Consider the following 72,089-nt stretch of genomic DNA (forward strand, 5'->3'; position numbering starts at 1 on the left):
AATATGAATACATCATTCTGTATTTTCCAGTTCTCACTAATAAAAATGCTGTTTTTGTAGCTGCAAATCCAGAACACTCACTATTATGGCTTACATTTTTCTTATCTCTTGGTATTCTAGGTATGTTTTCTGGGTTCCTAGAATTGTTAGCTCTGATTGAAATTGTTGTAAAGAACAAGCTCTTGCTGAATAGTGACAGACTTTATTTTCTTGGGCTCCAAAATCACTGCATATGGTGACTGTAGCCATGAAAGTAAAAGGCACTTGCTCCTTGGAAATAAAGCTATAACCAACACAGAGAGTATATTAAAAAGCAGAGATATACTTTGCCGACAAATGTTTGTCTAGTCAAAGCTATGGTTTTTCCAGTAGTCATATCTGGATATGAGAGTTGGACTATAAAGAAAACTGATCACCAAAGAATTGATGCTTTGGAACTGTGGTGTTGGAGAAGACTCTTGAGAGTCCCTTAGCTGCAAGGAGATCCAACCAGTCAATCCTAAAGGAAATCAGTCCTGAATGTTCATTGGAAGGACTGATGCTGAAGCTGAAGCTCCAATACTTTGGCCACCTGATGGGGAGAACTGACTCACTGGAAAAGACCCTGATGCTGGTAAAGACTGAAGGCAGGAGGAGAAGGGGATGACAAGGGATAAGATGGTTGGATGGCATCACCGTCTAGAAGGACATGGGTTTGAGCAAGCTCCAGAAGTTGATGGTGGACAGGGAAGCCTGGTGTACTGCAGTCCATGGGGTTGCAAAGAGTTGGACACTACTGAGCAACTGAACTGAACTGAAAGTATCATTTCCATTGAGTAGATCTTATGAAGCATCTCTCCATATTGATTATTTATTAGTAATCTTTGGAAAATCCCAGTTTTGTGAAACTAAATAGAATATGTGTATAGTGAGTTCTCAATAGCTCTTTGCTTAAGAATTAAATATTACATTGTCTCTTGAAATTACAGTTAAAATTGCAGAACATATGTTCCCTTTCCAGAAACTGGTTTGTTTTTCAATGCTTTTATAACTGCAATTGTGCATCTCAACAATTAGAAGTAGTTACCATTTGGAATAATAAAACCTTTGATTATGCAATTTACAGAATTTAAGTGCTGCTTTCAATGTAAGACTATAAACATATATCAACTATATCCAAAGTCAAGGCATTGAAATTATAGGAATAAAGAAATCCATTTAAAATATATACTGTCAGTTTTTCCTGTGTTTTCTTAAAAATATATTTCTTACTAAAGCTACTTCCCTCATAGCTCAGTTGGTAAAGAACCTACCTGCATGCAATACAGGAGACCCTGGTTTGATTCCTGGATTCTTAAGATCTGCTGGAGAAGGGATAAGCTACTCACCCACTCTGGTATTCTTCGGCTTCCTTTGTGGATCAGCTGGTAAAAAATCCACCTTCAATGCGGGAGACCTGGGTTCAGTCTCTCGGTTGGGATGACCCCCTGAAGAAAGGAAAGGCTACCCTCTCCAGGATTCTGGCCTGAGGAATACAGACTATACAGTCCATTGGGTAGCAAAGAGTCGGGCACAACTGAATGACTTTCACTTTCACTTTACTAAAGGGGCAAGTTTACAGAGGAAACAATCTCTGTTTACATGATAATATTAATTATACATTTTATGCAGCAAAATATTTGAAAATTGAAAGAACCCTACATTAAGAATCAAATATTAATAGCTGCTTTTTTTCTTTGATTTAAGCTCCTCTTAGTTAATGTTCAATGATTATCTAGAATAAATTTATTAAATTTATGTACCACATACATAGATTAAAATGACTGATTTATAAGATCACTTCCTATTTTAAACAGGTCAATTGTATAATTTCAACAAACCTTATGTCTAGCTTTATTGTAAGAGTCAGAGACCAAGCTGAAACTTTTCTTATGGGTCAGAAGTTGCCTTGGGCACATAGGTTATATACCAGCAATTCTGTTATTGACTCAGCTATAGATCATCTTGATTTGGCATGAAAAGGAACCACTTCATCTTTTCTGCTCCAGTTCCTTCAGTTGAGGATCAAAAAATGTTTCTATCCAATTATCTTATAGAGAAGACATTTATGCCATGCTGTTAGCTCTAATCACCTATAGAAAAAAATTGGCCAGCAACACATGGCTTCCTGTTTCCCAGCTGTGTTTTCCAACTTTCCTTCTATTAAAGTACATCTGAGGTAAAATTTATAAGTAGCAGAAAACTTATGATGAAAAAAACCAATGTTAATATAATGGAGGTTACAAAGATATACCTGGATAAGATTAAGGAAGAAGATAGGCAGTAATGGATAATGATGTTATTGAAGCAAATGGCTAGGACACCAAAAAAGTTAGAGGCTAGACTGAGGTCCAAAGAAGAGTCTGATGGTAAACAGTAAATAAAACTTCAAAGTTTAAGTGGTTTTAGGTACCTTTTACTAGTCCCCAGGAATATTAAAGAAATACTAAGCATATATGAATTGGTTTTCATTCGAAGTCATATGTTATAAGATGCTATTATTACATTTGTGGGTCAAAAATGTATATACTTTATACACATTTTGAGTATCAAATTAATAATTCCACTCAAAAATGGTGACATGTACTTCCTCAAAGCCTTCAACATTTATATTGACCCACATGTATTGATATGAGGGCTTCCCTGATGGATCAGTGGTAAAGAATTCACCTGTAATGCAGGAGACATAGGAGATGTGGGTTCACTTGTTGAATTAGTAAGATTCCCTGGAGGAGGAAATGGCAACCCATTCCAGTATCCTTGCCTGAAAAATCCCATAGACAGAGGAACCTGGCGGGCTACAATCCATGGGGTAGCTGAGTGTTGGACAGGACTGAGAGACTGAGCATTCATGCATTGATACTGATGTTCTATTATTAAGGAAAGTCAGCACAAGTTTTAGGATTTATTAAGCTTTTGAAGCATGATTTGTATCACTTTAAACTGCATTACTCCCTTTAGATGAGACCTAACCTGGGCTATGGTTTTTCCAGTGGTTATGTTTGGATGTGAGAGTTGGCCTGTGAAGAAGGCTGAGCACCATAGAGTTGATGCTTTTGAACTGTGATGTTGGAGAAGACTCTTGAGAGTCCCTTGGACTGCAAGGAGATCCAACCAGTCCATTCTGAAGGAGATCAGTCCTGGGATTTCTTTGGAAGGAATGATGCTAAAGCTGAAACTCCAGTACTTTGGCCACCTCATGCAAAGAGTTGACTCATTGGAAAAGACTCTGATGCTGGGAGGGATTGGGGGCAGGAGGAGAAGGAGACGACAGAGGATGAGATGGCATCACTGACTCAATGGACGTGAGTCCGGGAGTTGGTGATGGACAGGGAGGCCTGGCGTGCTGCAATTCATGGGGTCACAAAGAGTTGGACACGACTGAGTGACTGAACTGAACTGAACCTGGGCTTCCCTGATAGCTCAGTTGGTAAAGAATCTGCCTACAATGCAGAAGATACCAGTTTGATTCCTGGGTTGGGAAGATTCACTGGAGAAGGAAAAGGCTACCCACTCTAGTATACTGGCCTGGAGAATTGCATGAACTGTATAGTCCATGGGGTTGCAAAGAGTAGGACACAATTGAATGACTTTCACTTGACTGTATGTACAATTAGCTATAAGGCGGTGGTTGCAACCTGGCCATATATATACTTCAGTGTCACTATGGATGGAGTAGAAAATGGCAACCCACTTCAGTATTCTTGTCTGGAAAATTCCATGGACAAAGGAGGCTGGTGGGCTACAGTTCATGTGGTCACAAAGAGTTGGACACAACTGAGCGACTAGGCATCCAGGTATGCCACTATGGAAATGCACTCCCACTGGGAAACAAAAATGTTATAATGACAACTAGTGAAATTACAAGGAAACATCAAATGAATTGGTTTTTCTCACTGCAAAGGAAGACAAGCTAGGATAGTAGAACAGGATATTTCAATGAGATGAAACAGGGCATTTGCTACAACTGGGTACATGGTAAAGAAGGAAAAGATCTAAATTTCTATTCCAGGTGTCTTCACATCAAGTTTTTATTTCTCATAACATCTGGCTATCAATTACTACTCTAGCAGTAATTAAAATAGCAATAACTCAGTTTTCCCTTCCTAGTCTTTATTGATACATACTGATATAAAGTGAATCCAAAAAAGTCCAACTCACATGACAGCTCTTTAATTAGGTTATAATATGTATGAATGGTCTACAAAAGGCACTAAGAAAATAAAATTTTATGCAGTACATTAAAGATTGTAGGTGACACCAATGTACAATGGTAGACATTTCCATATATTCATTATTGTACTATACAGTATAACTTTATTTTGAAAAAAATCATAAAATTATGAAATTTTGAGAGCAAAAAGAAAGAATATTACAAAGAATATATATGTTTACCCAATTCATTAGTATTTTACCCATTTATACATGGACTTTATCATGTGCTCCTTCAATCTCTCTCTCTCTCACACCTCCACATGCATGCATGCACACACATGCACAAGTACACACAAATGATTTTTGAACAATTTGAATATTGAAGGTTTTGTGGCCCTCTAACGTTAAAATATAAGTATGTGTTTTCTAACTACAGTAAAATTTACACTAAAGTTATCAACCTCAGTACATTTACAAGTAATATTTTATCTAATTTATTAACACTTTCTGTGATGCAATTCTATTTGAATCAGTATTCTTTATAGCATTTTTCTTTAATTATTGACTTCAGTCTAAAATTTTGTATTTCAAAGTGTCCTACAATGTATATGAAGATAAATGGAAGTTTTAAACTCAATGTGAAATACTCAAATGTTTGGATGTAGAACGAATTTGCTCTTGCTTTTGTATAAAGTTTTCCAACAGCGTTGGTGTTTGTGTAAGGACATTAAGGTGCATTGAATCTTAGCAGAATTTGAGGCAGAATTCAGTGAAGTGGAATGTGATTATCAGATCAGATCAGATCAGATCAGTCACTCAGTCGTGTCCTACTCTTTGCAACCCCATGAATCGCAGCACACCAGGCCTCCCTGTCCATCATCAACTCCCGGAGTTCACTCAGACTCACTTCCATCGAGTCAGTGATGTCATCCAGCCATCTCATCCTCTGTCGTCCCCTTCTCCTCTTGCCCCCAATCCCTCCCAGCATCAGAGTCTTTTCCAATGAGTCAACTCTTCGCATGAGGTAGCCAAAGTACTGGAGTTTCAGCTTTGGCATCATTACTTCCAAAGAAATCTCAGGGCTGATCTCCTTTAGAATGGACTGGTTGGATCTCCCTGCAATCCAAGGGACTCTCAAGAGTCTTCTCCAACACCACAGTTCAAAAGCATCAATTCTTTGGCACTCAGCCTTCACAGTCCAACTCTCACATCCATACATGACCACAGGAAAAACCATAGCCTTGACAGGACGAACCTTTGTTGGCAAAGTAATGTCTCTGCTTTTGAATATGCTATCTAGGTTGGTCATAACTTTCCTTCCAAGGACTAAGCGTCTTTTAATTTCATGGCTGCAGTCACCATCTGCAGTGATTTTGGAGCCCCGAAAAATAGTCTGACACTGTTTGCACTGTTTCCCCATCTATTTCCCATGAAGTCTTGGGACCGGATGCCATGATCTTCGTTTTCTGAATGTTGAGCTTTAGCCAACTTTTTCACTCTCCACTTTCACTTTCATCAATAGGCTTTTTAGTTCCTCTTCACTTTCTGCCACAAGGGTGGTGTCATCTGCATATCTAAGGTTATTGGTATTTCTCCAGGCAATCTTGATTCCAGCTTGTGTTTCTTCCAGTCTAGCATTTCTCATGATGTACTCTGCATATAAGTTAAATAAACAGGGTGACAATATACAGCCTTGACTATTATGTTTTACCCCTAATATCTATCAAGGATAACAGGAAAACAAACAGGAAAAATGAGGTAACATGATATCTAAATCTTGGATTTCTCCCAATGCTATACTTGTCTTCTCAACAAAAGTGTTGATGAATCCTCATATAAAATGCATGCATATTAATTAATCCATTAATTCATTTAGCAAATATTCAATAAATATTTCCTTTTTTTTAATTGACAGGCTGGGAAGAAACAGATGAGCTCACAGGGAAGCTCCCTTTTGAGAGTAATAGAAGATATCAGATAAGGCAGAAACCTTATCTGATCATAAGGATCATAAGGATGAAACCATATCATAAGGATGTTGTAAGTCTTGATTAGGAGTTTGAAATATATATATAATAAAAGGTTATTAAAGGTTTGGGTCAGTACATTGACATATTTTAGAAGTATAATCTGGATATTGTTTTGAAAGTAGGTTATTGAGTTTTTGGTAGATTGACTGTAATGTTGACTCCAATTTTCCACCACACTTTCCGAATCCCCTTATTATATTTACATTCCTTGCAATGTTTCTTTGCAACAACTCTCATCATTTCTGCTTCTCCATCTCTTAAATTTGTCTTGGACTAGCCCACATTTTGGACAGGAGTGTGGCATTTCAGATCTGAGTCTAAGTCTCAAAGGCATTGAACACTTCTGTTCTCTCACTTGGATCATCATGAAAAGATGCCCAGGCAAGGCTGTTGCATGAGAAGAAACATGAAATAGAGCCAGTCATCTGAGCTGAGGTTATCATACATTAGCCAAACACAGTGACTACCAGACATGTGAGTGTGCCTAAGCCAAGCCCAGGACTGCTCTGCCAATCCAAGTCAAGACCATCAGAAACATCTAGCTCTTCCATAAAGATATGAGCAATCACAAACCATTCTTTCTGTAAGCCACCAAGTTAAGGGGTAGACTATTTCTCATAGCTCAGTTTTACAGGGAAACAGTATGATCAAGGATAGTTAGAAATCTCTTATGGGAGTGGAGGTCAATGAGGATTTTGGCCTGGATAAATGGTCTAATGCTAAAAATGGGGAAAATAACACATTTGGTATATATTTTGGAGATGAATTCAAGAGGACTACTAAACAGTTTGAAAATGGATGGTGTAAAAGATTACTAAAGGTCACCCAAGACTCCATTTCTATTTTTTTCTTCAAAGAATAAACCAGGTTTGATATTTCTATAATCTTGATATTAGCTTCCAATGCTTTGCTGATGATTAGTTTTTAATATTTTGATTTGAAAATATACTTTTAACTAAAACCTTTGACCTGTGTTATATAAAGGGAAGACACATTTTCTACTCATTAATATAATTGTTGGCCTAATATTTGTGACAACTTGAATTATCCAAAGGAAATAATTCTAGAAAAATAGTGTTTAATAAAGGTTTACTTAGGAAAAAAGTATGTATTCTTTATTTTACTTTAAATTTGGAATGCAAATTATTTTTTTAACCTCTCAGTTTATATTAGCTTTGAAAATAAAGTATTGAAAAATGTTTAAATGGGTGTTTAAATAAAGATACTTTCTTATAGTTTCAATGTGCAATGCTGTAGTGTTAAAGGCATATTGCAAGCAATAACTTACACAGTTTCAACTGCCTTTAAATGACAAGACTCTTATTTTTTAAGGCATTTTTGTTTTAAGAAAGCACAATTACCATTTCAGTTTTTTTTTTCTTAGTGATGAATGCAACAGGGGAAATTATTCTGTGTGTAATTTTTTTGTGTGTTGTTAAAGCTTTACAAAATGTCATTCATAAAAAACACAAACTTTCACAAAGTAGAATAAAACATGACTATGCTTTTTTCAATGCTTTGAAGAATAAAGGATTTCAATGACCTATTTAATTATAAATTAATCATAACAATGATACAACATTTTACTTTAATGTTTATGATGATAAATTTGATGCACTAACCTAATGGGAGTATGGAGTACCTAGGTATTTGGTTAAGCAGTATTTTGACTGCTTGTGAGAGTATTTCTGGATGAGATTATTCTTGGTCAACTGAGAAAATCAGATCGTCCTCCCCAAAGAGGGTGAGTCACATCCAACCCATTCAAGGCCTAAAATGAACAAAACCTGGAATGGGAGAATTTACTCTCTCTTCCTGTCTTTGAGCTGGCACATTGGTCTTCTCTTACCTTCAGAATAGAATTTATATCATTCACTTTCTTGCTTTTAAGTCTTTGCACTCAAATTTGAAGGATATCATTTCCTTCCTAGATTAAGTAAGGGGAATCATGAATACCAGAAATGCCTTCACTCATTCATTCAGCAAAATAGACAGAAGGTCTGTTAGAGACCAGGCAATATCATATTTACTATGGATCAAAACATTTGGGGGAAAAAAAAAAAAAAAAAAAACTTCCTTCATGAAGTATATGTTTTATTGAAGAAAGTGAGTTAAAAATAATTCGTAAAATTAGTAATATGGTCATATATATGCAATAGACAAACAGCAAAAGAAGGTATATTCTTTTGGGAGTGTGTCATTTGAAAGAAAAACTTGGAAGAAGTACATAAATGAACAATGTACATATTGGGAAAAGGGTCCTTAGATTAACAAAAGAGCAGAAATATAGCCCTTAAGAGAAGCATGTATCTGCAGTGCATCAGTTAAATTCAGTCGCTCTGTCGTGTCCTATTCTGCAACTCCTGAATCGCAGCACACCAGGCCTCCCTGTCCGTCACCAACTCCCGGGGTTTACCCAAACTCATGTCCATCGAGTCGGTGATGCCATCCAGCCGTCTCATCTTCTGTAGTCCCCTTCTCCTCCTGCCCCCAATCCCTCCCAGCATCAGGGCCTTTTCCAATGAGTCAACTCTTCGCATGAGGTGGGCAAAGCATTGGAGTTTCAGCTTTAGCATCATTCCTTCCAATGAACACCCAGGACTGATCTCCTTTAGGATGGACTGGTTGGATCTCCTTGCAGTCCAACGGACTCTCAAGAGTCTTCTCCAACACCACAGTTCAAAAGCATCAATTCTTCAGCGCTCAGCTTTCTTCACAGTCCAACTCTCACATCCATACATGACCACTGGAAAAATTATAGCCTTGATTAGATGGACCTTTTTTGGCAAAGTAATGTCTCTGCTTTTGAATATGCTATCTAGATTGGTCATAACTTTCCTTCCAAGGAGTAAGTGTCTTTAATGTCATGGCTGCAATCACTATCTGTAATGATTTTGGAGCCACCCAAAATAAAGTCTGACACTGTTTCCACTGTTTCCCCATCTATTTCCCATGAAGTGAAGGAACAACTATTAAGTAATGTATTATGCACTATAGATCATTTTAAGACTTTTGCTTTTTACCATGAAAGGAATAGACTACAGAATTTTGAGTAGTGATTACAATAATCTGACCTCTGTTTTAACAATATCCTTCTAGCTGTTGGGTTAGCAATAAGTAAAAGGGAATGCATGTAAAAGCAGGGAAACTGCCTATTACAATCTTCCAATAGAATGATGATAATGGCTTGTGTTTACTGTTCGTCAGTGGATGTGTAAGTAGTAGTTGGATTTTGTATACTTTGAAAGTAAAAACAAGGGACTTCACTGGTTTGAAATACAATGGTGTGTGATTGTATTTCAATGATTTCAAATTTTCTATAATGGCAAGGTGAGCTTGCCATTTACTTTGATCAGAAAGACTTCAGAAAGGTCAGGTTTCCAAATAATATGAAAAATTTTTGACATAATTTTGAGATGACTAAGAAGCTAACAGGAGACATAGAGAAGTTAATAGATATATCATTTGGGAGCTTATGGGAGAGTGCTGAATGGAACTCTAGAACATATATTTGGAATTGTTCTATGAACACATGTTACACCAAGGCTATAAATTAGATGAGATTTAAAAGGCTGTAGTTCAGATAGAAAAGATAAGTTTTAGAAATAAAACTATTTTTTATTCTAAAAAAATTTAGAAATAATGTTCTGAAATCTAAGTTTGTATATATATATATATATATATATATATATATATATAAGAAAAATGAGCAAATATGAAGAGGATTGAGAAATGACTAATATGTTTTGCAACAAGTAGAACATTAGAATGCTTACTAAGGGAATACTGTGAGAATAAACGTCTATTTGGAATGGGTTCAAAGTGTATAGGGTGAGGAAAAGTTTAGTATAGACAATGCTTTTTCAAGAAATTTAATTCTAAATAGAGGATAAAAAGTGTGCAGTATTGGAGGAGAAAGTGACATGAAGTTTAATGAGGTGGCAGCTTTTCATTGAGAAATGGGACTGATAAAATAGATAAGGATAGAATTCACAGTCCAGGTATAGTGTGGGCAGTGGATAGGTTTTTATTTAACAAGAGGAAGAATTTTCCTTTTCCTGGAGTAAAGTCCATCTTTCTAAGTTCAAAGAATATGGAAAGCTTTATTCCTTGAACTTAGAAAGATTGGACTTTGCTCCAGGAAAAGGAAAATTCTTCCTCTAAGTTCAAGGAATATGGAAAGCTTTAAAGTTACTTGGAAAATGAAAGAAAAATGGCACTTGGGAAATACGGTATGTTTACCAGGCATCTGTCATGATCCCTTTCAGGTATTAGGTGCTCCTGGAATCTACCATAATTTCTAGTCTCCTGTTTATCCCATTATATCCCAGGAATGAGGAGAGCTGATAGGGACTGGTGACACAGATGGTAAGGTGTTAGTCGCTCAGTAGTGTCCAATTTTTCATGACCCTTTAGACTGTAGCCCACCAGGCTCCTCTGTCCATGGAATTCTCCAAGCAAGAATATTGAAGTGGGTTGTTGCCATTTCCTTCTCCAGGGCATCTTCCCAACTCGGGGATCGAACCCAAGTCTTTTGCATTGCAGGCAGATTTTTTTACCACTGAGTCACCAGGGAAGCCTGGTGACATAGACACAGCAAGGCTTTTTGCTTTTTGGCTTTTTAGAATAGGATATAGTAAGAAGACTAAACTTTTTTGTACTGGGTTCTTTTCATTCTACCTGTTCCACACAGAGTGGAATGGGACTTGAAGGTGTTTTCCAATAAGAAGATTTAGTTAAGTTCCTTTCCCCACACTTTGTATGTGTTGTTTCAACTCACAGAAGCCAGTTGGCACAAGGACTGGAGAATTTACCTGAAGAATATTTAAGGAAGAATCCTCAACAAGATCAAAATACAGGAAAGGCATCAAAAACTATTTCTTAGTTCATTTTTATTATTATCAGCAAATAATATATCTATGTGTTAGTCTTTTAAAAGGATACAGAGGAAGCCTGATTGTTTGTTTTTGCATTCAGTCTTGCATTCAGTCCAGAAAAAAGAAAACGAGATGACATGATTTAGCCTAAATCAATACTGACATTTTGATGCAAACCATTATCATAATAAAGGTAATTAGCTCCCCAGTCATACTATACCTCTCATACATGGTATTTGAAAGCCTTTTGGATGTGATGACTGCAAGTAGAAATACTTTTTGTCTTCATAGGCTTCTTGGAGAAACAGCCTTTCAATATCCTCTCTTATCAGTGTTTTGACGGAAAACAAAATTTCAGTATCATGCGTTGTCAAATTTTATATACATTTTATTTGTCTCAGGGTCTTTTGTTAATTAATGATTTAATGATATTCAATTAGTCTCTTTTGCCCAGAACTCAAGTTTAGGTACAGTTGTTAAGAATCTTTGGAAGTGGCATTAACCATTTTATTTCCCCCTTAATAACACTATGATCTTAGTTGAAAAATTTAGTGATTCTAATCAAGAATAGGTTATTGAGATACCAATGGACTATATTGCTACTTAAGCCAGTTTTAATTATTGCTTCTTATTTTTGATGATAGGCTTTTTCTTCTTTATCTTCATTTCTCAGCTTTATTTACCCCTGCTTATTTTGCTTACTTCATTATCCTTATGAATAATAAATTATAAACTGTAGAAATCTAAAAAATATTTTCTTAATGATTTCTTAGGAAAATTAACTGACACCTGCAATGTGCATATGGTGTAAATTTAAATTCACACCTTTGAAAAAAAATAGAAAAAAAAAAAGAGCAATTGTATTTTGATACTGTGCTACACTTTTTTTTTTTTCCTGTAGAGAATTCAAATAGAAGTGCAAGGACAACAAATTGTCAAGTTCAAACAAAATTTTATACCTTGAGATAAAAACAAGAGGCACAGAAAACAACACAGATCTTCTCAACAGAAGGTCTCCGGTTGCTCTTGTTATAGATGGTAATACTATGTGGTCCAAAGGTCCTATGAATTAATTACTTTCTTGACACATTGTTGGGAACCAATTGCCAGCCTTCTCACTTACAGAAAGCCTTTGAGGGAAAATAAAAAGCATACTACATTTTATCTTCATTTTTAATCTCTCAAGCATCTCTAAAACAAAATTTGTTTTTAACTTACATTATTTTACCTGGGACACTATGAAATTTGAGATTTTTTGGTGGCATTATGTCTCCCAAATTGAATATATTTCTTCTTAATCTCTGTCTTATAGGTAAAACCACAATCATATTTCTACATTTCTAAAATAAAATCTCAGTTTCAGTCCTGATTAAAACATCACTGCTTTTGTTCAAAGAATCACCAAAGTGTCACAGTTTCACTCCTAAGTTATTATGTTAACCATCACATTATATTGACTTCTATGATCAAAACTATTTCTATATTTTATTTTTATTATGGGTATTATATTCAATCTTTGATTCCTATTGCCAACTCAGACTGGCCAATTTTCGGGCATTCTGAGTGACTCTGAGATCTCATTAATTACCTATTTGAATCTCAACATTTACCCAAACAATGTCCGAATTCCAATATATTTTCACAGAAAAGAATAAAATGATCTTATGGAAATCCAGCATAAGCACTGTTTTGTTACAGACAGTCTTTGAATAAGTGAGAATTAAGGGTACAAATATTCTGTAATATACTTTAGAGATGACTGGAGTAACATAATCAGAAAACATATAACTAGATCATATGGAATAGCTTTCTCAGGAATAAAACCACCACACAGTCTAGTTACTCTGGATTAGAAAGGGACATTCCTATCTCATCTTCCTCGTTGAGCAGAAATTAATGAACCCATGACTATCATGCAAAGATGGGCTCGATAAAGGACGGAAATGGTATGGACCTAACAGAAGCAGAAGATATTAAGAAGATCAGATCAGATCAGACCAGTCGCTCAGTCGTGTCTGACTCTGTGCAACACCATGAATCGCAGCACGCCAGGCTTCCCTGTCCAACACCAACTCCAGGACTTCACTCAGACTCATATCCATCAAGTCAGTGATGCCATCCAGCCATCTCATTCTCTGCCGTACCCTTCTCTTCTTGCCCCCAATCCCTCCCAGTATCAAAGTCTTTTCCAGTGAGTCAACTCTTCGTATGAGGTGGCCAAAGTACTGGAGTTTCAGCTTTAGCATCATTACTTCCAAAGAAATCCCAGGGCTGATCTCCTTTAGAATGGACTGGTTGGATCTCCTCACAGTCCAAGGGAATTTCAAGAGTCTTCTCCAACACCACAGTATAAAAGCATCAATTCTTTGGCACTCAGCCTTCTTCACAGTTCAACTCTCACATCCATACATGACCACAGGAAAAACCATAGCCTTGACAGGACGAACCTTTGTTGGCAAAGTAATGTCTCTGCTTTTGAATATGCTACCTAGGTTGGTCATAATTTTCCTTCCAAGGAGTAAGCGTCTTTTAATTTAATGGCTTCAGTCATCATCTGCAGTGATTTTGGAGCCCAGAAAAATAGTCTGACACTGTTTCCACTGTTTCCCCATCTATTTCCCATGAAGTGATGGGATCGGATGCCATGATCTTCATTTTCTGAATGTTGAGCTTTAAGCCAACTTTTTCACTCTCCACTTTCACCTTCATCAAGAGGCTTTTTAGTTCCTCTTCACTTTCTGCCATAAAGGTGTTGTCATCTGCATATCTGAGGTTATTGATATTTCTTCCGGCAATCTTGATTCCAGCTTGTGTTTCTTCCAGTCCAGTGTTACTCATGATTTACTCTGCATATAAGTTAAATAAACAGGGTGACAATATTAAGCCTTGACGTACTCCTTTTACTATTTGGAACCAGTCTGTCGTCCCATGTCCAGTCCTAACTGTTTCTTCCTGACCTGCATACAGATTTCTCAAGAGGCAGGTCAGGTGGTCTGGTATTCCCATCAATTTCAGAATTTTCCACAGTTTATTGTGATCCACACAGTCAAAGGCTTTGGCATAGTAAATAAAGCAGAAATAGATGTTTTTCTGGAACTCTCTTGCTTTTTCCATGATGCAGAGGATGTTGGCAATTTGATCTCTGGTTCCTCTGCCTTTTCTAAAACCAGCTTGAACGTCAGGAAGTTCACAGTTCACATATTGCTGAAGCCTGGCTTGGAGAATTTTGTGCAACACTTGACTAGCGTGTGAGATGAGTGCAATTGTGCGGTAGTTTGAGCATTCTTTGGCATTGCCTTTCTTTGGGATTGGAATGAAAACTGACCTTTTCCAGTCCTGTGGCCACTGCTGAGTTTTCCAAATTTGCTGGCATATTGAGTGCAACACTTTCACAGCATCATCTTTCAGGATTTGAAATAGCTCAACTGGAATTCCATCACCTCCACTAGCTTTGTTCGTAGTGATGCTTTCTCAGGCCCACTTGACCTCACATTCCAGGATGTCTGTCTCTAGGTCAGTGATCACACCATCGTGATTATCTGGGTCATGAAGATCTTTTTTGTACAGTTCTTCTGTGTACTCTTGCCATCTCTTGTTAATATCTTCTGTTTCTGTTAGGTCTATATCATTTCTGTCCTTTATCGAGCCTATCTTTGCATGAAATGTTCCTTTGGTATGTCTGATTTTCTTGAAGAGATCTCTCATCTTTCCCATTCTGTTGTTTTCCTCTATTTGTTTGCATTGATCGCTGAAGAAGGCTTTCCTATATCTTTTTGCTATTCTTTGGAACTCTGCTTTCAGATGTTTATATCTTTCCTTTTCTCCTTCGCTTTTTGCTTCTCTTCTTTTCACAGCTATTTGTAAGGCCTCCCCAGACAGCCATTTTGCTTTTTTGCATTTCTTTTCCATGGGGATGGTCTTGATCCCTGTCTCCTGTACAATGTCACGAAGCTCATTCCATAGTTCATCAGGCACTCTATCTATCAGATCTAGGCCCTTGAATCTATTTTTCACTTCCACTGTATAATCACAAGGGATTTGATTTAGGTCATACCTGAATGATCTAGTGGTTTTCCATACTTTCTTCAATTTAAGTCTGATTTTGGCAATAAGGAGTTCATGGTCTGAGCCACAGTCAGCTCCTGGTCTTGTTTTAGCTGACTGTATAGAGCTTCTCCATTTTTGGCTGCAAAGAATATAATCAATCTGATTTCGGTGTTGACCATCTGGTGATGTCCATGTATAGAGTCTTGTCTTGTGTTGTTGGAAGAGGGTATTTGTTATGACCAGTGCATTTTCTTGGCAAAACTCTATTAGTCTTTGCCCTGCTTCATTCCGTATTCCAAGGCCTAATTTGCCTGTTACTCCAGGTGTTTCTTGACTTCCTACTTTTGTATTCCAGTCCCCTATAATGAAAAATGACATCTTTTTTGGGTGTTAGTTCTAAAAGGTCTTGTAGGTCTTCATAGAAACGTTCAACTTCAGCTTCTTCAGCGTTACTGGTTGGGGCATAGACTTGGATTACTGTGATATTGAATGGTTTGCCTTGGAAACGAACAGAGATCATTCTGTCATTTTTGAGATTGCATCCAAGTACTGCATTTTGGACTCTTTTGTTGACCATGATGGCTACTCCATTTCTTCGGAGGGATTCCTGCCCGCAGTAGTAGATATAATGGTCATCTGAGTTAAATTCACCCATTCCAGTCCATTTCAGTTTGCTGATTCCTAGAATGTCGACATTCACTCTTGCCATCTCTTGTTTGACCACTTCCAATTTGCCTTGATTCATGGACCTGACATCCCAGGTTCCATTAAGAAGAGGTGGCAAGAATATACAAAAGAACTGTATGAAAAAGAACTTCATGACCCAGATAATCATGATGGTGTGATCACTCTCCTAGAGGCAGACATCCTGGGAGTCAAGTGGGCCTTAGAAAGCATCACTACAAACAAAGCTAGTGGAGGTGATGGAATTCCAGTTGAGCTATTTCAAATCCTGAAAGATGATGCTGTGAAAGTGTTGCACTCAATATGCCAGCAAATTTGGAAAACTCAGCAGTGGCCACAGGACTGGAAAAGGTTAGTTTTCATTCCAATCCCAAAGAAAGGCAATGCCAAAAATGCTCAAACTATCGCACAATTGCACTCATCTCACACGCTAGTCAAGTGTTGCACAAAATTCTCCAAGCCAGGCTTCAGCAATATGTGAACCGTGAACTTCCTGACGTTCAAGCTGGTTTTAGAAAAGGCAGAGGAACCAGAGATCAAATTGCCAACATCCTCTGCATCATGGAAAAAGCAAGAGAGTTCCAGAAAAACATCTATTTCTGCTTTTGACTACGCCAAAGCCTTTGACTGTGTGGATCACAATAAACTGTGGAAAATTCTGAAAGAGATGGGAATACCAGACCACCTGACCTGCCTCTTGAGAAATATGTATGCAGGTCAGGAAGAAACAGTTAAGACTGGACATGGGACGACAGACTGGTTCCAAATAGTAAAAGGAGTACGTCAAGGCTTAATATTGTCACCCTGTTTATTTAACTTATATGCAGAGTAAATCATGAGTAACACTGGACTGCAAGAAACACAAGCTGGAATCAAGATTGCTGGGAGAAATATCAATAACCTCAGTAATGCATATGACACCACCCTTATGGCAGAAAGTGAAGAGGAACTAAAAAGCCTCTTGATGAAAGTGAAAGTGGAGAGTGAAAAAGTTGGCTTAAAGCTCAACATTCAGAAAACGAAAATCATGGCATCCAGTCCCACCACCTCATGGGAAATAGATGTGGAAACAGTGGAAACAGTGTCAGACTTTTTTTTTGGGTGGGGGGCTCCAAAAATACTGCAGATGGTGACTGCAGCCATGAAATTAAAAGATGCTTACTCCTTGGAAGAAAAGTTATGACCATAATAGATAGCATATTCAAAGGCAGAGACATTATTTGCCAACAAAGGTCCAGCTAGTCAAGGCTATGGTTTTTCCTGTGGTCATGTATGGATGTGAGAGTTGGACTATGAAGAAGGCTGAGCGCCGAAGAATTGATGCTTTTGAACTATGGTGTTGGGAAGACTCGAGAATCCCTTTGACTGCAAGGAGATCCAACCAGTCCATTCTGAAGGAGATCAGACCTGGGATTTCTTTGGAAGGAATGATGTTAAAGCTGAAACTCCAGTACTTTGCCCTCCTCCTGTGAAGAGTTGACTCATTGGAAAAGACCCTGATGCTGGGAGGGTTTGGGGGCAAGAGGAGAAGGGGATGACAGAGGATCAGATGGCTTGATGGCATCACTGACTCGATGGACATGAGTCTGAGTGAACTCCGGGAGTTGGTGATGGACAGGGAAGCAAGGAGTCAGACACAATTGAGCGACTGAACTGATCTGAACTGATGACTTAGTGAGATTCTTGGTTTCTGCAATGTTATATGGTAAGAACATCACAATACAAGAGGAAGAGCTTTCGAGCTGGTCTTCTCCTATTTTCCACAGCTGAATTCAGGACTTCAGTTCACAATCTCATGTGGTAATAGGGAAGGAAACTGAAAATTTTGCAAGCATCTAAGAATGTAATATAAATAGTAGCAGTCTTTTACCCATAATTAGCTATAGTGATTTCTTAAATCTGATTGTCTTCAAGTTACTTCTGTTGAGATTCCACTGTTCACAAAACATTAGATATCATTAGGGTAACACATTTATAGAACAGAGAGAAAGCTAGAGGCAGAGTTGGAGTTGAGTTCACTCCCTGTAGAACATCACTTATGTTTTTTTCGGGTTTCCCTGGTGGCTCAGAAACAAAGGATCCAACTGCAATACTGGAGAACTGGGTTCGATTCATGAGTCATGAAGATCTCTTAGAGAGGAAATGGCTACCCACTTCAGTATTCTTGCCTGGAAAATCCCATGGACAGAGAAACCTGGAAGGCTACAGTCCAGGGTGTCCCAAAGGTTGGACAATGTTTTCTTCAACTATGTCTTTCATGTCCTCAACTTTGTCTCTTCCTTTATTTTTTTTTTCTTTTATGTTAGTATTTTTATTTTATTTTATTTTTTAAGTTTACAGTATTGTATTGGTTTTCCCATGTATCAACATGAATCCGCCACAGGTATACACGTGTTCCCCATCCTGAACCCTCCTCCTTCCTCCCTCCCCGTACCATCCCTCTGGGTCATCCCAGTGCACCAGCCCTAAGCATCCAGTATCATGCATCAAACCTGGACTGGCAACTCATTTCATATATGATATTATACACGTTTCAATGCCATGCCCCCAAATCATCCCACCCTCTCCTCTCCCACAGAGTCCAAAAGACTGTTCTATACATCAGTGTCTCTTTTGCTGTCTCGTATACAGGGTTATTGTTACCATCTTTCTAAATTCCATATATATGCATTAGTATACTGTATTGGTGTTTTTATTTCTGGTGTCTCTTCCTTTAGACTTTTAACTCTTCAATGCCTTTTCCATTACTTTTCAAACATGACTAATGAATTTTTATTACCAAAAAATACTCGAATCTTCTAAAATTGAGAGTTTCTATTTGCTCCAGGAAAGTGGAGACCATCTGATTTAAATCCCTCTATGTGACCTCTAATGGAGAAGGCAATGGCACCCCACTCCAGTACTCTTGCCTGGAAAATCCCATGGACAGAGGAGCCTGGTGGGCTGCAGTCCACGGGGTCGCTAAGAGTCAGAAACGACTGAGCGACTTCACTTTCATGCATTGGAGATGGAAATGGCAAACCATTCCAGTGTTCTTGCCTGGAGAATCCCAGGGACGGGGGAGCCTGGTGGGCTGCTGTCTATGGGGTCTCATAGAGTCAGACACGACTGAAGCGACTTGGCAGCAGCAGCAGCATGTGACCTCTAAAATAAATAAAATGTAAGGTCAACAAGACATAGATATATAGTCAAACACTATCCAAGCCTTCTCCATTACTGGGATACAGGGGATACCCTGAATTTCAAATTACTCATAAGCATGAAAGTACATGCCAAATTCCCAAAGAAACACCACTGGACCTTGAGCCATTTTTGTAAGTCTGTGGATATTGAGAGTAGGGGAAGATAGTCTTTAAAGGTCAGTGAAAAAGAAGATAGTGGAGAAGACTTAAATACAACAGGCAAAGCTACTTTCAGAAAAAAATAAATTCAACTTTAAGTGCAAAAATTTTGAATACATGTCAGGAACTAGATGGTTCACAGACCTAGCAGAGAGGGTGTTGGAAAAGCCCAGAGGTGGCAGCATTGGGAAAACAATTCCTTCTGGAAGAAAAGAAGATGGAGAACTGGAGTTGTTTCCTTTAAACATGACAATGAGTAGCAAAGATTCAGGGTTCTGCAAATTGAAAGAGACCTAGAGAACATATCAACTCTTTCCCTATCTCAATGGATATCACCCAAAGACTTTATCCATTAAAAATGAACAAACAAATACAAACTACACCTCGCTATGCTGACTGAATTAAACATGGAGACCTTTGGACTTAATTGTGTCCTGTAAGCCATGTTTCAAAAACGCACTGAGAAATCAATACATAGAGAATGCTAGATGCAACTGTCTTATGAAGATAGCATTCAAGTATTGTATGCATGCAATTTGTCTACCACTCCCATTCCCAAGCATCTTAACCATTATAAAGTGTACAATCCAATGGCATTTAAAACTTTGATAGCATTGAGCAACCATCACCTCTGTCCAGTTTCAATACATGGACTTTTAAATGTACTCTTTATCTCTAGCCTTCATCATTATGCTTCCTATCTTTAGAGAGTTCCTCTTTTCTCCCCAGAGCTCTCACTTCAGTACTCCATTGATGGAGCTGAACCAATTTGATAGCAACACAGGGGAAAAAAAAATCCCTTGGATTTTTTTAATCACTCTTGAATATGTAGGTAATAGGTAACAAACAACTTATATCATGTAAATGTGACAAACTAGATATTTGAAGAATAAAGATGATTAAGACCATTATAAAGATATAAAAAGATAAAGCAGCTAAATATTCTAAATACCATAAGCATCAAATACATAACAAAATTGCATACAATGAGAAAGAAATTTATTAAATATAATATATAAGCACAGAAATTTAAAAATAAAATAATATGACAGTCACTATATAATACACCAAGCATATAAAAAAATCTGAGTTTTCTCACTAATAAAAAAATCCTTCATATTGAATCATAAAATAATACTCTTTTCTCTGAAGAGACTCATTTATAAATAAATGATTAGAAGTTGAAAATAAAAGGATGGCCAAGGACCCATACACACATACAGGGAAAAGGAAATATCAATAGAATAAAACTATGAATAAAGTAGAGGTTGTAATATTAAAATATAAAAGTACAATTCTGACCACCAAACAGTAGCAAGAAAACTTTTTTAGTGATAAAAGGCAAAAAATATGAACATCTGTTATTGTAATATTATAATAAACACCTATGAAAGAGTAATTTGTATAATAGAAATTATACAGAAATAAATTTCTGAAAAGCACTGAAAAAAGAACACATTAACACACTACACTCAGATAAAAATAGGACACATTGACAAAGAATAAGTACAATTTTAAAAGATTTAACAACATAATCAGTAGGGTAGACCTTATAAACATTTAAGTTACAATCTATAATACACTCTTAAAAAACTTTCAAGTAAAGTTGAGCAGATGGAAAGCCATTCCTTCCTCTTAGTCTGCATATCTCAACCTCTTCAATGTGTCAGTTGTCTTTAAATAAATTTAAAAAGTAATGTGATTGCATTAAAATTAACAACATATTTATTTTGATGATAAAGAATGTCTTACTCAATTTAAGAAATAAACTTTACAAGAATCTGTAGGAAAACACTGAAGTGAAAGTGTAACCAGTCCTTGAGATATTTCAACATACTCTAATTCAACTATTTTTTTTAAGACTGCTGTATTGACACATAAATAGACAAACTGATGGTAAAAGATAAAAGATCCATAAATAGGCTAAAAACTTATGAAAATTAGTATTTATGAAAGATGATATCTTAAGTTACTAATGAAAATGTGAACTTTTAACTAAATTCCCTTGGGATAAAAGGAGAGTGACATGAAGAAACCAGATAAATTCCTCAAATAATACAAAATAATAAGCTTTAGATTATTCATAAATATAAATGTAAAATGTAATAAAATGAGCATTAAAAGAAAACATTTAAAGTGTTAAAGAAATCAGGAGATTCCTCTGTGATATTGATGTAGAAGAAGACTGTCTAATTAGCTAAAATTCCAGAGGCAGTAATGAAAAATATTAATAAATCTGACTAAAATATATATGGAAAAACAGAGTTACCAAAAAAAATCAGATTTAAAGAATAAATTCTTAATAAATAAAAGGCTTTTAAAAATTGATGAAAAAAGACCAAAAGCATGAGAGTAAAACAGATGAAAGCTGTGAGAACATATTCTACAAAAAAATGTACAAAATGGCTCTTATATGATGTATAGAAACTCTATGCAAATCTAGTTAAATAAAATAAATTAATGTTTAAATACACACTGAATACAATTCCGTAATCAGCAGATTGCCCCAAAGTTCAATATTTATATTTCCTGTTATTTATTTTGCAACATTACTCCTACTAGATTTAAGAGCATGCCTCCTTAGGGATTTTTTTGCTATTATTTCACTGAGTTTTTGTATTTTTTAAATGCAGATTTTTCCATGCTATACAGCATTATTACTTACAGAATTTACCATGAACTTTTCTATAAAAAATCTGATTAGAAAATTTCCATAAAAAACGTGCAGCAAGAAAGTTTCCTAATGCATTAAATTGTCAACATGAAAGCTGTGTATATTCTTAATGAAGCTATTGGGAAACGGCACTCACATGGGTTCCTGGAAGGAGACAAAAAACACCCAGTCTCTAGAGAGATGACTTCAGTGCATCTAAAAGCCTTATGTTTTGCAGTTCACACAGCAATTCTAATTCAGAAAATTTACTTTAGAAATACACTTCTAATATTATGAAAATGCTTATACAGAAAGCTATGTTGTGAAAATAACTACAAAATATTGGGAACTTGGAAAACATTCCAGATTTTGTGTGAGAGGTTTTATGTCTACCTATCTTCATTGCAAAAACAATAAACCAGATACTAATGAAATTAGTAATTAATAAGGGTACAGTGGCATGTGATGGAAGTGAAGTGAAAGTTGCTCAGCCGTGTCCTACTCTTTGCAACACCATGGACTGCACAGTCCATGAAATTCTCCTGGCCAGAATACTGGAGCGTATATCCATTCCCTTATCCAGGGACCTTCCCAATCCAGGAACTGAAACAGGTCTCCCACATTGCAGGTGTGTTCTTTATAGTCTGAGCCAGCATGGAAGCCATGTGATAGAAGAATCCCCCTGAAAGAAGCAAATTGGGCAAAAGGATATTTCAGTTGAAAAATGCGGTCAAATGTAACAAAAATATTTTCTCCAACTGAAATCTGGACATAGTTCAGTTCAGTACAGTACAGTAATTCAGTCATGTCTGAATCTTTGCAACCCCATAGACTGCAGCACGCCAGGCTTCCCTGTCCATCACCAACTCGTGGAGGTTGCTCAAACTCATGTCCTCTGAGTCGGTGATGCTGTCCAACCATCTCATCCACTGTCATTCCCTTCTCCTGCCTTCAATCTTTCCCAGCACCTGAGTATTTTCCAAAGAGACAGTTCTTCATATCAGGTGGCCAAAGTATTGGAGCTTCAGCTTCAGCATCAGTCCCCCCAGTGAATACTCAGGACTGATTTCCTTTAGGATTGACTGGTTGGGCCTCCTTGCACCTAAGGGACTCTCAAGAGTCTTCTCCAACACCATAGTTCAAAAGCATCAGTTCTTTGGTGATCAGCTTTCTTTATAGTCCAACTTTCACATCCATACATGACTACTGGAAAAACCATAGCTTTGACTAGACAGAACTTTGCTGGCAAAGTAATGTCTCTGCTTTTTAATATGCTGTCCTAGTTGATCATAGCTTTTATTCCAAGGAGCAAGCCTTCTAATTATGACTTTTAACTATGTCTTTTAATTTCATGGCTGCAGTCACCATCTACAGTGATTTTGGAGCCCAAGAAAATAAAGTTTGTCACTGTTTAACAAAGCTTATTCTTTACAACAATTTGAATCAGAGCAAACAATTCTAGGACCCCACAGAATATACCTAGAATACCAATGGATAATAAAAATGTAGACCATAATAGTGTTTTGGACCTGTAGTCACAAAGATAGTATTTTTTCTTAGTGAGAATTGGAGAATTTAGAATGCTGTATTCATATTCTAGTCTTGCATTGTCTGGAATGTCATTGCCTGACTCATTACTGAGAGTCACAGTAGATAGCCATTTTAGATATAAGGTTAATCTGGATTTAGGATTGTAGACATCATCAGTGTACATCAATAGCTGTGTGCCTCACTTTTTCAGAAGCACAGGAAGCTATGCTTCTCAGACCTCTTGAATTTCAATAGAGACTAGTTCATCCTAAAGAGCTTCAGAAAAGAATCGTATGCATGGCTTCTGGGCTGAGCTATGCTTTTATTTCTCCTTCCATGCTAATGTGTGTTGGAAACCACATTGTTACATGTTGGTGCTGTACAATACAAATGGACTGGATCCATGAATCTCCAAAGAGTCAGCAGACTTTGACAGATCAACAAATAGCCATTTGTGGAGTTTCTGAATTTTATGGAACCTCTAGTTTAAAATCAATTATCCGGTATTCTGGCTTCTTTATGGTCCAACTCTCATATCTGTACATGACTACTAGAAAAACCATAGCTTTTACTACACAGATTTTTGCCAGTAAAGTAGTGTCTCTACATTTTAATGCACTGTCTAGGTTTGTTGTAGCTTTTCTTCCAAGACACAAGCATCTTTTTATTTTATGGGTGCAGTCACCGTCTGCAGTGATCTTGGAGCCCAAGAAAACAAGGTCTCTCACTGTTTCCCTACCTATTTGGCATAATCTTAGTTTTTTTGAATCTTGAGTTTTAAGTCAGCTTTTTCACTCTCTTCTTTCACCTTCACCAAGAGACTCTTTAGTTCCTCTTTGTTTTCTTCCATAAGAGTGGTGTCATCTGCAAATCTGAAGTTATTGATATTTCTCCCAGAACTCTTGATTCCAGCTCTTATTTCAACCAGCCCTGTATTTTGCATGATGTACTCTGCATTTAAGTTAAATAGGCAGGTTGACAGTATAAAGCCTTGACATACTCCTTTCCCAATTTGGAATGAGTCTGTTGTTCCACGTCCAGCTCTAATTGTTGTTTTTTGACCTGCATACAGATTTCTCAGGAGGCAGGTAAGGTGGTCTGGTATTCCCATCTCTTTAAGAATTTTCCACAGTTTGTTGTTATCCACAGAATCAAAGGCTTTGATGTAATCAATAAAGCCGAAGTAGGTATTTTTCTGGAATTCTCTTAATTTTTTGATGCTCCAGCAGATGTCGGCAATGTGATCTCTGAATCCTCTGCCTTTTCTAAATCCAGTTTCAACATATGGAAGTTCACAGTTGAAGCCTGGCTTGGAGAATTTTGAGCATTACTTTGGTAGTGAGATATGTCAATTGTGCAGTAGTTTGAACATTCTTTGGCATTGCCTTTCTTTGGGATTGTAAGAAAACTGACCTTTTCCAGCCCTGTAGCCACTGCTGAGTTTTCCAGATTTGCTGGCATACTAAGTGCAGCACTTTCACAGTAATTCTTAGAGTATTTGAAATAGCTCAACTGGAATTTCATCACCTCCACTAGTTTTATTCATTGTGATGCTTGCTAAGGCCCACTTGACCTCACATTTCAGGATGTCTGGCTCTAGGTGAGTGGTCACACCATCATGGTTACCTGGGTCATGAAGATCTTTTTTGTATAGTTCTTCTGTGTATTCTTGCCACCTCTTCTTAACAGCTTCTGCTATTAAGGTCCATACCATTTCTGTCCTTTATTGTGCACATCTTTGCATGAAATGTTCCCTTGGTATCTCTAATTTTCTTGAAGAGATCTCTAGTCTTTCCCACTCTATTGCTTTTCACTGATCACTGAGGAAGACACTCTTATCTCTTTGCTGTCCTTTGAAATTCTGCATTCAAATAGTACTGGACATAATACTTTTCACTATATGTACTCCCAGGTAAAACACAAACACCCATATGAACAAACACAAGAGAGCACATATCTATTGAATACTTGGCATTCTTTTTAGTAGTGATAGGCATTTAGAAATTTTTGAAACATTATCCTTTAATTTTTAGGATTCAGCAATTGAAAGCAGCTCTTTTGCCCCTTCCTGCTTTTCCCATTTTTGTCTCCTTCTTTATATGACAGAAACTAAGACAACATTGGAAAGCAATTATCCGCCCATTAAAAATAAATTAGTTTATTTTAAAAGAGCAAAATAAAGTAAAATGACAAAAAACCCTCATTTATAGGAATGAGATCACTAAAACAATTGAAACTAATTCCTGACTTACGCTCTCCTGAAAAAATACACACCATGCATTGTCTAATCTGCTGATTCTTTTACCAGATAAAAAGAAGCAAGAATGAAGAATTGAGTAATTAAAGAATGAATAGCTCTCTACCCTCCAAAGCCCACTACAGGAATCCTACAGGATACTGCAATGATCCTAAGGATCATAGAGGGAAGATAACATCTGAAGAGAGAGTCACCCAGTCTGCACATGATGGAGAATGTGCTGCCTGGATGATTCACTGAGATTCTTCTTGCATTCTTTTCCTTTAAAAACTGTCATGGTTGAGTAGCATCTTCCAAACTGGTCTCTGTAAACAAGTCCACCATCTACCCAGATTGCTGTTTTTTCTTCTTATTTTATTTTATAACTTTACAATATTGTATTGGTTTTGCCATGTATGAACATGAATCCACTACAGGTATACACGTGCTCCCCATCCTGAACCCTCCTCCCTCCCCATACCCTCTCTCTGGGTTGTCCCAGTGCACCAGCCCCAAGCATCCAGTATCGTGCATCGAACCTGGACTGGTGACTCATTTCATATATAATATACATGTTTCAATGCCATTTTCCAAAATCATCCCACCCTCTCCCTCTCCCACAGAGTCCAAAAGATTGTTCTATACATCAGTGTCTCTTTTGCTGTCTCGTATACAGGGCTATTGTTACCATCTTTCTAAATTCCATATATATGTGTTAGTATACTGTATTGGTGTTTTTCTTTCTGGCTTACTTCACTCTGTATAATAGGCTCCAGTTTAATCCACCTCATTAGAACTGATTCAAATGTATTCTTTTTAATGGCTGAGTAATACTCCATTTTGTATATGTACCACAGCTTTCTTATCCATTCATCTGCTGATGGACAACTATGTTGCTTCCATGTCTTCCCTATCAAGCTACCAATGGTATTCTTCACAGAGCTGGAACAAATAATTTCACAATTTGTATGGAAATACAAAAAACCTAAAATAGCCAAAGCAATCTTTAGAAAGAAGAATGGAACTGGAGGAATCAACCTGCCTGACTTCAGGCTCTACTACAAAGCCACAGTCATCAAGACAGTATGGTACTGGCACAAAGACAGATATAGATATATAGATCAATGCAACAAAATAGAAAACCCAGACATAAATCCACACACATATGGATACCTTATCTTTGACAAAGTAGGCAAGAATATACAATGGATTAAAGACAATCTCTTTAACAAGTGATGCTGGGAAAACTGGTCAACCACTTGTAAAAGAATGAAACTAGAACACTTTCTAACACCATACACAAAATAAACTCAAAATGGGTTAAAGATCTAAACGTAAAACCAGAAACTATAAAACTCCTAGAGGAGAACATAGGCAAAACACTCTCCGACACACATCACAGCAGGATCCTCTATGACCCACTTCCCAGAATATTGGTTTTTCTGATTAAAGCATCTTTCCCTTCTACTGACAGTTTCCTCTCAGATTATTTATTAAATTTTATTAAACTTTGTAGTTTCCAAGTACATAAGACCCTGAGATCACTTTATAGTCTACCCCTTATGTTGGCCCCTTTAAGTATAACTTTGTGCTACTTTGGCACATAAAACCATTGCTTTCTCTAAATGTCACCTAAATTCTATAATTCACTCTAGTTCCTGTAATTTCTATTGTTTTTCTTTGTTGAGTGAGACATCCATTGTTTTTCTGATGTACAGTCTCCTTTGTTGCATCAGTCAAGAAACCTGAATTTGTCCATGCCAGGAATTCAGCTGTGCTAGGAAAGAGCTGAGCTGCCTCGTTGTTGGAGTACCAATAGATGCAACTTTGAATAAAGAAAATGAAATTAACAGTGGACAAAGAGGCTTGTAATCACTTATCATGGTAGTGCTGCTGCTGCTGCTGCTAAATCACGTCAGTCGTGTCCGACTCTGTGCGACCCCAGAGATGGCAGCCCACCAGGCTTCCCCGTCCCTGGGATTCTCCTGGCAAGAACACTGGAGTGGGTTGCCATTTCCTTCTCCAATGCACGAAAGTGAAAAGTGAAAGTGAAATCGTTCAGTCGTGTCCGACTCCTAGCGACCCCATGGACTGCAGTCTACAGGGTCCTCCGTCCATGGGATTTTCCAGGCAAGAGTACTGGAGTGGAGTGCCATTGCCTTCTCCATCTCCAGTGCATGAAACTGAAAAGTAAAAGTGAAGTCACTCAGTCGTGCCTGACTCTTCATGACCCCATGGATTGTAGCCTACCAGACTTCTCCATCCATGGGATTTTCCAGGCAAGAGTACTGGAGTAGGTTGCCATTTCCTTCTCCTATCATGGTAGTATATTAGGCCAAACACAGAGAGGGCCCCAACCTTTCTTATATTTAATTTTTTTCTCCTATGAAACAATGGCCTGGTGAGTCAGGTGGATCATAAAGAAGTGGTGTTTGTCCCACTGTCAAGGGATCTCCAAACAAAAGCCTCTGGCCCTTGAATGGACCCTGGCCTAAGAGAAGGGACATGGGAGCGTGCCAAGAGCAGAGAAGCACTGCGTACTAAGTTAGAGTGGCTTGGCAACCCACTTCAGTATTCTTGCCTGGAGAATCCCAGGGATTGGGGAGCCTGGTGGGCTGCCGTCTATGGGGTCACACAGAGTCAGACACGACTGAAGGGACAGCAGCAACAGCAGCAGCAGTAGTGTGTTTTCAAAGTTTCCTTTTCTATTCAAAGTTTCCACCCCATTCCAGAGCTTACAGGATTGAGTGAATAACTCTGCCAATGGCCTCAGAAAGAAACTACCTATAAATAGAGCCGTCTGTATTAGAAATGCAAACATGCAAATAACATGATCAGTCAGAGGTGTCTGTGTCCTTGACTGAATCACACTTCAAAGGCTGTGAGGCAAGTTTGAAATGGGGAGGGCAACTTTCCTGGTGAGGTTTGCCAAGTAAAGCATTTGTAACAACCTATGGGCCTCCCAAGTGGCCCTAGTGGCAGAGAACCTGCTTCCCAATGCAGGAGACGTTAACAGACAAGGGTTCAACCCCTGGGTCAACAAGGTCCCCTGAAGGAGTGCATGGCAACCCACTCCAGTATTTTTGCCTGGAGAATCCCATGGACAGAGGACCCTGGTGGGCTACAGTCCACAGGGTTTCAAAGAGTCAGACATGACTGAAGCAACATGACTCTCATGGTTGAGCCTGAAATATCACCAACACTTTTTATATATTTTTAATTGGAGGATAATTGCTTTACAATGTTGTGTTGGTTTCTGCCCTATAACATGAATCAGTCATAAGCATATTTATATATGTACACACACATATATCCCCTTTCTCTTGACCCTCCCTCCTGCCCCTCTCTCATCCATCCTTCTAGGTCATCACAGACTGCCATGCTGGCCTCCCTGTGTTATATAGCAGCTTTCCACTGGTTATCTGTTTTACACATGGCAATGTATATTATTATATATATGTGGAATCTAGAAAAATAGTACAGGTGAACGTATTTTCAGGACAGGAATAGAGACACAGATGTAGGGAACAGACTTCTAGACACAGTGTGGGAAGGAGAGGGTGGGACAAATTGAGAGAGCAGCGTTTATATAACTAATCATTTTTTCTAAGATTGCAGGATAATTGCTTTATGATATTTTTTTTGTCTCTGCCATACATCAGCATGAATCTTTCACATGCATCACAGCAAGATCCTTTCTGACCCACCTCTTAGAGTAATGGAAATAAAAACAAAAATAAACAAATGGGACTTAATTAAACTTAAAAGCTTTTGCACAGCAAAGGAAACAATAAACAAGATTAAAAGAGAACCTTCAGAATGTGAGAAACTACCTGTGGCGGATTCATTTTGATATTTGGCAAAACTAATACAATTTGTAAAGTTTAAAAATAAAATAAAATTTAAAAAAAGAAAAAAAAAAGAAATAACTGTCAAAGGATTAATCAATCTCCAGAATATATAAGTAGCTTATGTAGCTCAACAACATGAAAACAAAGAGCCCAATCAAAAGATGGGTGGAATACCTAAGCAGACATTTTCCAAAGATACACAGATGGTGAATAAGCAAATGAAAATATGTTCAACATTGCTCATTACTAGAGAAATGAAAGTCAAAACTACAATGAGCTATCACCTTTCATCAGTCAGAATCTACCAACAATAAATCCTGGAGAGGGTGTGGAGAAAAGGAAACCCTCTTGCACTGTTGGTGGGAACATAAATTGATACAGCCAATATGGGGAACAGTTGTTGGAAGAGGGTGTTTGCTATGACCAGTGTATTCTCTTGGAAAAACTCTGTTAGCCTTTGCCCTGCTTCATTTTGTACTCCAAAGCCAAACTCGCCATTACTCCAGGTATCTTGAATTCCTACTTTTGCATTCCAGTCAGCTGTGATGAAAAGAACATTTATTTTTTTCTGTCAGTTCTAGAAGGTTTTGTAGGTCATCATAGAACCATTCAACTTCAGATTGTTCAGAGTTAGTGGTTGGGGCATAGACTTGGATTACTGTGATATTGAATGTTTTGTATTAGAATTGAACAGTGATCATTCCATCATTTTTGAGATTGCACCCAAGAACTTCATTTTAGATTATTTTGTTGACTATGAAGGCAACTAGATTTCTTCTAAGGGATTCTTGCCCAGAGTAGTAGATATAAAGATCCTCTAAATTCAATTCACCCATTCCAGTTCATTTTAGTTCACTGATTCCTAAAATGTCAGTGTTCACATTTGCCATCTCCTGTTTGACCACTTCCAATTTACCTTGATTCATGGACCTAATATTCAAAGTTCCTATGCAATACTGTTCTTTACATCATTGGACTTTACTTCAATCATTAGTCACAACAACACTTGGGCTTTGATTTTGCTTTGGCTCCATCTCTTCATTCTTTCTGGAGTTATTTCTCAGTAGCATATGGGCTACCAACCTGGGGAATTCATCTTTCAGAGTCACATCTTTTTTGCTTTTTCATACTGTTTCATACCCTCTTCCAGCAACACAAGAGATGACTCTATACGTAGACATCATCAAATGGTCAATATTGAAATCAGATTGATTATATTCTTTACAGCTGAAGATGGAGAAGCTTCTACAGAAGCTTGTACAGTAAGAAAAACAAGACTGGGAGCTGACTGTGGCTCAGATCTTGAACTCCTTACTGCAAAATTCAAATGTAAATTGAAGAAAGTAGGGAAAACAGTGAGATAATTCAGGTATTACCTAAATCAAATTCCTTACAATTATACAGTAGAAGTGGCAAATAGTTTCAAGGAATTAGATAGATAGAGTACCTGGAGCACTATCCAAGGTTCGTGACTTTGTACAGGAGGCAGTGATCAAGACCATCCCCAAGAAGAAGAAATGCAAAAAGTCCAAATGGTAGTCTGAGGAGTCCTTAGAAATAGCTGAAAAAAGAAGAGAAGTGAAAGGCAAAAGAGAAAAGGAAAAATATACCCATCTGAACACAGAGTTCCAAAGAATAGCAAGGAGAGATAAGACAGCATTCCTTAGTGATCAATGCAAAGAAATAGAGGAAAGCAATAGAATGGGAAAGCCTAGAGATCTCATCAGGAAAATTAATGCTATCAAGGGAATATTTCATACAAAGATGAGCATAATAAAGGACAGAAATGGTATGGACGTAACAGAAGCAGATGATATTAAAGAGTGGCAAGAATACACAGAATAACTGTACAAAAAAGATTTCCATGACTCAGAGAGCCACTATGGTGTGATCACTCACCTAGAGCCAGACATCCTGCAATGCAGTTAAGTGGGCTTTACGTATCATCACTGGGAACAAAGCTAGTGGAGATGATAGAAATTCATTTGAGCTACCTCAAATCCTAAAAGATGATGCTGTTCAAGTGCTACACTCAATATGTCAGCAAATTCCAAGGATTCAGCAGTGGCCACAGAAATGGAAAACATCAGTTTTCATTCCAATCCAAAAGAAAGGCAATGCCAAAGAATGTTCAAACTTCTGCACAATTGCACTCATCTCAAATGCTAGCAAAGTAATGCTCCAAATTCTTCAAGCAAAGCTTCAACAGTACATGAGCCAAGAAATGCCAGATGTTTAGCTGGATTTAAAAAGGTAAAGGAACCAAAAATCAAATTGCCAACATCCATTGGATCATTGAAAAAGCAAGAGAATATCCAAATAAACATCGATTTCCACTTTATTGACTATGCCAAAGCCTTGACTGTGTGGATGACAACAAATTGCAGAAAATTCTTAGAGAGTTGGGAATACCACAACACCTTATCTGCCTCCTGAATAATCTGTATGCAAGTCAAGAAACAACAATTAGAATAGACATGGAACAAATGACTGGTTTCAAATTGGAAAGGGGTATTATCTTCCTGCCTAGTTAACTTATATGCAGAGTACATCATGCAAAATGCTGGGCTGGATGTAGCACAAGCTGGAATCAGGATTGCCAGGAGAAATATCAATAACCTCAGATATGCAGATGACACCACCTTTATGGAAGAAAACAAAGAGGAAAGAAAGAACCTCTTGATGAAGGTGAAAGAGGAGAGTGAAAAAACTGGCTTTAAACTCAAAATTCAAAAAACTAAGATCATGACATCCGGTCCCATCTCTTCATGGCAAGCAGATGAGGAAACAGTGACAAATTTTATTTTCTTGGGCTCCAAAATCGCTGAAGATGGTGACTGCAGCCATGAAAATAAAAGACACTTGCTTTTAGAAGAAAAGCTATGATAAACTTAGACATCATTTAAAAAAGCAGAGACATTACTTTGCTGCCAAAATCCATTTAATAAAATCTGTGATTTTCCCAGTAGTCATGTATGGATGTGAGAGTTGGACCATAAAGAAAGCTGAGCACCAAAGAATTGATGCTTTTGAACTGTGGCATTGGGGACGACTTTTGAGAGTCCCTTGAATTGCAAGGAGATCTAACCAGTCCATCCTAAAGGAAATCAGTCCTTTACTAATTTCCAATACTTTGTCCACGTGATGTGAAGAACTGACTCATTGGAAAAACCCTGATGCTGGGAAAGATTAAATATAGGAAGAGAAGGGAATGACAGAGGATGAGATGGTTGTATGACACCACCAACTTGGTAGATATGAATTTGAGCAAGACCTGGGAGTTGGTGATGGACAGGGAAGCCTGGTGTGCTGCAGTCCATGGCATCCCAAAGATTCAGACACTACTGAGTGACTGAGCTGAACCAAACTGATGGGGAACAGTTTGGAAATTCCTTAATAGACTAGGAATACAACTACTATGTGACCCAACAATCCCCCCAATAGGCTTTTAGCAAGGAGCTGTATTTCTCAAACAAGAAATTTGTCCCTTACACTCTTATCTCTCTTCTCTTGGTGCATAGATATGAATACACACACACACTCATAATGCACACACATTCATACACACACATACACAATTATACATCTAAACAAAATCAGTTCATGAAGGATATAGATTGTGAAAAACTCAGCTTTCATGTTTGTTTATTTACACATTCCTGTTTTGTCTATTAAAATGATATAAGCATACTAGAATAATAGTGATATAAATAAGAAATAATGATAGAATCGGTAAAAAATATTTGTTTAAAATAATGATGACATTAACTAATAAAACTCCACAAAAGACAATAGGATTGCGCACTATCTTTGAAATTATAAGAACCTGCTTAATAAGGGACATTTGTTTAAGCGAATTTAGAATAATTGAAGAAACAAGTGTACTTTAAAAATAAGACTCCATTTGTCAAAGGAAAGACAAATGCAATTTGTCTACATAGTCTTGAGTACAGAAGAATGCTTTTCAACAGTCTGCATACTTTAGGGTTGTTAACAAAAACACATTTAGGAACATAAAATGCATTTAAGAGTGGATAGATTCCATTTAAATTATTTTTTCAATAACACTCCAACTTCCAGAATTGAAATATGTGCACCTACACCTCATTTTCTATGTGCATAATATCTTCCCCAAAAACAAAACAGAGAAATACGGATTGCAAAAATCATATTAAAATATTTTAATATCTTGTACAGCCAAATAGGTATAAGCTTTCTATTGATTTGTCATACAAGATAAAGGGAATTTCTGCTTAAACCTTACATATATGTGCAAATTGTTGACTGCAGCAGGACCCTAAGTCTACTTAAGCCTAAATTACTTTCTCTGGAAAAACTAGGCCTGATTTTACACTCCCAAAATATGCTACTATAATGACCAATCTCAAAAGAGACATTCAAATCACCTTCAGGAACTAATCAAATTCTGCTTTTATGAAACAAACAATTTAGAATAAAATTCCTCCTTCCTATATTATAACTACTCCTCAGAAGGCATATTCAGAAATATTTGCTCTATCTATTCTAGCATGGCTCTCTCATCCTACTAGATATAAACTTGGCCTTAATTTATATTAGTATTTCATCCTTGAATATTTTTCAACATTTTCCTTAAAAAACTATGATTTCCAATTAATTTCACAAGTTTTATACAACAAAACACTAAATGAATCATAGTTTGAAAACCTTTTTTGCATATTTAATATTCTTGTTTTGGGGAATTAAATCCTTCTTCCCACCCTATTTTTACTTATTTTGTGTTTCTTCTTATAAGGCATATCTAAGGCTTTCTCTACATAATCTCAAGTCATTAGATCATTCTTTCCTCCATCCTATGTTAGACAAGGAGCAAGTAACATGGGGTTGATAATCCAATCTTTCTGTTTAGGAATTTTAATTTGGGGTATTTCTTAAGCCATCATGTAGGGAAGTTAGGAAAGTGAGTTAAATTCGGCACATGATCAGAAAATACATGAAACCCCACTTCATGTGGATGCACTGATCCTATTTAGCTGGCTGATTTTATTGTAGTTGCTACTGCCTGTATCTCTAGAATTTTCTTGGTTCATTTTCCATTCCCCCACCCTCATTTTCAAAAAGGTCTTTCAACATACTTTCAATTGCTTTAATTAATTCTCTCTAGGCTTTTAAAAAATATTTGAGAACACTTTTTATCACTTATAATCCATAATCCTGCCTGGAAGATGGATTGCTATTAAACAGTGGACTGTAGGCAAGAGAACTGTAAGAAAATATGGGGATTTAGAAATAATTAAATGGCTCAGACAAGGCAGAAGGCTATAAAAACATATTATTATGATGCTTAGATGTTAAATTAGCTGACCATGGCACACAGGGGTAAAAGAAATTTTAACTTATTGCCTGTGATCATTTGGAACCAAGTGTTCACTAAGGAAAAATTTTGCAGAGTGCATTGTAGGAAGAATTTGAGAGTTCTGTGACAGTGTTTTGCAAGTGAGAGAGAACTTAAGAACAAACACATACAAACACCCATTTTAGATTTCTTATCTTAAATCAAGAGCTAAACACAGATGTATTATGTGGCAGTGAGAAACAAATTCAGTGTTTCTAACCTCTTCAGCAGTGAGATATCTGGAAGTCACACTCAGATTTTGGCATTGTAGGTTGTCAAATTAGAACTTCTACCGGTTAATCCAAACCTGATTTTAATACACAGAGTCTAAGAAAATAAAGATAAAAGAAATCCCTTGGCATAATTATGAACAATGTTTCTCAATAATTTTCAGTTCATGTCAAAAAATATTAGTATTTATATGATACACAGCTCTGAAAGACCAATCCAGTGCTCAGGTACTTCCTTGATATACAAGGACTAGAAGAATCAAACTATACACACACTTGTATAATAAGTATGTGTAAGCATGCTCAGTCACTCAGTGGTATCAAACTCTGTGTGAACCATGGATTGTAGTCTACCAGGCTTCTCTGTCCCTGGGATTTCTCAGGGAAGAATATTGGAATGGGGTGCCATTTCCTTTTCCAGGGCATCTTCCCCACCTGAGGATGAAATTCTCATCTCCTGCATCTCCTGAATTGGTAGGTGGATTCTTTAAAAGGATGCCAAATCCTATGTTAAGGGAAAGATATATAAATATTTGGGAAGTTGGGAATGACAGATCATATTTTCCAGGCTCAAATAACCCATAATTGTGATTTTAAAGATAGTATAGAAAAGATAATCAATGCCAAAATTTGATGCATATTTTCATTGAGGGAAATTTCAACATCCATGGAAATATCTTGCTGGCAGATTTCTTTGCTGGAGAATCTAGAGGGTATTTCAATAATTACAATGGATCTGTGGTAGTAATATAAACATTTCTGATGGTTATGTGGTCATGGCTTTCCTTGGAATAACATTAGCACGTAAGTAAATTTGTATGTCTTTTTAAAAATCTAATAATCAATCAATCAATTCAAGACTAGTAACCAAATGTTATGATTGGACGAAAGATAGAGAATTGTGATTTTCTCCTCTAGCCATCTCAGAGTCAAATCAGAGATACAAAGCTTGAGGAATAAAACATATTATTCTGTCAATACATTTGCAGCTCCTCTCTAATTAACACCAGGCCTATATGGTGTCTCTCACCTGTCTCTTCCTGTAGAAGAGTATTGAGGTTTGTGCTTAGTCACTCAGTCATGTTTAACTCTTTTCAACCCCAAGGACTGTCGCCCACCAGGATTCTCTGTCGATCGGAATTCTCCAGGCAAGAATAGGAGTAGGTTGCCATGCGTTACTCTAGGACATATGTTGTTCAGTCACTCAGTCATTTCCAACTCTGTGTGACACCATGGAATGCAACTCACCAGGCTTCCCTGTCATTCACTATCTCCTGAAATTTTCACAAACTCATGTCCATTGAGTCAGTGATACCATCCAACTGTCTCATCCTCTGTAGTCCCCTTCTCCTCCTGCCCTCAGTCTTTGTCTCCATCAAGGTTTTTCCCAAAAAAGTTAGCTGTTCACATCAGGTGGCCAAAGTATTGGAACTTCAGCTTCAACATCAGTTCTTCCAATGAATATTCAGAGCTGAATTCCATTAGGATTGAATGGTTTGATCTCCTTGCTGTCCAAGGGACTCTCAAGAGTCTTCTCCAGCACCACTGTTTGAAAGTATCCATTTTTCATTGCTTGCTATGTGTGCACTCAGTCATGTCTGACTCTTGGCGACCCCATGGACTGTATCTAGCCAGGTTGCTCTGTCCATGGGATTTTCCAGGCAAGAATACTGGGGTGGGTTGCCATTCTCTTGGTGCTCAGCCTTCTTTATGGTCCAACTCACACACGCATATATGACTACTGGAAAAACTGTAGCTTTGACTGTATGGACCTTTGTCGGCAAAGTGATATCTCTGCTTTTTAATACTCTGTCCAGTTTTGTCATAGCTTTTCTTCCAAGGAGCAAGTGTCTTTTAACTTCATGGCTGCAGTCATCATCCATAGTGGTTTTGGAGCCCAGGAAAACAAAGTCTGTCACTATTCCCACTTTTCTCCCATTTGTTTTCCAGGGAGTGTTGGGACCAGATGCCCTGATCTTTACTTTCTAAATGTTGAGTTTAAAGCCAGTTGTTTCACTCTCCTCTTTCACCTTCATCAAGAGGCTCTTTAGTTCCTCTTTGCTTTCTGCATTAGGGTGGTAATCATCTGTATATCTGAGGTTGTTGATATTTTTTCCAACTATCTTGATTCCAGCTTGGAATCCAGCTGAAGCTTGATTCCAGCTTCAACCAGCCAAGTATTTCACATGATGTACTGTGAATATCAATTAAATAAGCAGGGTGACAATATACAGCCTTGATGTACGCATTTCCCAATTTTGAACCAATCTGTTATTCCATGCCCAGTTATAACTCTTGCTTCTTGACCTGCATACAGGTTTCTCAGGAGGCAGGTAAGGTTGTCTGGTATTCCCATCTGTGTGTGTGTTAGTAGTGTCCGACTCTTCATAATCCCATGGACTGTAGCCTGCCAGGTTCCTCTTTCCATGGAATTCTTCATGTAAGAATATTGGACTCAATTGCCATTTCCTTCTCTGGGGATCTTCCTAAGTCAGGGATCAAACCAGGGTCACCTGCAAGGCAGGCAGATTCTTTACCATCCGAGCCACCAGGAAAGTCCATTCCCATATCTAACAGAAGTGATATTTTCCATTTCCAAGTAAAAAGTATAAAAGTCATTAGGACTATGGCTCTCTTCTCCAAGCCCTAAAAATGGCATGTTCCCAACATGAGTTGTATCTTTAAGATATATCCCCAAAATGAAGAAAATAGATGAAGCAGAGACACAGCCAATGTGTAATATGAGAAAAATAAATTTTAGTTGTGACTATTGCTTAGAATTTGGATTTTTATGTTGATATAGCATAACCTAGTAAAGTCTGAGGAATTCAGAAAGTTCAGGTATATTTGAGAAAGAAATATTCAGTAACAACTTAGAAAATATTGATGGGTATATTTAACTGAAAGGATCTCTGGCAATGCCATTAAAATATATACTGAAGAATGAAAAACACAAAATATTCTGGAACTCTTACATAGTAGCTGTAAATTATCATTAATTTCCAGAACCCTACAATATCATTGCAGCCCAAAAATGTAAAAGGAGACATTGCATTCTAATGACTAATACTATGTTGATCTCAGTCATATTAACAGTTACCCCAAGAGAAGCCAAAGGCCATTTTGATGGGTTCCCTAATTTCTGAGTACAAAATTAGAATATTCTGGGGAATAAATCATCAAGATCTGTTCTCTTTCTCTCTGCTTCAGTCCAAAAGTCAGGGAAGTTAGGAAGATAATCCATTGAGGAAGTGACTAAGTTCCTATATGAAGAATGAGAAGGACTTTTGAAGTGAGGTCAGGGGGCATCTCTCATCAGAGTACAGGAAAGAAAAGTAAAAGGACATATCCATTCTTGAAGAAATCACTCATTAAGGAATTTAGAATATAAACTAGGAAAGCAATAATTTCTAGACATTGAAACAAAGTGCTACTAGAACAGGGAAAGAAAATTGTTTTGTGAAATGGGAGAAGGACCTGTGACTTAGCATTAAGACTATGACTTTATGCTAACAATTGTAAGTATGAATGGATATATTTTAGCAATGTGATGAGACTTCATTTTGTGGTTGTCATTTTGATTTGGATATTTAGAATAGGTCAGTCAGAAGTAAAGAGGAAATGGTTAGACTCCTTTCTATTCCCAGACAATTACATTTCCTAGAAATTTGTAACAGCATACCTGAGAAATGATATGGAGTAGGGAAAAGTGAATAGAGATATATAAAGAGGTACTAAGCATGAAAATAAGAGAAATTTGTATATTGATTGGTTAAGAAAAATAAAGCTAAATAATGTAAAAAGCAAAATTTTAATTGCTGGATGAAATACTTGGGATCATTATCATATACATGTGCATTTACAAACTCACACACACATGCATACACACACAAACACCCATAAATTTTTCCTAAAAGTTTCCATTTTGTTATCCTGCAAACAATTCTACTTTTCCCATATTTTATAAATCATTTTTGTATTTTCTGAAATTAATTTTCTAACTTCTTGTTTTCTCAGTTTTAATCAGTAATATAAACACAATAACAAAATGCTAAGGAAGCAAATTAATAAATTTTCACACACACACACACACACACACACAAAGCACAGGCATGTAACCAGCAACCTAATCAATAAACAGAACATTAACTGAAATCCAGAAGGCCCTGAGGTAAACTTTCATTCACAATCCACTGCCTGAAAGGTAACTGCTATTCTGATTCCCAACAGGCTAGATTAGTCTTGCTGTTTTTTTTTTTTTTTTTCTCAAATTTATATATGTGGCAAGAATAACAGTGTGCTAGATTTTAAATTCGTTTTTTATGTTGTTTATTTTACGTCATTTGTAGTTTTTAAGTTTAGCACAGGTAAGTTAAATCATTCCATCGTACAACATTTTGGTTCATGCTATTGTAGGCATACAACTGATTATTTCCTTTGAGAATAGCAACTGAAAAGAGAGTGAGAGTAGAATACAAAGAAAATGAAAGGCCTGTGCTAAATGCAAAATTGTACAGGTAAGGAAGAGAAGTCTGAGGGTAGATTAGGTATTTTTGTAATGTCTGAATACTCAATTGCTGGCTTTTACATTAAAATTCTACTTATTTTTAATAATGTGTGTGCATGCTGAGTTGCTTCATTGTGACCTCCAGGCCCCTCTGTTTGTGGGATTTCCCAGGCAAGAAAATTGAAATGGGTTGCCATGCCCTCTTCCAGGGTATCTTCTGCACCCAGAGATTGAACCCATGTCTCCTGTGTCTCCTTCATTTCAGGTGGATTTTTTACCCAATGAACCACTGGAGACTGTCACTAAATAATGACGGTTCATGGTGATATTCACTTTAGTTTTAATTATTGCTACAAATAATTTATTATAACATCAAAGGAGAACTTTAACATTTATTGCTTTGCCAATAGCTGTTTTAAATTCTTTAATGAGTGATTTCCTCAAGATTGGATAACTAGGTGTTCAGATTAGAATTCTAGCATTAAAGGCTGATTTCAGATTCTTAGTGCAGGAATCTGAAAACTTCTTAAACAAAATACTTGATAAAGAACCAGTGTAGGTACTATCTTCAAAAGTTCAGGAAGTATATCTGGGAAGGACTTTTATATTCTACTTTTAAATTTAGAGGGAAGAATATATTTAAACTATTATATATTTTAGCTAATCCAAACCCCTGAATATTTTTAATTGATCCTTACAACCATTTCTAATATTTGCTATGCTGATTAAAAAAGGTTTAACCAACTTAAAACTTGATCCAGATACCAGTTTCTGAAGGCGTTCGGCGCTCAGGAGCAAGAGAGCGAGACAAGGTCCAAGTGAAAGCCCTCCTGGAATCCTGTTCTCCTAAGTCCCGTTCTGCTGCAGAAGCTGAGAAAAGAATGATGTGCGTTTTTGATTTTTGGTTTCCCTGGTCCCCGCCACTCCCTGCTAAAAGTTTGCAAACATGAATCTGAAGAGTTCTAATAAAGAATCAAATTTCAAAAAAAAAAAAAAAAAAACTTGTTTTATCCAGTATACTAAATTTAAAAAGTGCTGATAATTGAATGAAATATGGCTAACAGGAGGATAGTTAATATCCCAATCTACAACATGCTTTGTCTCTTATAAAGTGAGCTAAATGTCTTCAAATTGTGCTTTTTTGATAGAATTTGTTATCTCATCACATTTAGAATTAAAGTAACTGGCATATATGTCTTAAGCCTTTCACATTGACTTTACTCAACTATATGATATATATTGTCTTTTAAAAAAGTACCATTATTGATGAGAATAATATATATTTAAGATTGTGTCATTAAAATGTAAAGTATTATTTTAGTTTAATTTTATTTAAAGAAAAATTCACTTGAATCTTTCAAGCCTGGAGTTCCAATAAAACACAGGAATCATTATATTTATACTATTTTATGAAATTAAAATTATTCCTTAGCTGTCATACCCAGCAGTAGAAATTCATAGAGCTAATACACATTACTGAAGTGAGATTTAATTAGAGCTGTTTTAAACTGCAAAAAGCTCATATTTGCGAAGAGAAATTGGTTGAAGAGAATACAGTATTATTAAATTTTAGATTATGAATGTATATTGATTTTGAAATGCAGTTTTTGGTAATTTTAACAAAGCCGATCGAAACTTTAAAACAATATTTTGTGAAAATATTACTTTGGAAGAATAATGGCAATATCTATAATGTTCATTCATCCTTTGTTTCAGTAGAAGTATTGTTCAGTAATTTCATGAAGTGAAAATAATATATCTCCATCACTTTTTTTTAGCTGAAGTTCACTGCTTTTAAACTTTCCTGCCAAGAATCATTGTTACAGCAGTGCATTTAAATGTTACCTGCCAGAGGCCAGTGGTGGGTAACAGCCACACCTTAGGAGATAATGTGACATGCAATTCCTAAAAATAAAGAAAAAAAAAGTTAAGTAAAAAAGATGATACTTTCAAAGTAAAAAAGCATGTTCCACGTTGAAAATGACTGCCTTTGGCACTTTCAAAATATGGCTATATTTTTTAGACCTTTTACATCTATAGATATCCTTATTCAGTATTTTACTCTTTCCAAATCTGAGAGATTATTTCTGGGAGACTTATTTCTTTCATTTCTTATGTCATAAATTTGATCATTGCATAAAATGTAGATTTTTGCATCATCCCTCCCCTGCCCATTTATTCAAACTTTCCTAGTGCTGCACTCTAGGCTCAGTTGACTGCTTGCTATCCCACAAGCAAACTAACTTCTCTTCTACTTTAGTGCTTTTGCATGTGCTTTTATGGCTTCTTGAAGGCAATGGCACCCCACTCCAGTACTCTTGCCTGGAAAATCCCATGAATGGAGGAGCCTGGTGGGCTGCGGTCCATGGGATTGCGAAGAGTCTGACATGACTGAGCAAGTTCGCTTTCACTTTCACTTTTACGTACTGGAGAAGGAAATGGCAACCCACTCCTGTGTTCTTGCCTGGAGAATCCCAGGGACGGCAGAGCCTGGTGGGCTGCCGTCTATGGGGTCGCACAGAGTCAGACACAACTGAAGTGACTTCGCAGCAGCAGCAAAAGTACTTTTCTCTGTACTCTTCATGTTACTGAAACCTTCTTATTCTCCACTGTTCAGTTTCAGTGTCACATTCCTAGTGAGGCAATTAGTTAACAATGTATCCCAGTAGGTTCCCTGGCTGCCAAACTCTGAAGGCCCCTTATATTTTGTTATTCTGGATGATAAAGGCCTGATTGCTTCAGTGTGTGCATTAGTATTTATATCACAAACTTTGCTTTTATATCTATAGACATAGATGTATATAAGCACAAATCTGCCTACTTGTTTATAGCCTATGCCCTAATTTTTATTGATTTACATACTCTTTATTATTCAATATTTTATTGCATCAGTAGTAAATATGAATCTTGCCACAAGAATGCAAATAATATTCTTCTTATCTTTAAATTCTATCCTTTCTAAGAAACTTTAAATAACTACTTTCTTGTTATAGTTAGGCTCAAAAGTTAATGGACATGGGTTTAGGTGAACTCCGAGAGTTGGTGATGGACAGGGAGGCCTGGCGTGCTGCAATTCATGGGGTTGCAAAGAGTCGGACACGACTGAGTGACTGAACTGAACTGAAAAGTTATACATTTCCAAAGATAAACCATTAGTTATTAGAAAAGACACAGTTTGTGAAAAAAAAAAAAAAAACTAAATATAACATTTCCTAAACAGATATGTAAATCTTCATTACTTCCACTCAAAGTATCTTTACCGAAATATACCCACCACTTCCTCATTTCTATTTTCCATTACTCCAATCTTGTTTACTTACTATTCCCTGAATAAAGATGTTTTCTTTTAGCTTGCTTAAATATGGCATTCTCTTTGCCCACAATATCAACATTTCTTCCTCCATGTTATTTATTCTTTTCCTTAATGGCCAGTATTTTCATTATTTTTCCATCTCAGAAGGAACTATTTTTCCTTCCCATAACTTCATATTACATAACTCTCTTTTAGCCTTGGAGAAGGCAATGGCACCCCACTCCAGTACTCTTGCCTGGAAAATCCCATGGATGGAGGAGACTGGTAGGCTGCAGTCCATGGGGTCGCTACGAGTCAGACATGACTGAGTGACTTCACGTTCACTTTTCACTTTTATGCATTGGAGAAGGAAATTCCAACCCACTCCAGTGTTCTTGCCTGGAGAATCCCAGGGACAAGGGAGCCTGGTGGGCTGCCGTCTACGGGGTCGCACAAAGTCAGACACGACTGAAGCAACTTAGCAGCAGCAGCAGCAGCATGGGAAAAAAAGCTTAGAAGTTATCCTTAAGGACTAGTCTCTGAGCACGAACACACATGTTCAGTTAAATTTTCCAGTTTACACCTACAAACGTATCTATATTTCACCCTTTTCAGTATATTCTGTTACCAGCTCCCACATTCATGTTATCTTGCAATTAAACATTGCTATCACAACAATATACAACAGGTTTTCCTTTATTTTCTCATCTTGGCCTCCTCAAAATATCTCACCAAAGATGCCAGGCTGAACATCTAAAGTATCAATGTCACAGTGTCAGCCCTTAAGGGAAACACACACACACACACACACACTTCAGGGCTCTGTATTTTCTTCAAGGTGGAATATGATCTGTTTGATTTGGCAGATCAAACCTATCAGATCTGCTTCTGCAGAACTTTCCCCTTTCTTATCCCTCCATTCCATTTCTCCACTTTAATACTCTAGAACTCTGAACCACTTGATATTCTCTATAACAACATCCCTCAGAGTGGTGCTACAATTTGGGAGCCCTTCTCCCACTCTTTTTCTTTTCTTAAGTCTCTGCTGCTGCTGTTGTTAAGTTGCTTCAGTAGTGTCCGACTCTGTGTGACCCCACAGACGGCAGCCCACCAGGCTCCCCGGTCCCTGGGATTCTCCAGGCAAGAACACTGGAGTGGGTTGCCATTTCCTTCTCAAATGCATGAAAGTGAAAAGTGAAAGTGAAGTCTCTTAGTTGTGTCGGACTGTTAGCGACCCCATGGGCTGCAGCCTACCAGGCTCCTCTGTCAGTGGGATTTTTCCAGGCAAGAGTACTGGAATGGGTGGCCATTGACTTCTCCATTGTATAGCTTGGGCAAGATAAATCTCTATGCTTCGATTTCATTTTCTAGTATATGAGAATGAGAATTGAACCTATGTTAAAAGACTATTGTAAAGACAAAGCAAACCATAATTGACTCAAGGAAAGCATCCAAGCTTCTTTTGTTGTGATTATTATTAGTGTCATGAATATTTATCTCTTGTCCATCTCTCTCTCCAGATTGTCAGCTTCTGGAAGGCAGAATTCCTGACATGTTTATTTTGGTGTCACCACAGGGTAGAATAGGAACAAGCATTATACCTATTCAAAACTTTGTTTAGTTAAAGAATGAAGGAATGAACATATTGATTATTTGAAAACTTTATCTAGTATAGCAGGTTTTATTTATACATATGGACTTTAATGTTTTGCATGTATTAAATCAATATATATTTTAAAACATTATCTAGTGTCTAGATGTCATCTGCGACTTTCAATAGCAACTTCTGGAGACAGTGCCTCAATTTAAAAATAAAAACAATCTTTAAAAATGGAGAATGACAGGCAGTGAAATCTGAAAACAATTCTTACAGACCAGCTTTGACACTGACTGTGGCTCATTTCTATTCTACTCCAGACTTTAAGTATTTTTCTGTGATGTGAGCTCTATGATGCAAAATAAATTTATGTTTCAAACTTTGAAATACTTAAGGATAACACTGAGATGATGAGGAGGAGGTGGAGTAGCTAAACTAAGAGATTACATTGCATTTGCTATTTACTCATGAAAATGAATGATGTCTTATTTGCATATGGTTTCGCTGACATCTGAAAATGGGAAAGTAGTGGTGGCTGTTTGACAAATTGGCCAATCTAGAGTATTTTTTAAAACTCAGATGTATAGTCTAATAATCTTAAACTTGCTATGGCTTGGAATTTTTCAATGTGTAATTATGCATGTGAATGAGAGAATTGGCTACAGAGGAAAAAAATTGGGAAGGGACATTAACCATAAAACATCATAATTAAATGACTTATATTATGAAGCAGTAAAACAAAATGTTTCCAGAAAACAAACAAAAATCATCGACTGATCATGTTTACTTAAGGAGCTCTTCATTTGAAATATTAATATTTTTTCACATCATATACTCAACAATTTTAACTAAAAGGCAGTTGATTTCTTTGTTTAATGTTTCTGAAGTCTAACTGGAAATAATTATTTAATAAGTAATTTAATGATCCATCTTGTTCTGTTTACTGCACTACATATTATAGTATCAAATAAGTTAACAGTTGGTACAACTCTAGAATTTTCTTTTCTATTTAGGTATACATTTATAATAATTTAAATTAGTATGAATAGGAAAGAATAGAGATCTCTTCAAGAAAATTAGAGATACCAACAGAATATTTCATGGAAAGATGGGCTCAATAAAGGACAGAAATGGTATGGACCTAAGAGAAGTAGAAGATATTAAGAAGAGGTGTCAAGAATACACAGAAAACCTGTACAAAAAAAAATAACTCCATGAACCAGATAATCACAATGGTGTGATTACTCACCTTGGGCCAGACATCCTGGAATGTGAAGTCAAGTGGGCCTTAGGAAGGATCACTATGAACAAAGCTAGTGGAAGTGAAGGAATTCCAGTTGATCTATTTCAAATCCTAAAAGATGATGCTGTGAAAGTGCTGCACTCAATATGCCAGCAAATTTGGAAAACTCAGCAGTGGCCACAGCACTGGAAAAGGCCAGTTTTCATTCCAATCCCAAAGAAAGGCAATGCCAAAGAATGTTCAACTGCTGCACAGCTGCACTCATCTCACATGCTAGTAAAGTAATGCTCAGAATTATCCAAGCCAGGCTTCAGCAATACATGAACTGTGAACTTCCAGATGTTCAAGCTGGTTTTAGAAAAGGCAGAGGAACCAGAGATCAAATTGCCAACATCCACTGGATCATGGAAAAAGCAAGAGAGTTCCAGAAAAACATCTATTTCTGCTCTTTATCAATTATGCCAAAGCCTTTGACTGTGTGGATCTCAATAAACTGTGGAAAATTCTGAAAGAGATGGGAATACCAGACCACCTGACCTGCCTCTTGAGAAACCTATATGCAGGCCAGGAAGCAACAGTGAGAACTGGACATGGAACAACAGACTGGTTCCAAATAGGAAAAGGAGTACATCAAGGCTGTATAGTGTCACCCTGCTTATTTAACTTCTATGCAGAGTACATTATGAGAAACGCTGGGCTGGAAGAAGCACAAACTGGAATCAAGATTGCCAGGAGAAATATCAATAATCTCAGATATGCAGATGACACCACCCTTATGGCAGAATGTGAAGAAGAACTAAAGAACCTCTTGATGAAAGTGAAAGAGGAGAGTGAAAATGTTGGCTTAAAGTTCAACATTCAGAAAATGAAGATCATGGCATCTGGTCCCATCACTTCATGGCATCTGGTCCCATCACTTCATGGCAAATAGATGGGGAAACAGTGTCAGACTTTATTTTGGGGGGCTCCAAAATCACTGCAGATGGTGATTGCAGTCATGAAATTAGAAGACGCTTACTCCTTGGAAAAAAAGTTATGACCAACCTAGATAGCTTATTAAAAAGCAGAGACATTACTTTTTCAACAAAGGTCTGTCTAATCAAGGCTATGTTGTTTCCAGTAGTCATGTGTGGATGTGAGAGTTTGACTTTAAAGAAAGCTGAGAGCCAAAGAATCGATGCTTTGAACTGTGGTGTTGGAGAAGACTCTTTAGAGTCCCTTAGACAGCAATGAGATCCAACCAGTCCATCCTAAAGGTGATCAATCCTGGGTGTTCACTGGATGGACTGATGTTGCAGTTGAAACTCTAATACTTTGGCCACCTGATGCGAAGAGCTGACTCATTTGAAAGACCCTGATGCTGGGAAAGACTGAAGGCAGGAGGAGATGGGGATGACAGAGGATGAGATGGTTGGATGGCATCACCGATTCAATGGACATGAGTTTGGGTAAACTCCAGGAGTTGTTGATGGACAGGGAGCCCTGGCATCTGTGGTTCATTGTGTTACAAAGAGTTGGACACGACTGAGCAACTGAACTGAACTGAACTGATATACACATATGTAAATATATGTATGTATATATATATATATATTTATTCACACACATGCATATATATGTGTGCATGTCTGTGTCTATAATACCTTAAGTCATAATTTTGTAAAACCCAACTGAATTTTTTAGTCCAAGCTGATTTTTAAGTGACATATTATTCTAAGTAAGAAAGAAAAATTTCTTTTCTCAGATTCAAAATATAGTGATACCAGTGGAGAATTTTAAGTAAGGAGAATCCAAATAACTGCTTTGTTTTGTTTTGTTCTATAGAATATGGAAGAAGGAAACAATGAAATTCAGTTTAAATTATTTGGAAATTTGTCATATTTGTGGATCAGAGGATCTCTGCTACACCAGCAGAAACATGAAAAGAAGAGGAAAATTTAATGATTAAAGAAGTGCCGTGAGAATGGTGGGTTTACAGACAGTGGTTGAGATGTTTTGTTTTTTCTGTGTGTGTGTGAAGTTGCTTAGTCGTGTATGACCCTTTGCGATCCCATGGACTGTAGCCTACCAATCTCCTCCATCCATGGAATTTTCCAGGCAAGAGTACTAGAGTGAGTTGCCATTTCCTTCTCCAGGGGAATCTTCCTGACCCAAGGATCGAACCCAGGTCTCTTACATTGCAGGCAGATGCTTTACCATCTGATCCACTAGGGAAACCCCGAGATGTTTTAATTACTAATTTTTAAGTGATATTTCTAGAGTCAGCAAGTCTAGGGTATACTTATAGAAATCTGTTTATGCTGAACAGTGAAATATCATTGGTGGTATGCAGCTCAAGATACAGCTTGGGTGGCTATATCAATGTCCATCCATATAGATATACCCATGTAATTGTCAGGGAATAATGACATGATTTGGGATATAGAAGAAATCTGCAAGTCGGTTCCCACTATTTTCCAAGATTGATAGAAATAAGAGTTTGGTATATTAAAAAAAAAAAAAAGAGTGTAAGGGAGAAGTTCAGCACATTCCATGACACGTGATCTAAAGCAGTGGTGTTTGTTTTATTTTGTGCTGTTTTTCTAACTGTTTTTATGTTTATTATTATTATTATAAAATTATACAAACATATTATTATATGTTTGTATAATTGTATAATCAAAAAGGGAAGGAATGCCCTGAAATTAACATTAAGGAGCAAGAAGGAACCCTACATAATTTCAACCTCAAGATTTGTGAGAACAAAGCATCTATGTATTGTAATACATACATTCCAATCAATGTAAATTGGAAGTGGTCAAACAGGAGATAGCAAGAGTGAAAGTAAACATTTTAGGAATCAGTGAAATAAAATGGACTGAACTGGGTGAATTAAACTCAATTGCCCATTGTATCTACTACTATGGGCAAGAGTCCCTTAGATGAAATGGAGTAGGCCTCACAGTCAACAAAAGATTCTGAAATGCAGTTCTTGGGTGCAATCTCAAAAATGACAGAATGATCTCTGTTCATTTCCAAGGCAAACCATACAATATCACAGTGATCCAAGTCTATGCCCCAAACAGTAATCTGAATAAGCTGAAGTTGAATGGTTGGATGAAGACCTACAAGACCTTCTAGAACGAACACCACCAAAAGATGTGCTTTTCAATATAGGAGACAAGAATACAAAAGAATACAAAATCAAGGGATACCTGGAGTAAGAGGCAAATCCAACCTTGGAGTACAAAATGAAGCAGGGAAAAGGCTAACAGAGTTTTGCCAAGAAAACGCACTGGTCATAGCAAACTCCTTCTTCCAACAATGCAAGAGAAGGCTCTACAGTGGGACATCACCAGATGGTCAATACTGAAATCAGATTCCTTATATTCTTGGCAGCCAAAGATGGAGACACTTTATGCAGTCAGCAAAACAAGACTAGGGGCTGGCTATGGCTCCAATCATGAACTTCTTAATGCAAAATTTTAGACTTACATTGAATAAAGGAGGGAAAACCACTAGGTCATTCAGATATGACCTAAATCAAATCCCTTATGACTATACGGTGGAAGTGACAAATAGAGTCAAGGGCTTAGATCTAACAGACAGACTGCCTGAAGAACTATGGATGGAGGTTCATGACATTGTACAGGAGGCAGTGATCAAGACCATCCCCAAGAAAAAGAAATGCAAAAAGGCAAAACGGTTGTCTGAGGAGGTCTTACAAACAGCTGAGAAAGGAAGAGAACCTAAAGGCAAGGGATAAAAAGGAAAAATATACCCATTTGAATGCAGAGTTCCAAAGAATAGCAAAGAGAGATAAGAAAGTCTTCCTCAGTGATCAATGCAAAGAAATAGAGGATAACCATAGAATGAGAAAGAATAGAGATAATTTCAAGAAAACTCGAGATGCCAAGAGAATATTTCATGCAAAGATGGGCACAATAAAGGACAGAAATGGTATGGACCTGACAGAAGCAGAAGATATTAAGAACAGGTGACAAGGATACACAGAAAAGCTATACAAAAAAGATCTTCATGGCCCAGATAATCACAATAGTTTTATTACTCACCTAGAGCCAGACATCTTGGAATGTGAAGTCAAGTGGGCTTTTGGAAGCATCACTACAAACAAACCTAGTGGAGGTGAGGGAATTCCAGTTGAGCTATTTCAAATCCTGAAAGATGATGCTGCTAAAGTGTTGCACTCAGTATGCCAGCAAATTTGGAAAACTCAGCAGTGGCCACAGGACCGGAAAAGATCAGTTTTCATCCCAATCCCCAGGAATGGCAATGTCAAAGAATGTTCAACCTACTGTACAATTGTGGTCATCTCACATGTTAGAAAAATTATGCTCAAAATTCTCCAAGCCAAGCTTTAACACTGCATGCACCATGAAATTCCAGATGTTCAAGTTGGATTTATAAAAGGCAGAGGAACCAGAGATCAAATTGCCAACATTCCTTGGATTATCAAAAAAAGCAAGAGAGTTCAAAAAAAAAAAAAAATTCTACTTCTGCTTTACTGACTAGGCCAAAGACTTTTACTGAGTGGATCACAATAAACTGTGTGAAATTCTAAAGAAATGGGAATATCAGAGACTTTGCTTCCCTTGTGACTCTATGTCCATTTTTTGAAGAGTTTTAATCACAAATGGGTGCTGAATTTTGTCAAAGGCTTTTTCTGCATCTATTGAGATTATCATATGGTTTTTATCTTTCAATTTGTTAATATGATATATCACATTGATTGATTTGCATATATTGAAAAATACTTGCATCAGTATTGTACTGGCACAAAAATAGAAATATAGACCAATGGAACAAGATAGAAAGCTCAGAAACAAATCCACGCACTATGGGTACCTTATTTTTTACAAATGAAGCAAGAATGTATAATGGGGCAAAGACAGTCTCTTCAATAAATGATGCTGGGAAAATTGGACCACTACATGTAAAAGAATGAAATTAGAACACTTCCTAACACCATACACAAAGAAAAACTCAAAATGGATGAAAGACCTAAATCTAAGACCAGAAACTATAAAACTCTTAGAGGAAAACATAAGCAGACCACTTGATGACATAACTCAAAGCAAGATCCTCTATGACCCACCTCCTAGAGTAACAGAAATAAAAACAAAAGTAAACAAATGGGACCTGATTAAACTTAAAAGCTTTTGCCCAGCAAAGGAAACTATAAGCAAGGTGAAAAGACAACCCTCAGAATGGGAGAAAATAATAGCAAATGAAACAACTGACAAAGGATTAATTTCCAAAATACACAAGCAGCTCATATAATCCAATACCAGGAAAACAAACAACCCAATCAAAAAGTGGGAAAAAGACCTAAACAAACATTTCTCCAAAGAACACATACAGATGGATAACAAACACATGAAAAGATGCTCAACATTGCTCATTGTTAGAAAAATGTGAGTCAAAACTACACTGGGATATCACCTCACATTGGTCAGAATGGCCATAATCAAAAAGTCTACAAACAATAAATGTTGGAGAGAGTGTGGAAAAAGCCACTATGGAAGATGGTATGGAGAGTCCCTAAAAAACTAGGAATAAAACCACCATATGACCCAGCAACCGCACTCCTATATACCCTGAGGAAACCAGGGTTGAAAAAGACACATGTAACCCATTGTTCATCACAGCACTGTTTACAATAGCTAGAATATGGAAGCAACCTAGGTGCCCATCAAAAGATAAATGGATAAAGAAGTGGTGGTACATATATACAATGGAATATTACTCAGCCATAAAAAGGAATGCATTTGAGTCAGTTCTGATGAGGAGCATGAGCCTAGAACCTGTTATACAGAGTGACGTGAGTCAGAAAGAGAAAGGTAAGTATTGTATTCTAACGCACATATACGGAATCTGGAAAAATGGATCTGAAAAATTTATTTACAGGGTAGCAATGGAGAAACAGACATAGAGAATAGACTTATGGACATGGAGAGAGGGGAGGAGAGGGTGAGATATATGGAAAGAGTAACATGGAAACTTACATTACCATATGTAATACAGCCCACGGGAATTCGCTGTATGAGTCAGTCAGGAAGCTCAAACAAGGGCTCTGTGTCAACCATAGGGGTGGGATGGAGAGGAAGATAGGAGGGAGGTTCAAAAGGGAGAGGATATACGTATACTTATGGCTAATTCATGTTGAGGTTTGACAGAAAACAACAAAATTCCTTAAAGTAATTATCCTTTAATAAATAAATAAATAAAAACTAAACATTCAGAAAACTAAGATCATGGCATCTAGTCCCATCACTTCATGGCAAATAGATGAGGAAGCAATGGAAACAGTGACAGACTTTTTTTTCTTGGGCTCCAAAGTCACTGCCGATGGCGACTACTGCCATGAAATTAAAAGACTCTTGCTCCTTGGAAGAAAAGCTATGACCAAACTTGACAGCATATTAAAAAGCAGAGACATTACTTTGCCAACAAAAGCCCATCTAGTTAAAGCTATGGTTTTTCCAGTAGTCATGTACAGATGTGACTGTTGGACTATAAAGAAAGTTGAGTGATGAAGAACTGATGCTTTCGAACTGTGGTGTTGGAGGACTCTTGAGTCCCTTCGACTGCAAGGAGATCATACCACTTGTTCATAAAGGAAATCAGTCCTAAATAGTCATTGGAAGGACTGATGTTAAAGCTGAAATTCCAATACTTTGGCCACCTGATGTGAAGAACTGACTCACTGGAAAAGACCCTGATGCTGGGAAAGGTTGAAGGCAGGAGGAGAAGGGGATGACAGTGGTTGAGATGGTTGGATGGCATCACCATCTCAATGGGTATGAGTCTGAGGAAATTCTGGGAGTTGGTGATGGACAGGAAGTGTGGGGTCCTGCAGCCAATGGGGTCTCAGAGTCATACACGAATGAGGGACTGAACTGAACTGAACTGAACTGAAATTGCATGAAATTCTACTACATGAAAGAAAAGGAGGAATCCTTATTCTGGTCTTTGCAACAAATTACATTAGTCAGTTGTCTAAAACCTGATATATTTTAGATGAAGGGCAAATTATATTTGCTTAATTTTCCTATGTGATAAAATGTTCATTAAAACACAGAGCTTTCAATTTTTGATTTTGAATATGATGTACCAATATTTATATCATAATTAAAATAAAAATTGTTGAGCCTAGATCAACTAAAATTTATTAAAAACTAATTCTTATCTACATTACAGCTTCCCTTTTTATTCCTTAATAGAATTAATGACTGTTTTATGTTACACCCTTCACAATACAAACACTCATACAAAAGTATGTCTCTGTTGAGGGTTATAAATGTCACTGAGGCAAGGGACATACCCACATTTTAATGAGATGCAAGACACAAGTTATACCTTAACTGTTTATTTTTGTATTACTCAACAATAATTATATTGAGGTCATATGGATGACCCAAAAATTACAATATAGCACCAACTTCTGAATAGTCTATAATTTAAAGCAAGTGGTGAAAATATACACAGAAACTATAGGTTCCAAGATGGTATAAAGACCAATGTTCTACCAAAGATAGGAAAATAATAATTTCAGAGTTTTTAAATTTAAAAAAATTTAAATTTAAATAAAATTTTAAAAAATGCTAATTCTTCTTGAATGATATCTAAATGGAGAATATTAGTAGATTCAAAGAGCAGAATTTCAACAGGCAAAGTACGCAAATGTCTTCTAAGACAGAAGAAGTATCATAACAAGTAAGATCAAGCACATCCTCTGTACTTTACATTGGCTTCAGATTTAAACATGGGATAAATGGGAGTTGTTACAGATGGAATCATATCTTGAGTGTCCATTTAAATTTTAAGTTATAATGAGTAGTAAACTTAGGACTTCTCTGACAGTTGAACGATTAGGACTCTGAGCTTCCACTGAAGGAGGCATGGGTTCCATCCATGGTTGGGGAACTAGAATACCACATGCCACAAAAAAGCAAGCTAAATAATACTACTTGTTTCCTTCATTTCTTGAAAATTTGTTTTGGTTTCTTTGTTAATTGAGTGTGTGTTGGGATGGTCATAGAAATATTGATCAGAGCTACACACTTGGGTGACAAATAGCAGATAAATATTAATATATCTATTTTGCTTTCAGTTATTTAGTTTCATGCCTTTAAAATTATGTCTTTTCTCTATTTTTGTCATTTCTATTTTCTATCATGTGACATTCACATATAAAAGATGCAGAATTAATGTATACTAAGAAAATGGTGGATATCCAATGATAAATGTTTTAATGCTGCAATATTAAAATCTAGTTGAATTTATTCCTTTGCATTTGGTTAACACACTTTAAAAAATAATTCAGAATTATGCTTATAATGCAGTAACATTACTGTAGCATATTTATGTAGTAGTTTTAAATAATTTTAAAAAACTCTCACAAGTTATAACTAATTATATGTAATTAGTTATATTACTCATATATAACTCTCACATATAACTAATTGTATGATTTAAGTATTTTCCCTTAGAATTTTCCAGACTCTTTTTTCTATTACTTTTCTCTCAAGACATATTATCCTTTTTCTTTTTTTCAAACATTTTGGAGATACTGACTCAGAGATGAAAAGGACTAAATGAACAAATTGTCAACTTTGATCAAAATTGGCATTTAAGATGTTCCACAGAGACTTATGTGCCACTTATTGACACTCTGCAAGTTCCCAAGATTCAAATATCAGTTTATGACTGGTAATAACCTTACTTAATGTGTACTTTAAATATGACTTTTAATTACATAGTGCAACATAAAATTTTGAACTCTCTGCAAAAAACACTAGAGATTTATTTTCATCCAAGGACAAGTGTTTCCATTCCAAATCCAAGGTGCCCCAAGATACTGCATTGTAATATTGAATGTGTATTTATATGGTACACTTGTTAACATGAGTAAGCTAATTCTTATAAAGCAGAGTGTGCATATTTCCCATGAAAAAAATAGCCATTTATAAAAACGTTAAAGTTATTAACTTTATTAAAATATTATCTTACTTAAAATCATATTATTATCTAAAATGTTTATAATATTTATTATGAAATATATCACACATATAATCTCAAAAAAAGCTGTACAAGTCAAAATGATTTCTTTGTAGAAGAAATAGATTATAGATTAATTGCAATTCAAATAGTGGGATAGCATGTATTTATTTTTCATGTATATTGGTCAAGGGAGGTTGGTCAATGATTTACTCATATCTTATTAATGGATAATAGAGAGGTGATCCAGACAATTTTCTGACTCTTGAGCTCATCTCACGCTTATTAGTTGTTTATATCATTATTGTGCATCTATAAACAGAGATTTCACTGTAGTAGTTTGTTTTATAAATTTGAAAATAAATACAATGAATATTTTAATAGCATTTAATAGAGAAAGCCTTCAGGGATCATAAGAAGTAATCATGTTAACAAGCCTCTTAAAATTTCAAAGTAGTTGAAACAAACATGAACATTTGAATTGTAATATTTCAAACTCGTACTTAGTATAAAATCCCAAACTTCTCTGAGCAAAAGTATTTAATTGTTCAGTAACTTATCCCATGTTTATTGCTAAATAATACTAAATATTTTAAATATATATGCTTGTGTGTGGTGTGTGTTTGTGTATAGGTGTGTGTGTGTGTATCACATATGGTGGAATAATAGAGCAGTTCTCCCAATGTTTTCAAAAAGAGGAAAATTTAAGAAATTTTCTTAAAATTTCTTGACACATTCAAGAAATTGTGTCACTTTTGTTAGATTCAATCTGCATTTTTGTCAAAATAATTTAATATCACCACATTTCAAGTTGCCATCATGTTTCACCGGTACCATTACAGTAGCCTCCTAATTTGTCTCCCTGTTTTTGTGTCTTACTCCTACAGCCTATTCTTTATAAGAAAGCAAACAGCTCCTTTTTTTTAAATGTAAGTATGTTCATACCAATTCCCTGGTGAAACCCTGTAATGCATTTACCCCCTTTTTAGGACCAAAGACCTTAAGTCTGTTCCCAAATCCAATGTGTTTTGGTCACTGGTTCTTTCTCTGACCTCATCATCTGTTCACTCAGGCTCCTAGCTGCCCCACACATTCTGGCCTCTGGCTTTTTCCTTGGTCATGCCAAGAATGCAATTTTTTAAACTGTTGGCTCAGCTCTCTTTCCCTGTATATTTTCTAGCCTTATTTTACAACTTAAGTTCATCCCAAGTATAACCAAAAGGACTTATCAACCTCCCTAAATCAAATTTGAGCCTCATTTCACTCTGTATCTTCTCACCCTACTTTATTTTTCTTCAAAGAAATCATCTCCTAGTAATGTATTTATCTTTCTTTGTTAGCTGTTTCCCTTCCATCTCTTTATTTTCATTTACTATGATTTTTGTTGCACTTTTTCAAAAGTTATAACAACTTGGGGGCAATAAGTGGCATTTCAAAAAAAAAATTTTGATGCATATTATCATGTGACTAAGTTAAATAATAGGGTTATAACATTAAGCGTTTCCCTCTAGTCTTGTCCACATATCTGGAAAAAATGCATTTTAAAAATTTATAGGGAGCACATTAAGTTAGAGTTGTAAAACTATTAGAAAAGATACATTTAAGAGATTCTTAAGATGGAATTTTTAGGAAATTACTTCTCATAATGTCCAGCATTGATGAGTTACTTACACCTTCCAAGATGCATATAGGCATGACTCTAACTAGCATTTATTGCATGTATAAATGGATTCATAGATAGATAGATGAAAAAACTTGATTTTGAACAGATGTGTTTTATCTTTTTTTCTCCCTCTCTTTTTATCTCTCTCCCTTTGGTGAGAAGAGGATTTCTGTCCTGGGTTATAAGGTACACATAACACCTGACCTTGGACAGATGAGATCGACAGCTGGTTATTAGTCACATATGCTCACAGCCAGGGAAAGGAGGACACTATATCATACAAGGCTACATGCAGGCTGCACTAAGAATGAGTGAACAAGCAAGGCCTGCAGGAGGCAGGGTTTGTAGCAACAAGGAGGGCGTTGTGAAGGACTTATTTGAACAAGGCAGCTAGCTGACAGGAAAATGAAGTCAGATACCTAGAAATTAAGCAGTCATGGGCTTGACTGTGCAGGGTTTGGCTCCAGGACCTTAATCATAGAGAAAAGGAATGGGCATATTTAGGTACTTTAAAGCCCTCCAAAATTTCAAGGCAGCACGTGATATTGGATATTAATTTCAGACCTTGTACCACATATGTTATGGATAAAAAAAACAGACCTATAACCCAATTCTGGTTTCTGAAACAAAAGCTGGTGAAAGCATCAAATTGGAGTCATTAAAGAGAACCTGAGGTGGAATAAGATAGATACACCATTTGTTGAGCCTTTTTGTAAAGCTGGTGAGCTTGAGTTTTATTCAGGTACAAAATAAGAGTTCAGGAGTTTTTCACTAGGACATTTAATTCCAATATGTATACCCAATTTTAGGAGCATCCATAATTGGTAGTGTTATATGACATTTCTAGAACTTTAAGAGTAAAATTCAAATAATATGTCAGTGCACCAATTAAGAAGCAGAAAACTGTATTGTGTACTTGAGTTTGGAAAAAGAAACTTAGGGGTTTTCTTTCCATTATTTTATGGATAAAGCAATGATATTATGACCATTTAAATAATCTAATCAGAGTTTGGAGAAGGCAATGGCACCCCACTCCAGTACTCTTGCCTGGAAAATCCCATGATCTGCGAAGCCTGGTAGGCTGCAGTCCTTAGGGTCGCTAGGAGTCAGATACGACTGAGCGACTTCACTTTCACTTTTCACTTTCGAGCATTGGAGAAGGAAATGGCAACCCACTCCAGTGTTCTTGCCTGAAGAATCCCAGGGACGGGGAAGCCTGGTGGGTTGCTGTCTATGGGGTCGCACAGAGTCGGACATGACTGAAGCGACTTAGCAGCAGCAGCAGCAGCAGCAGCAGCAATCAGAGTTTATTCACCAAATAAACTCTGGCACAATTGTTTTATTCACCAAATCCAGTAACATTTCTACCAAACCACAATCAATTTGTAGGGGCAATTTGGAAATGTATAATATTCAGTCAGCAGAATTTATCAACACTTTTTAAGTACGAACTAAATATATCCAAATATTAGGACAATAAGAAGATATAAAAGTAGGAATAAGTACTCAACTGTGGAAAATTCTGAAAGAGATGGGAATACTAGACCATTTGACCTGCCTCTTGAGAAATCTGTATGCAGGTCAGGAAGCAATATTTAGAACTGGACATGGAACAACAGACTGGTTCCAAATAGGAAAAGAAGTATATCAAGGCTGTATATTGTCACCCTGCTTATTTAACTTATATGCAGAGTACATCATGAGAAATGCTGGGATGGAAGAAGCACAAGCTGAAATCAAGATTGCTGGGAGAAATAACAATAACCTCCGATATGCAGATGACACCACCCTTATGGCAGAAAGTGAAGAGGAACTAAAAAGCCTCTTGATGAAGATGAAAGAAGAGAGTGTAAAAGTTGGCTTAAAGCTCAACATTCAGAAAACTAAGATCATGGCATCCGGTCCCATCACGTCATGACAAATAGATGGGGAAACAGTGGAAACAGTAGCTGACTTTATTATTATTATTATTATTTGGAATCCCAAATCACTGCAGATGGTGACTGCAGTCATGAAATTAATAGACACTTACTCCTTGGAAGGAAAGTTATGACCAACTTAGACAGCATATTAAAAAGCAGAGACATTACTTTGCCAGCAAAGGTGCATCTAGTAGAGGCTATGGTTTTTCTAGTAGTCATGTTTGGACATGAGAGTTAGACTATAAAGCAAACTGAGCACCGAAGTATTGATGCTTTTGAACTGTGGGGTTGGAAAAGACTCTTAAGGGGCTGGTGCACTGGGATGACCAAGAGGGATGGTACGGGGAGGGAGGTGGGATGGGGGTTCAGGATGAGGAACACTTGTACACCCATGGTGGATTCATGTTGATGTATGGCAAACTCAAATACAATATTGTAAAGTAAAAAATAAAAATGTTCCTGATAGCCTCTTTATAAAACAATTATTTATAAACTTTACTCTCAATCTATCAAGTACACTAAATAACTTTTCTGTCTGAATAAAACTGAGCAAAAGTAAAAAAAAAAAAAAAAGAGTCCCTTGGACTGCAAGGAAATCCACTCAGTCAATCCTAAAGGAAATCAGTCCTGAGTGTTCATTGGAAAGACTGATGTTGAAGCTGAAACTTCAATATTTTTGGCCACCTGATGTGAAGAGCTGACTCGTTTGAAAAGACCCTGATGCTAGGAAAGATTGAGGGCAGGAGGAGAAGAGGACAACAGAGGATGAGATGGTTGGATGGCATCACTGACTCAATGGACATGGGTTTGGGTGAACTCTGGGAGTTGGTGATGGACAGGGAGGCCTGGAGTGCTGTGGTCCATGGGGTTGCAAAGAGTTGGACATGACTGAGCGACTGAAGTGAACTGGACTGAAGTACTAAACTATATGCCTTTAATGAATTTTAAGAATTTGAGATTTTTTTTTTCAATGAAAGGAATAGAAAACTGTGATTGGCATAGATATGGGAAATGGCTGGGAGGGAGTTAAAGTAACATATGTGGATGCTCAACTAGGGATTATAACATTATATTTGTTAAAGTATACATTTTGTATATTTAAACACCTGACACTCATGCAAATTAAAAAAAAAAAAAAGAGCCAATGATTTTTACCTGATTAATTAAGGAGGGAACCAGAAATAAGTTAAAACCAGTTCAATGAGCATTTGAGGAGCTTGGTCTTCATAAGTAATTTAATAAAGGAATTCTAAACTAAGATTGTGGGGTTAGAGACAAATTGATTAATACCTTAAAGAAAAATAAATGTAATTTTAAAAATGCTCTTTTCTTGAAGGTAAAGGTGAAAAATGGTCCAATCAATACAAAGGCAATTAAAGATGAAAGCCTTATACTGCACTGGAAGAACACTCAGGTATCTCTTTTGCGAATTTTCAATTTCAATATCTTTTTTCTAACACTTTGAATCTTTACAAAAAACATATGAGATGAATATATTTGAATACATTTATCTTCATTTTACATATAAAAAGCAAAGTTCAAATATATCTAAGTAATTGCACAAAAAACTCAAGTTAAATAAGCAGAAAATATTGGATATTAATGAGTCAGTCTTCTTCGCAAATTTATTTTCTTTCCATTGCAATCATTTTCTTCTTAAGCAAGCCCTACATGTTGAACAATCATCAAGCAGAAATACATTAGAAGGGAAGCAAATATAACATTGGTAGTCTGTTCTTTAACCAATATGTATATTGAGGTTTTATATGTAAATCTTGAAGCAAAAGTATTGATATCTACTCCACTTCCCTCATTCTCATCTGGTAATTATTATAATAATAATTTAAAAATTGACAAGCTTCAAACTATCCATCTGCCCCATTTCATCCATCTTATCTATGCATATATTCTTGTTTAACTCCAGAAACTATTAAAGAACTGCCCCCTACTTCAAACAAAGCTTCTTTCTTTGACCTGTGACCTGTGACGCTCTTTGTCATGTACTCAAAGATATCCATGTAGATATTCTATCTACTCTCTCATATTGTTTCTTCCCTTCTTTTTATTCTCATTGTATATAAAGTGAAGTTACTCAGTCGTGTCCGACTCTCTCCACTCTCTGCAACCTCATATATTGATACAGCTTTATCTCCAACTAGTAATCTGTTCCCTTCTTTCTTTAGAGAAAATACTCTATGAAAATAATGTCTTTGTGGCTTGTTCCAAATTTTTCTTAAGCCTTTGTTGTTGTTGTATAATTCCATGTAGTGAGGTTTCATCCTTTTTCCGCTGAAATTGCTCCTACCAGAGTCATAAATAATGTATAAATGGTGAAATCCACAATCCTTTTCTGTTTTAATCTTACCTGAAACTCTTGACCTGTTTGGCTCCTAGGATGTAACAGTTTTCTAGCTAAACTCCCATTCATTTGTTTCACTTCTTAGTTTCTATTGCTAATTCTTCCTATCTCCCTGATTTGTTAATTTTAAGAGGGCTGCTGCTGCTGCTAAGTCACTTCAGTTGTGTCCGACTCTGTGTGACGCCATAGATGGCAGCCCACCTGGCTCCCCTGTCTCTGGGATTCTCCAGGCAAGAACACTGGAGTGGGTTGCCATTTCCTTTTCCAACGCATGAAAGTGAAAGTGAAGTCGCTCAGTCGTGTCCGACTCTTAGCGACCCCATGGACTGCAGCCCACCAGGGCTCCTCCGTCCATGTGATTTTCCAGGCAAGAGTACTGGAGTGGGGTGCCATTGCCTTCTCCTTTAAGAGGGCTGGACACATTCTTATAAGAACGTTAGTAAGCTGATTCAAATTTTATATTTTCAGCCTGAACCTTTCCTGTGAATTTCAGTCTCATGTATTCAACTGCCTACTCAAGGTACTGGGATCTTCACTCATAGTTCACTCAGTAAAGAATCTTCCTGCAAGTCAGGAGACTTGGGTTCTGTTCCTGGATTGGGAAGATCCTCTGGAGAAGGAAAAGGCAACCCACTCCAGTATTCTTGCCTGTAGAATCCCAGGGACAGAGGAGCCTGGCAAGCTAGAGTCCATGGAGTTATAAGAGTTGGACATGACTCAGCGAATAAACCACCACCACTCAAGGTCTGAAATCTCATCTCAGACCAGCAGCTGAAACATGGCAAATCCAAAATGCAGCTCCACATCTTTTCTTCTATCCTGCTTGCCATATCTCCATCTCAATTGATGTCAAGCCTATTCTTTTAGTAGCTCAGCAAAAATTATTGATCATTTTTGACTTTTTCTCTCCTATAATCTGTACTTAATATACCAGCAAATATTTTTGGTTCTGTTTCTAGAGTTTAATCATGTATTATCAATTTCTGTACTAGAATCTTGCCAAAGCTAATATCATATCCCCATTAAACTATTCAATATTATCCCAAAGTATCTCTTTACCTCACTTTTCTTCCCCTGTTAATTTATTCTCCAGAGAGACAGCCAGAGAACTTCTACATATAAACTGCCATTTCTCTGTTCAAAGCCCTTGACTAAATTTCCTTGTCTCTCTGAGTCTTTACAACAGTTGATTAAGTCTTCATATGGACTAGCCTTTTTTAAAAAATTAATTTATTTCTTTTAATTGGAGGCTAATTACTTTAGAATATTGTAATAGTTTTTGCAATACATTGACATGAATCAGTCATGGGTGTATGTTATCTGGAGTCTGTTTCCCACCTCTCTGACTCTCACTGGCTCCATCGTCCTACCATATCAGTCTTCTGGTATTTACTAGGAAATTTCAAAAATTAACCCAGCTGAAGGGATTAGTACTTGATCTTCTCTTTAATGAAATTTTATGTCCCTAGTTTACCTGCATGGTTCGCTACCTCACTTAATTTATGTATTTATTCAAATATTTTCTTTTGGAGAGACCTTGCTTGACAACACTGCTTACAGGAAGCATTTTCATTTCTTATACTTTTTTCTGTGTTTTTTCTCCATTAATTGCTATTCACATCCTATACATTTTAGTCAAAATGTCTTAAAAGCCACTTCTGTCATGTGAATATAAAATGTTTGAATAAAGAAGTTTCCTTTATATTTGCCTTTCCCGTCTCAAACTCCTAGAAGAGTGACTGAGTGCTTAGCATGTCATAGGCATTCAGTACACAAGTGTTCACTAAGTCAGTGAATATTAATAGATGAATAACATCTGAGTTAGGCTTCCCTTGTGGCTCAGATGGTAAAGTATCTACCTGCAGTGTAGGAGACCTGGGTTTGATCCCTGGGTTGGTAAGATACCCTGGAGAAGGGAAAGGAAACCCACTTCAGTATTCTTGCCTAGAGAATCTCAAGGGCAGAGGAGCCTGGCAGGCTATAGTCTATGGGTTCTCAAAGAGGAGACATGACTGAGAGACTAATGCTTGCATTTTCATGCACCTGAGTCAATAATAACAAATGATTACTGGATAAATTGCCCTTTTTTATTGACCCGCCATTCCAAATCAGTTAGTCTCTCTATGTTTCATAGAGTTTTAATATTGTTCTAACTTCCAAGATCAGGGTGACAATGGATCTAAAAAAGATGCATACATAATCCTCTACTGCAAATTACTTTCATTATTCTCAATGACATTTATATGTCTAACTATTCTTTAGGCATGAATCTAAAGAATTTTTTCTCTTAAAGAATGTCATTTAAAATACTATCATATGTTGCCTGAGTGATTGATACTACTGGAAAAGCAGGAGAACCTACTATGGATTCTAAAGTCTTTTATTTTCTTTTAAGGAACATGCTTAGGAAGACAGATAATGTGGAATTTTTAAGATGATCTGAAGTATCTAAAGCTTGAGTGATATAAATAATATCTCTAGCTCCAGAGTTAGTTGGAACTTTTACATCCCCATTCATTAAAACGGACAAAAAAAAATGAAAGCCCTATAATTCTACAGAATGTCAGTACATATTAATCTAGTAGATAAGTGTATTAGACATTTCTAGGATTGTGGCCAAAGAACAAAGAAAAGTTGAGAGTAGGAAGTTTGGTAACTCAGAGAAGAGAAGAGTGGCACACAACTTTGTCCAGGAAAAATTTCCCAAGGATAACCAATGGGATAATAAAATAAAAGGTGATAAGATAGCATAAACAAAATCCAGCTTTCTCACCTGTACCCTATTTTATCTTTTGCTTATATCTATTTACACAATAATTAATGAAGATGACCATAGAATGTAGGCAGACAAATTATGAAAATATACTACAAAAAGCCAGGATGATGATGAAGCCTCTTTCTTAGAAGTCTATTCTTTGTTTCTATGTTACAAGGAGGTTTATTCTCAGGATTTACATATTCATAGAGTGACCAAAACTTCAGGACTCTGATTGTAGTCACTAGCTTTATGCCCACTTGAAAGAAGGCAGGCATGGAATGGAAAGATGATGAAGAGAGATGTCTGTCACCTCTAGTCAGCACCCTCCAAGTGCTATCCTACCCATTTCTGCTTTTTTTTTTTCTTTTTAATTCTAAGTATATGATGTCAAATTACAACTACAAGGCTGAGCATATCAGGGTTTAAGTTTTGTGACTGCCTGAATTCTACACATAGCTGAAACTGAAGTCTCTCAGTCGTATCCGACTCTGCGAGCCCATGGACTATAGCCCACCAGGCTCCTCTGTCCATAGGGATTCTCAGGCAAGAATACTGGAGTGGGTTACCATTTCCTTCTCCAGGGAATCTTCCTGACCCAGGGATCAAACCTGGGTCTCCCACATTGCAGGCAGATGCTTTACCGTCTGAGCCATCAGGGAAACTCACACATAGCTATAGGCACGTATCTGTGAGATTTACCTCCATCAGACTCTTTGCACAATGTGTACAATTGTGCAATGATACACATTGCAATCTTTGTACAATGTGTACATTCCACTGACAATGTCAGGAAAAATCAACAAGATAACAAGATGTAATCATTGGGAAACCTAGAACATATAACACTTGTTTTCTTTTCATAAAATGATGAAAATTTATTGAATATTGACAGTCAGAATGTCCAAATACATAGGCTTTTATTACTTGCCGTTAACTAGCATGTTGTAAATTCCATAGCTATGAAAGGCTCTGTATGTATTGATGACACCAATCCAATGTCAAAAAAAAGAGAAGGGTCTTTTTAATTTAATCATCTGACATTTTAACATGGGAAATGATGTTATAAACACAGAGAGTTTGTCCAAATGATGTACCTTGGAAGACTTCCATGTTAAAATGGCTTTTAATATTTCCCTAAAAGGAAGATATAAAAGGTGTTTTGTTTTCACTTTCTTCTATTTCTGTTTTTAACACAGCTCATCTTCAACAGTCTTCTGTGGTTGAATAGATACACTTGAAAGAGTATAACTGGGTTATATACCACTATCACTGTTTTAATTAGCAAATTATAATACTGAATATATTAAATACTTTCCAGTAAAGACTACTGATAAATGAGTGCCACCAACATTCTTGAATTCTCTCCAGTGTTCCAAATCATAAGTACATGGATAGAAAATTTGCAGTGTCTAAACCTTGCTATTCAAAGCCTAGGGCTTCCCTAGTGCCTGAGTGGTAAAGAATCCTTCTGCCAGTGAAGGTGATGCAGGTTCAATCCTTGGGTCAGGAAGATCCCCTGGAAATGGAATGGCAAACCACTCCACGAGAGTCCACTGGGAAATTCAAATTCAAAGCATAGTCTATTTTATTAGTTTTCTCTTGCCGCTATAAAAATTATGGTAAACTTACTGACTTAACATGAATTTATTATTTTACAGTTCTGGATGTCAGAAGTCAGAAATGGGTCTCACTGGGCTATAATCAAGATATCAGAGATGCATTCCTTTCTGGAGGTTCTAGAGAAGAATCTATTTCCTTGTTTTCTCCAGGTTCTAGACACTGCTCACATTCCTTTGCTGATTAACCTTTCCATCTTTAAAGTCAGCAATGGCCACCCCTGTCTTTCTGATGATGCCATCTCTCTCTTGTTCTGACTCTTCTACCTTTCTCTTTCCCATTTAAGGAACTTTTAGTCACATTGTGTCATATGGATAAACACAAAAAATCTCCTTGATTTATAGCCAGATGAAGTGAAGTGAAGTGAAGTCACTCAGTCGTGTCCGACTCTTTGCAACCCCATGGACTGTAGCCTATCAGGCGCTTCCATCCATGGGATTTTCCAGGCAAGAGTGCTGGAGTGGATTGCCATTTCCTTCTCCAGGGGATCTTCCCAACCCAGGAATCGAACCCAGGTCTCCCGCATTGAAGGCAGATGCTTTACTGTCTGAGCCACCAGGGAAGCCACTATCTTGGGAAGTAAGATTTCAACATATAGATTTTGGGGGAATGCAGACATTCTATTTATGACACTTACACAATTTCCATATTGCCAATAAAGTGCCATGTCTAAATCCAAATTAAATCACATCATTGTCTTACTTTAAAAATTTCAGACTTCTCATTAACTGGCAGAGAACTTTTCTTCATGTTTTCTCTCCATAATCTACTCCACATACTCCACTTTCCATCCACATCTCTTCTTTTATTATTAAGTTAATTTTTATTGGAGTATAGTTGCTTTACAATGTTATATCCGCTTCTGCTGTATAACAAAGTGAATCAGTTATCCCCTCTATTTTAGAATTCCTTTCCATTTCAGTCACCACAGTGTATTGAGTAGAGTTCCCTGTGCTATACAGTACTGTCTCAGAAAGAGCATTTTAGATCTGATTGTCCAAACTGAGGAATATAATTTCTAATTTACATTTAGCAGCAAGCTTTTGGAGGATTTGTGCAGGAAAATAACACCATCAGGAAGAAACTTTCAGCTACTTTCTAGAGGAGAAACTGGAAGAAAGAGAGATTGGTGACAAGGAGAGAAGTTAGGAGAGTGGTGAACACCTCTGCTTACAGTAATGGCAGGCTTAGTAATTTGGACTAACTATCCCAATGAAGACAACTAAAAATTACTGGATGAAATGTATAAAGAAAGAATTTGTTAAGCACTAAGAAACTATGAGACTAAAGTCTTCAAGAAGACAAGAACCCAAATAGGAAAGCCCAGCACTCAGAGCCAGTTTTTCCTGAGGGCATTAGCTGAATCTAGAAGAAAGAATTATGGAACTGATCTGTGGTTTTGGTGGCCTGATGGGAAAAGAAAATGAAAGTCAAATCCCACAGCTCCAATGAGTAGGTCTGATGAGCTCTGCCACCACTTTAAGCTGATGATTAGCAACTTTTATTCCACTTGCAATCTAAGTTGCCTTTTGCCAAACAACACAACATGTTCATGGATCCCAAGGATTAGTACACAGACATTAATTATTGATATTATAGATAGAATAAACATCAATTTTGAGTTGGCTAGAAATGAAAATTATTGCAGCCTATTTAAGCCCTACTCATTCAGAATCTTTTGGAGTAGAGTCCAGGATTCTATATTTTACCAAGATTCTCAAGTCATTTACAATAAGCTTGGGAAATGATGGTTTAGTTTTGTGATCACTGTGGTTTAGTTGCTAAGTTGTGTCTGACTCTTTTGCAACCCCAAGTACTGTAGCCCTCCAGGCTCCTCTGTCCTTGGGATTCTCCAGGCAAGAATATTAGTGTGGGTTGCCATTTCCTTCCCCATGGGATCTTCCAGACCCAGGGAATGAACCCAAATCTCCTGCAATGGCAGGTGGATTTCTTACCTCTAAGCCACCAGGGAAGCCCAATCATTCAGGAGATGCACTTGCTCATTAACAAGTGGCTTTCTTTGTCCAATAAGAATTAACATTCTAAACTAAAGACATTTAATGACAATAGCTTATGCATTTTAGATCTGTGTCCAGCTCTCCTTTCCTCCCTTTTGCATTACTGAAAAATGTTTACTACCAAATTTTTGAGTTAGCTGCTGTTGCTGTAGCCTCTTTTTTGCCCACCTTCTATTCCATGGTTTGCAAACATTTTATTTCTTTCCTTCCTCTCTTCTTACCCATTTCAGGACCACCACTGCTATTCCTACTCTCAAATCAGGACTGCACCTTGCCAGTGGCTTTGGAAAATAAATGGTGTCTGAGATTTTTAATCCAGAGTCTGCTTGTTACTATTACCTGTCTGGATATTGGTTTTGTCATTTCAATCTCTACTGCCAGACAGCTGTTCCGTGGTGCATTTTTATGAATTGTAGCTGGGTATATCAATTTTTTTTTCATGATGGAAATATAAAAAAGATGAAATCATAATTCAAATTCTGTGAAACTTTGTTTTTAAAAAATCTGTTATAAAAATTCTATAATTTGTTTTATAAAGAGTGATATATAACTACATTACATCAAAGATTAGAGTTTTAAATAAAACTGAAGAAATAAGATTGCCTTCCCTAATTTTCCACTTCATCTCATGTTATCAGATATTTACTATCTAATTGATTCCATATTAGGAAGCATTATTTTTCTTTGTCATTCATATAGGTACAGACAGTGATCTGAATCCTTTTTCAAGGTAAATTATTATCTATCTGACATCAGGCAAAATGTTTAGCCACTACAGGAACCTATGAGGCAGAAACCAGGCAATATTTATATGAAGCCCTGCCTATCTCTGAATGATTACTAGATGTCAGGCCAAGTAACATTTGTGAACCTCCCATTGCTGACTGACAAAGAGATCTCCACATTTTCATAAAAGTCCAGAACATCATATTTTGTTTAGCACTCAGTGAAGAAGTATATGTCACAGCCAGTGTGTCTGGACTACCTACTTGCATTGTGAGATAAACTATGTATATTCAATCCATCTACTATTAATTCATCTGCTATTCCTGCAAAAAATTTGAGGCCTGATGTAATAGCTAATAAAAAAAAAATAGAAACATAGTTCAAGGAATATTTCTAGCTTATTTTCCAGAAAAGGAAAAATAATCATGATCTCTAATCAGAGGATTTCTAACCCAGGAACACAGATCATGGAATACCTTACTTAAAAACAAAATAAAAAGGGTGAAATCATTTACCCCATCTAATCTCCACTGGCAAAAAAAAAAAAAAAAGTTATGTTCTTGTCTTGAATTTTCCTGAATCTACATCAAATTTCTTAAATGTCATAGCTCCTATTTTCTGATATGTAATATAGAATTAAGGTTTATTTCATGCAGTTATTTTGAAAAGAAATAATGTAATAAAACCCATAATATATTGGTTGACATATAAGTAACTACTCAATAAATTGTAATCACAATGATGCATCATGTCACTACTATTTTTGCTATTTTATTTTAAATTGCTTTTAATTTCATTTAATTTTTAAAATAAAATTTTATTTAAAGTGTAAAACATAATGATCTACTATATATATACAGAGTGAAAACTTTAGTAAAGCTGACTAGCATACAAAATCCCATGGACAGAGGAGCCTGGTAGGCTGCAGTCCATGGGGTTGCTAAGAGTCTGACACGACTTAGCGACTTCACTTTCACTTTTCACTTTCATGCATTGGAGAAGGAAATGGCAACCCACTCCAGTGTTCTTGCTTGCTGAATCCCAGGGACGGGGGAGCATGGTGGGCTGCCATCTATGGGGTTGCACAGAGTCAGATACGACTGAAGCGACTTAGCAGCAGCAGTAGAGTAGCAGCATACCCTTTCACATGGTTACATACAATTGGCCAATGGGTATGTGAAAGATGCTCAATATCACTAAAGGGAAATATAAATCAAAACCACAGCAAGACATCAAATCATACTTGCCAGAATGGCTATTATCAAAGATAAATTATTAATAATAAAGATGACAAGTATTGTTCAGGATGTAGAGAAAACAGAACACCAATACATTTTTGGTTGGAATGTAACCTGGTACAACTATTATGAAAAGCAGTATGCAGAGCCCTCAAAAAACTAAAAGTTGAACTACCATATGATCCAGCAATCTCTCTTCTGCATATATATATAAATGGAATAAAATCAGTGCTTCAAAGTAATATTTGTTTTTACTGTATTTAAAGTAGAAGTCTATATTTAATTCCATAATTTCTGTCATTTGATCCTCCTTTCTATGGAGATTTAGAAAATGAGATAAAGGAATAATGTGGAGAGATTTACGAGTGGAAGTCATTGATTTTAACAAATGTATTAATTCCTAATATGCCCATTATTCCTTTTCTTTTAATTAAGAACAAGAAAACAAAAGAAAGTTCAAAAAAGAAAAAAACAATGCAATCAGTCTTTTACTTCTGGTTAGACTCTGTAAAGACTTTTCCAGTCCAGGTTCAATGACGATACTGGATGCTTGGGGCTGGTGCACTGGGACGACCCAGAGGGATGGTATGGGGAGGGAGGAGGGAGGTGGGTTCAGGATGGGGAACACATGTATACCTGTGGCGGATTCATTTTGATATTTGGCAAAACTAATACAATTATGTAAAGTTTAAAAATAGAATAAAATTAATTAAAAAAAAAAGACTTTTCAATATTATTTTTTTCTAAGACATTTTTCCCTTTCCATTCCAATCTGATTCCAACCTCCAGAGCCATCCAACAATTTTCATCACTTCATTCTTGTTTGTTGATTCCACCTTTTCTGTCACCAGCCCTATTTTTACCCCAGAAATCAAACTTCTGAAATGTATTTTGAGTGCTACAAAAGACTGCATGAAATCGTTTAAATATGAAGAATAATTATTTTCTCATGCAGATCATTAGTGATTCAAAACATGTGCTTATTTCAAGGAATTCAATGACATATACATTTTTAGAAGGTATTCCTTCTCAGTGAGGAGTGCCTATTTCCTTAAAAACACAAAAGTACTAAGACAACATTGTAAAAGAGACACACTCCAGTATTCTTGCCTGGAGAATCCTCATGGACAGAAGAGCCTGGAAGGCTACAGTCCATGGGGTTGTAAAGAGTTGGATGTGACTGAGTGACTAAGCACAGCACAGAAATCTTATTTGAATAAGTCTATGTTGTTATATCTAACAGATAATCATATATTGGTATTGTATTTTTCGATCTTGTTTAAGGTATTATGTGACAGTAGTTGGGAACTCCATGGAAAACAGATAGTAATATTCAATCTTGAATTACCCATGGCAGGATATCATGAGATAAATATTTAGAAAAAATAAAAAATAGGAAAGCATGTCTTGATGCAAACCAATGTATTATTAAGTTAATTGTTGAATAAAATCATTTTTCAAAGAACATCATCAACATTAATGTTCTTTAAGCTCTTTGCTGTCCAGTCTTTAAAAATTTAAGAGAAAGTTTCACAAATTCAAATAAAAAGAGAAAATTGTTTTTTGTCCATTCTATATTCATTTAAAATAAATGGTGGTTGATATATGTCTGTGTGTGTGTGTGTGTGTGTTTGTGTGTGTGTGTGTGTGTTTGTGCATGTGTGTGTGAGAGAGAGAGAGACAGAGACAGAGAGAGGTAGAAAGAGCTCTATTGCTACTATAATGCATAATCCATGATGCCTGAGAGGATTCGTTCTTGTTCACTATTCAATCTCACAACCAGAAAGAAAACTGGAGTATCTTTAATTAAAAAATTAGGTAATGTTGTTTTTAGTCTTATTTGTAGAAATATATAAGTTATCAGGATTCTAAAGTTAAAAATTATTTTCTGTTTTTGCATCTTGTTTTATGTGCTTGGATGTTCCAGTGTCTCCTAGTTTGTAGTCTACAGGAACTTGAATAGAATTTGTATCCTACTGTTGTGTGAAAAATGCATAAATCTTAATTATGCTGACTTGGTTTACGGTGATTTTAACCTCTACTATATCCTTCTACTTTTCTATGTATTTATTCTACTAATTTTTGAGAGTTTGATATTGAAACTCCAACTAAAAATCGTAATTTATCTACTTAAAAATAATTACAACATATAGTGGAACTATATGTAACTTTGTTCTGTATTTTCCAAGTCTCCTGTAAATGTATCATATTTTCATAATTTAAAATATTAAAAGAGAAAAGAAAACCTATTTTCTGACTTAGGCAACACTTAGACAACCAAGAACTTGATAACAACATGTCTAAGTTTCTGCTTCTTTCCTCCTTCTTATTCCCTAAAACATATCTGTTCCAATTTCCATTCAATATAAACCAGTATTTCTGTAAGTTATAATAAGACTATTAGTCAACCTATTGTAGCCATGGCACTAATATTTAAGTTTAGCTTGAATCACCATCAATATTCTCCCTTTGAATAGGAGATTTGTTGCTTAAGTTTACACTGATAAAATGATATTTTATAGCCATCATCTGTGAAACATCAATATATTTTCTTATAGGTAAATCTTGTGATTGCATGTTTCTAAATAGTTGGAAAGTAAACTATTAAATTAAAGACCATGACTTCCTTTTTCCAGTGTCAGAATGAACTACTGCATTGCTCATAGCTGGACATTTAAGGAGGACATTCAAAGCAATGCTTTTTTTAGATTTTTGTGAAAATTGATTGATATGTCAGGTTCATGTCATATTTCCATAACACAGTACAGTTGCTGGCACAAATTTTATCTTCCATAAACACTTGATAATTGAATGACTTTAATTATTCTCTCATCAGTGTATCATTTGGCACAACCTCTCAGGGTACTGCCACTGTCATACAAAGGGATGAGGAGCAGCAGGATATGGCTGGGGAAAAGAGCCAAATCCAAAAATCTGTTAGGGTAAGAGAGTTCTGGCAGATTCCATTGGTGGGCATACAAGAAATTAATTATGTAGAACTGAATATGTCTGAAAGTATCAGGAGGGGACTGTCGAGCCAGGCAAGCAAGGAATTCAGTTTAGAAAAGTCAGGGAAGGACAAACAGCTACCACTCTATCTATGCACACCTCTGTTTTAGACTG

Source organism: Bos taurus, chromosome 20 (genome assembly GCF_002263795.3).
Source record: "Bos taurus isolate L1 Dominette 01449 registration number 42190680 breed Hereford chromosome 20, ARS-UCD2.0, whole genome shotgun sequence".
In the NCBI taxonomy this organism is placed as follows: Eukaryota; Metazoa; Chordata; class Mammalia; order Artiodactyla; family Bovidae; genus Bos; species Bos taurus.